The sequence below is a fragment of the Arachis stenosperma genome, chromosome 1 (genome assembly GCF_014773155.1).
Source record: "Arachis stenosperma cultivar V10309 chromosome 1, arast.V10309.gnm1.PFL2, whole genome shotgun sequence".
In the NCBI taxonomy this organism is placed as follows: Eukaryota; Viridiplantae; Streptophyta; class Magnoliopsida; order Fabales; family Fabaceae; genus Arachis; species Arachis stenosperma.
The window spans coordinates 2912665-2981869 of record NC_080377.1 but is presented as its reverse complement, the minus strand read 5'-3'; the positions used below and the strand labels follow the sequence as shown (position 1 = coordinate 2981869).

Genomic DNA, 69205 nt, shown 5'->3' with positions numbered 1-69205 from the left:
CTATTTGTGACGATGGTGGTAATCTTTTGTGGTATGAAATTTTTCTCTATTTGTTCAATCTCTATCCCTTTTATGTTTATATAGCTGAAGGTAGTTCCTCTTTCATATAAGTTATTAAAATAATATCTTACTTGCCACTTTATAGTTCCTGGTTTTCTTTTTCTTATAATTTAAAAAGTTATTCATGATAAATGAAGCTGTGATGGAAAGTGCATGAGATCATTTCATGCTAATAAGGAGGATGGCGTCAACTCTTCTTGTGTCTCTCTTGGTTTTAGCCAAAAGGAAGTTGAAGTATGTTATTTTGTTTTTTTCTTTACTTTTATATCACCTTTTTTTGTTTGCATCTTTTTTTTTCCCAGTTCCTTTTTGTTGTATAATCATATAGAAATCTGCTTTGCTTCTGAAAAAATTCGCAGGACATCCCAAATTTTTATTGCAAGAATTGTGAACATAATCAGCATCAGTGCTTTGCATGTGGCAAACTAGGCTGTTCCGATAAATTCTCTGGTGCTGAGGTATAGCTATGTGAAGTGTTATCTTGATGAGTTGATGATGATTAGTTTATTTATAAGTTGACATATAATCGCGTGTATATGCATGTTACAGGTTATTTTGATTTTTGAGTAAGCACACTACACAAGATAGGGGTAAAGGAGTGCATTATATAGAAAGTTGTGGTAAAGGAGTGCATTATATAGAAAGTTGTGGTATCACCTAATTTATAAGATTGTAGAATACTAGAATATTGACTTTGATGGTTTGGACATGTGTGGAGAAAACATGTAGTGGCTGCAATGAGGATAATGGATCAAATGGAGTTTAGTCAAATAGCTGGAACCATAAGTACAAGAGATGGAGACCTAGAAAGATCATAATAAAAATACTAAAAGAGATCTTAGATATTAATGGCTTAAATATGATTTCTGATACAATGCTATGGTGCTATCTCTTCCATGTAGACAAACCCATTTTGTCAGACAAGGCTTGGTAATTTGAGTGGAAATAGCTTTTGGCATATTGCACTTACTCTCACTTTTGTGAAAAGCTTTGATGTTTGTGGTGCCATTTGATAACTTGGGACATAAAAGTTCTAGATTGTGTTGTGCACTTTATTATCTCAAATCCTTTCTGTCGTAGTTATTTTTTAGAGTTTGGAGTTAATTGCCTCATGCATGGTTCATTGACAATTTGACATAGTTGTTGCCCGGCTGGAATGAATGAGCAAATCACCAAATTCTCCAAATATTTTAGCTTTGGGTTGTAGCAGCTCTGATGATGGGCCAGAATCATGTTGTATTGGCTCAATCTGGGAATCATGGGCTTAATTTGTTACTTGTGCTAGACTTCATTTGAAGAACATGTTCTTTATGTACTATATCTATACAGTTGTTTTCTTGAAACAATATGATTCTTACTTTATTTGAGGTTACACATTTTTATAAAAAAAAATAAATTTTTATTTAAATTTTCTGTATAATCGTTGTAGTCCAGGTGGGCTGGATGACAAATTAGATGCTTAGGATCCCCAAAAGGATTGCTACCAATTCTTTCATTTGGATAGCACGTATTCTATAACCAGCTAAAGCCTTTTTCATGTACAAAACATAACCTTGCAATTTTAACTTTTTATTTAGTATTTCAATTTGTAAACAAGTGATGTGCTTAGTGCTGTTTAAGCTTCAAAGATTTTAATTCACATGTAAAGTAGCATATCCGTTCTTGTTAACTACGGAAATTGTTATTCTTTATTGTTTTTATAAGTTCAAACTTAGCTCTGCTGTAATTTCTGATTTATCTTCTGTAGTTTTGATTGATTTGTTAAGATAATGCTTTTGGCTTGAGAAACAGGATTATTTTCTCACAGAATCTTTCTCTTTTATGGAACTAAAAGGCATGTGAAATTTCTCCTTCAGGTCTTCCAATGTGCCTCTGCAACCTGCGGCTACTTTTATCATCCTCAATGTGTTGTGAAGTTACTTCATCGATTTAATGAGAATGCTTCAAGGGAACTTGAGACAAATATTAGTCGGGGAGAACCTTTTACTTGTCCATCCCATTACTGCTATGTTTGTAAAGAAACAGAGAACAAAAAGGAACATGAGTTGCAGCTTGCTGTTTGTAGGCGTTGTCCCAAGTCATATCATCGCAAATGTTTGCCAAGGTCATTTGACTGCTTTTACCTATGTTTTTCTTTGGTTCATTAAATAATTTTTAAGTGATAGTGTTTAGAGAGTTCATTTTCAACTTGTTTTTATCAGAGCAATTGCTTTTGAAGACATAGAAGATGAGGGTATAATAACGAGGGCCTGGGACAATCTAATACCCAATCGTGTTCTTATATATTGCTTGTAAGTGCTGAGAGTTGAAGTTAAAGTATTTCCTGAATCTAGTTTATCCTCTTAGCCTTCTATTTAATATTTTCACGGTTCCTTGGACCAGAAAACATGATATCGATAATGATCTTGGGACTCCTATACGAGATCACATAACATTCCCCAATGATAAATCTAATGTTCAAGAAGCAAGTACAGAGCAGAAGAGAAAACCTGCAACTGAAGAGAGAGTTATGTTGAACAAGAATAATGTTAACCTGGATAATTCAGTCAACAAAAGAAGCATTGCTGATGTACCTAAACTGTCTACTAAGGTACCTAAACTCGCTGGAAAAAAGTCTTCTGGACCAGTTGGTATCAAGAAGTTTAATAAGGTTTCAGGATCAAATATCCAAAGGAAACCAATAGATATTGAATCATCTAGAAAACGTTTGTGTGAAAGTAAGAGACCATTCTCAAAGGAAACTGAAAGGCCTGATTGTGAGGAAAATGAGCCCTCAATTGGTGTGCAATTATATGCAATCTGGGAGAAGGGTTCTGGACAAACTGGCTTGGGCAATCAGGTTGATAACAAAGCCAGTGCCAAATCTGTTATACCTACTAGAAAACCAAGCAGCCCATTATGTACATTAGATGCTGATTCGAAGAGGAGGTGATCAAATGTTTATAATTATGATCGAATTCTTCTTAAAACTTATACAATGTCTTGATCTTATGCAGTTATTTATGATATGTTATTTTTAATATTTTTTTTCTTATGATTTAGACTGTTGGATTTGTTTAATGAAGCTACGTCATCAGTTACTCTTAAGGATGTTGTAAAAGAACGTAAATTTGCTTACACTCATTCTCACTCATTGAAAAATTTTATGGAGAAGACTACAGTTGGGAAGTTGGAGCGCTCTGTTGAGGTACATAGCTATCTATAATTAGTGCAATGTGGTGTCATGTGGATCTTATTTTAAGATTATGTTATGTCTTGTGTGCATTCAGGCTGTTCGAACAGCTTTAAAGATGCTAGAGGATGGGCGCAGCATTCGTGATGCAGAAGCTGTTTGTGGCCCTGATGTTCTTAACCAGATATATAAGTGGAAGGTAGTTGGCAATTTTTAAATGATTTTTCGTAGACATGTGTTCTGGGTGTTTAAATGCTCAGTTCTATCTTCTAGTATATTTCATAGCATGTTTCATCCATTGTCTCTGTACATATTTAATTATCTGCCATAAGCTTGTGTGTAACATGGTTTTCATATATAAAACACCTATATGCACTTCTCTATTGTACTGGATATTATCGGGTTTAGCTATGTTAACCATATTGACTGAAATTTCTGCAGGACAAGCTGAAAGTATATCTAGCACCTGTTCTGTGTGGTAACCGCTATACGTCATTTGGTCGCCATTTTACACAAGTGGAAAAGCTAGAAGGGGTATTCATAATTTCAGTCTACATTTTTTCTTAATATCTTAGTTAATTGTACTGCTGTATGATGTGCTTTCTTTTTTATATTATCTTATCTTTTGCTTCTGTGGGTATTCTTGTGAACCTCAGTTTAAAATCATTTGTTCTATCTGGTTTAAGTGATAACTAAATTATTTAAATGTGTTTAGAAAACAGTTACTGTTAGGTTTTATTATAACAGCTTGAATGGTTGTGTTAGGTCCGAGCATAAATAAGTTTACCCTAATACACTTGCTGACAATTGAGTTGCATCCTTACTTATTTTGATCATTTGAAATTTGGAAGGGCATATGAAGTGGAGTATTGATGATGCTCATCACATTTGATGCAAATAAATTTTTCTTGTATATATAAAAAACAGAATAAAAAACTTTTTGTTGCAGTAAACTAGCAACTTAATCAATGAAACTGTTATCTAATTGCAATTTAGTCCTAAATGTACGAGTCAGTTTTAATTTATAACAGTTGTACCAGTGAAGCCCTTTTTTGCATCTTTCTCATTCTGATCCATGAGGACCAAATTATTTTGAACTTTGTAAGACTTGGTTTGTAAAGCTTATTGGAGAGGTACTTGCACTTATCAAAACCCTGTGTTTGGTAAATTAAAAAGATTATGTACTTAGCCTTGCAATTTCTAAAAGTTTGGGCAGTTTTAAAAGCACCTAAGAAGGTGTTTTTCAAGGCTAGCTTGTACTTATCAAAAGTAAAATGTTTAATATAACTTCATATATTAATAAATATCCAAATTTACTCTTATATTTATGTCTATTATGACTTTTTAAATTTTAAAAATTATTTTACCAAACATAATTGTTGTTGCTTGTGCTTATAGAAAGCCATTTTTAGTTCAATTTACCAAACATATGTGCTACAATTTTTGGAAAGCTATCTTTCAAAAGCCATGTCTGATAACCTACTTTCGAATAGCAAAAGCTTTACCAAACGACCCTAACTATAACACACTATTTTAAATCTTGGGACTTACGTTCTATTTGACCTTTTTTGTTGCGTTGGAATGAATTTCTTTATTGGTTGTCCCACTGCAATTACATCCATGTCAAGCATTGGTCTAATTTTTTCTATTTTCTAATTTTTTTTTTATTGCAGATTGTTGATAGACTCCACTGGTATGTTCAGAATGGTGATACGGTAAGCACTGATACCAAGTACAATTATTAGCCTTATCATTCTCATTTGCATTTATTTGTTGTATTAATTTTCCAACTTCATATTCACCTCAAGCTGATTAACAACATCTGTCCAAAGGATTTTGCATAACTAAGATTGTTTGGTAACTTTACTCAAACGTTGGAACAAATCCAGCATCCATATGCTTTTGTGTTAAAGCTAGTTGTTTCATGTGCCACAAGTCTGGTGTGTAGTGCACCATTTAAAATTTCGTGCTGCATTATGGACTAGAAGATTATTTCTAAACTAGAACTAGTCCAAGCCATTTGCCAGGTGAGGGTAATATTCTATGGTGGGGATTACAAACTTGTGATCAGCAAAATTTCATCTCTTCCCTCCTTTGCCAGCCAACTCTACCCCCTTCTCTCTTCCTACTCCCCCTGGTCACTTCCCTTTGTTCTCATTAATCATACTGTGTGGCAGTCATTTGGGTGCAAAATTTTTCAATGATTGCTACTCATGTTAGAGACGAGTTTTGGTGGACTCTTCTCCAATTCTTCACTCCAGAATACCATGATTTTTGTTTATTTAATTTTCTATACTCCTCTCAACATCAGTACTGTTAGGATTATTAGTAGTTGGGATTGATTAGGGGGAATAGTATGTAAATAGAGTATAAGCTTGAAAGGTATCTTTGATCATTCGATGAGAGTAGAGGAGCTATAACTCTTCAAATTAGCGAGTCCTGCTGTGGTTCTTGGCCCCATTGATCTTAAGGGAGAGCTCCATGTGCCAATGGAAATCATTGCTGCAAAGACACATTGCGAAGAAAAAATAATTTCTAATGAAGAAGAAATGTTCTAGCCGATGTAATTTAAGATTTGGGACCCTGTCTTACTGTCTAGCGCAAGGATCCCATTAGTATATGAGTTAGTTAACCTTATTAAGAGTTAATCAAGAGTGAGTGAGTTAGTTAGATAGAACTTAGGATTAATTAGGAAGGAAAAACTAGTATAAATAGAGATTAAGGTAGAAAGAAGGTATCTGTGATCATTCAGCGAGTCTTGAAAGTTGAGGAGCTCTAGCCCTTCCTCAAATTATTGTAATCCTTCTAGGGTTCTTGGTTTGTTGACATTGATCCTAAAACAACTATACAAATTACCTCTGGTTCTTGATACCAGTTTTAACAGGTTGGCACAGAATTTCTGCTTTGAAAGGTTCTTCTCATTCAATCACATCTTTTCATCTACCTCAAAGTTTCCTTTCGGTAGTTTCGTGGTCATCCACTTTTGTGGTTTGACTAATCTTTACTGTTCAACAAGTCTAGGAAAGAGCCAAAGAGGTTCTTTTTTTTGGTTTCTTTCTGTTTCTTTTGTTTTCTTTTTTAACATGTCAACTTCATGGAAGATACTTAAAATATTTGTTTTTGTATTCCTTCTATTTTAACCAAGGTTCTGAAAACCGGTCTGGTCATCAAATCGCTCTAGTCACTGGTTTACTGGTTCATTGGTCTAATTGGATCAACCGTGAAAACGAGCCGCAAAAGCTTCTGGTTCCCGGTTGGACCAGTCGGTCCGGTCCAGTTTTCAGAACCATGGTTTTAACAATTACATGGTTATAAATGTGTGTTCTCTCTGTAATTTCGGTACTATGGAAGATCAGATTTTCTTGAAATGATTATATTTTCTAGAGGATCAGCATTATTTACATTATGAACCTACTGCTAATTTTAAATTTTAAATGCCTGACTGGAGGTGTTACTCATGACCAGATTGTGGACTTCTGTTGTGGTGCTAACGACTTTAGCATACTTATGAAAAAAAAGCTTGAAGAAACTGGGAAGAGATGCTCATATAAGAACTATGATTTACTTCCAACAAAGGTGAATATACTCTTACAGGTTTATTAGTTCCTAATCTTGTCACCTTAATTTTTGTAGAAAGTTTTGCTCACTGTCACAATATCCTTGCGTTATATGTTTGCTGATTTTATTTTAAATTGACAGATTTGTTTATATTTCAGTGTTCAAAGCATTTTTTTCTTCTATTACGTTCACATCATTAGTGGCATCTTTGGCAAGTTAGCAGAGGTTTTCAATATGCTCGTATTTGTAACGCTTATGATTAAACAGTTTTGTTAAAATGTATGGTATTTTGGTACCTCGACTTACATTGATGATAGTTGTCTTCTCATCAAGTGTCTGGAAAAGAAACGACCTATTGCTTGTAAACCAATGAGCTAACTTTTCTTTCAAGTGTCACTTTGAAGTGTATGACCTGTTCTTGGTACAGAGTTGGCCCTTGTTTGCTAAAATACCTTGACCACATTAATTCTTTGCATATCATCTGATTTTTCCATTCCTTCTAAATGGTAGATGGTGAAGATTAGAAACTGATGTACTTGTATTACTGAAATCTTAGGATTAACAGAACAGCAAATCAATAAGGAACCCCGTTCTTAATGGATTGAGGAAATAAGAACGAAAAATAGGTGACTAACAGAACCAATCATATGATATATTCTTTGATACTATATATAGATTCCATAGGATATTTTCTTTACTTCTAACAGCTACATTTGATTTTTTTTTTAATGAGTAAAATTTGTAAGCCAAGGCATAATTATTAAAGCACTCTTCATCATAGTTAGTTAAACTATTTGGCTTTGAAATATATGCAAGTATTTTATTATGAAATTACAATTTAGGAATTATATATTGTAATTTAAGATGTGAAAAATCGGATTCCAATAATTGTTTTGGGAAGAGTAGTAGTTTTTGTAAGTGGATGATCTTTAAAGGAATTTCTGAATTATTTTATTTTAAATAACAATAAAATTGAATATAGTGAATAAAGGTGTCCTAAAATTATAGATAAAAGAAAAGACTAACTTGTCTGTAGCTTTGTGTACATCGTTCCTTTTATATATATTTTTTAAATATTCTCCTAATGTTTTTAATATTATTATTTGAAATATTTATAAAAATTGTTGCTGTCGTTCAAAAAATTTTTATGATATAGCTAAAATTATGAGTGTTCTTTAGGTTGCATTTGGATTCTATCTTTGTGGTGAGATACAGAGAGATGATATTTTTTGTTCCCACTTTTAGAAAGGACAGAAAACAGAAAGAATTTTCTCTCTGAGACAGAAAATTGTCTCTGTCCCTGTCCCTGTCTCTGCAACTAAACAAGTTTGTCTCCATTGTAATTTTGTCCTGCAGACAATACCAAATGCAGTCTTACCGTCTGTCAAAAGCAAAATTTTATGATATTGTTTTTGCTAGAACCAAACAAGAAAACAACTCTGGAGTTCCATACCAAACACTTCTTAAACAGAGTTTTGTAGACTAGTTTGTTTTTAGCATTTGCTTTGTAAATGATATGTTTGGCCTTTCAGCTAAGCTGATTATACAGGCTTATGGGTCTAGTCATGATGATCTTCCATCCCTCAAATGAAAAGGATCCTTCCTCCCTTTCCTCTTACTAATTACGACAATGTTGCTTTATTTTGTTGACAGCACGATTTTTGTTTTGAGATGAGAGATTGGATGACTGTCCAGCCAAAGGAGTTGCCTACAGGGTCACAGTTGGTAAGAAGTGGTCAATTGCAATGCCCATGCGTATTTCAATTCCAATTATCTTTTTCTCATTATTTAATTTATTTTGTTTCTTGTCTGCTTCCGGAACAGATCATGGGTCTTAATCCGCCCTTTGGGCTAAAAGCAGCTTTGGCTAACAAGTTTATAGATAAGGCTCTTGAGTTTAGACCAAAGCTCCTCATTCTTATAGTTCCACCGGAAACAGAGAGGTAGTGTCTTTTATCTTTTTTCTATATTATTAAGGATAAGATTAAATAATCTCTCCCTTCACACGAGGCCATCAAAACTAGGCTGAAGTAGTTACTTCGTTTATTTTAAGAAACAGATATTTATTATTTTCTGTTTGGTTGTGTTTCCATGTTTCTTTCCTTGTTACAGGCTAGACAAAAAAAGGTCACGTTATGATCTTGTCTGGGAGGATCGAAATTTTCTATCAGGAAAGGTAAAGAGACAACATACATATGGCAAGCTATATTTTGATTACTTTTGGTATTCTGACTGCTCTATTTTTTCCTCCCTGTTACGGTCTTGTTTCATGGCCAGTCATTTTATCTACCCGGATCAATTAATACTAGTGACAGACAAATAGAACAATGGAATCTGACATCTCCCCCACTCTCCCTTTGGAGTCGACCTGACTGGACTGATAAGCATATGGAAGTAGCCCAAAAGCACGGTCATCTGTTAAGCCTGCATGAAGTATCACGGATGGAAAGTTTTAATAATCAAAATTCACGTGCTGGCCATTCGATGGATGGTAATTTTGCTGACGACGATATGCTGGTTGATGATCTGTTGGTGTCAACTGATGATCTTGAAGTTCAGGGGCTTATTAATGACGATCAGCAAGAAATATCAATGGATGGTAATGTTGAAAGAGAGAATCAAGAGAGACATGAATCTTGGACGGAAATGACTCCAAATGAAAATGTTGGACGTGAGAGTCAAGAGAGACATGATTATTTAATGCGAAAGACTCCACATGGAAATGTTGAACAAGAGAGACATGAGGATCATACTAGAAGGAGTCCGCATGAATATGTTGAACGTGAGAGTCAAGAGCGACATGATTACCGGATGGGAAAGTCTCCTCATGGAATTGTTGAACGAGAGAGTCAGGAGAGACATGAGGATCAGATAGGAAAGAGTCCACATGGAAATGTTGAACGTGAGAGTCAAGAGCGACATGATCACAGGATGGGAAAGACTCCTCATGGAATTGTTGAACGAGAGCGGCATGATTACAGGATGGGAAAGACTCCTCAAGGAATTGTTGAACTGGAGAGTCAAGAGAGACACGAGGATCAGATAGGAAAGAGTCCACATGGAAATGTTGAACGAGAGAGTCAAGAGCGACATGATTACAGGATGGGAAAGACTCCTCATGGAATTGTTGAACGAGAAAGTCAAGAGCAACATGATTACAGGATGGGAAAGACTAAGACCTCATGGAACAGGAAACACACTAAGGAAAACAACAGAGGAGGTCCGCATGCGAGCTCACCTGCCAAAAGTAATGCCAAAAATCAAACTAAGGGATTACCTCACCGTAGTCAATCTAATCCGAAAGATGGGAGATCCTCAGTTGGGGGTCTTCAGCCAAAGTCTAGTGTGTCATCTCCTTATGGTTATGGTCATCTGGAACCCATGCGATTTGGAGCAGCTAGTGATTATATGGCTTCCACTTTCGAGGAGCACCATAGCAGCCTTTTGATAGATGGCACCAATACCCTAGGATATAACCCCTATGTTGGGGAGGATGACAGTTATCTGAGGCAACAACCTCGCCTTTATGGGCTTCAGGATCCAGATTCTCATTATATGACGAGTAATTTTTTATCTGGTCATGATTCTGTGTATGGTCGTATGGGATCCAGTTATGGAGTACTTGGTTCGGGATCCGAGTCAGCTTACATGATGAGCACTCCAGCTATGCAACGGTACGCTTCGCGCTTGGATCCTAGGCTGGATTCTTTTGGATCTGTACCCCCTATGGTTGGTAGAAATGCCGGCTTTGAACACGGTGTTCCCCAACCTGAATATGGAAGTGGGATGCCTAGTGGTATGCCAGGTCTTGCACCTCAACCTCAGGATCCCTATCGCTATCCCAATTCGCGCTCGAATTCAGGAAGTTGGTTCAATGGGTAATCAGGATACTCATTCACTTCTGCATAAAGATGCTATACGTTGTACATAACATAGATGACAAGATGGAATGTTCTGTACATATACAGATTGTTAATTTCGTTCTCAGATCTTAGGTTCTCCAGACAAACAAGGTTATTTTCCTCCAGAAATGCACTTGTGGTTTTTGGCTACTTGTAATGGATCTTCTCAGACAGATATCAGTTGTGTAGCATACTAATGTTTAGTTTAGTTGGCTACTTCGGGAACTGTTTTTTTTTTAACTTACAGTCTCCTTCATTTATTAAGGTTACTAACATAAAAAATGTTAAAGAATATTTATTCAAAAATTCGTCCCCGAAAAATTTTAAAGTGGACGATTTACTTCAAAAAAAAATTTTGGTGTCAGACGAATTGATCTTTTTGGATGCAGCTCCGTTAAGCACTAACGGAAGGATTTGATGTGTCACGTGACCCCGGTGACTCAACTGTTAAGTGTCATGTGTTAAATAAGAACAAATTGGTCCTCCACGTGTTAAGTGCGACGTCGTTTCATGAGATGAGAGTTTCTGATAACGGGGTCCCTAACCACTGACCCACACCACTCTTCACCATCAAATCCGTCGAGCAATGCCTCTCTGGTCTTCTCTTCCATGGGAAGAATGTCAACATGCTCCCGAAGCTTCTCAACTGAGACCCCGCCACGGACCTCTATCCAATCCTCGATTTCCTCCGCAACGATATCGGAATCCCTTACCCCGACATTCACAAATTGATCTCGCGGTGCCCTAGGCTCTTGATCTTGAAAAGCTTGGGACTTTCGGAATCAGAGGTTAATTGCATGGTTGAGGTCCCCTGCTTTGTTAACCTATAATGTAGAGAAGAATATGAAGCCTAAAATTGAATAGTTTTTGAATGAGATGAATGGAAACGTTTTAGAGTTGAAGCAGTTTCCGCAGTATTTTTCATTTAGCTTGGAAGGGAGGATTAAGCCAAGACATAAGGTGTTGGTTGAAAATGGGGTGAAACTACATCTTATGTTGAAGGGTGATGATGGTGGGGTTCCATGAAACACTGATTAATACCCGGTTAAAAAAAGTTGTATTGAAGGTAGTTGTTGTAAATTGGTTCTACAATATCTCAGTCTCATACAAAGCCTTGCCGTCCTTGCATCAACAATGTCAGCGGAGGTGGTCGGCGGACTAGCGGTTGACGTGGTGGTGACTTTCTTCACAAAGGGAAAGAGAGGGTGGTGAGTGTAATTTCGTTTTTTTAGATGAAGAGGGACCTTCTTATTAAGCCCTAGTCCCAAAACGTAGCGTTTTGTGTCATTCAGAAGAGGGACCAATTTGTCCGTATTTAACACGTGGCACTCAACGGCTAAGTCATTTCATGTGACACATCAGATCTTTCCGTTAGTGCTTAATGGAGCTGTGTCTGAAAGGACCAATTTATCTAACTCCAGTATTATAATACTGGAGATTTATGAAGCATGAACACTTTGTTGAGTTGTTGTGTCTGCGTGTCAGACATATTTTAGATACGACACTCGTTTAACATGTGTGTCTGTCGTGTTCAATTGTGTCTTAATAAAAAATAAAAAATTCTTTTTCGGATTTACTTGGATACACTTAAATACTATCACGTGTCCACATGTCCAGCTTTATTCTTAACATATATCGTTGAGATGGATTTTAAAAAAAAAATTATATTATTATTTATTAAAATAAAAAAATATTTTAGATACTTTTATATAGTTAAAAAAAGACATTAAAAACAGTTAAAAAATTATTTTATATTTTAACAGCAATAAAATATCAAAAATTCATTGTAATTTATCTAAAAAATACTTTATATTCTATATATATGTCGTGTCTCTGTATTTTATAAAATTTTTAAATTCGTGTGTTTGCGTGTCCCGTGTCGTATTGTGTCCCATGTCCGTACATTATAGCTGAGGACTAATTATGTAATTAATTTTTGTTGGAGATCAAGACGTGAACTTTGGAATTTTTTGGAGACCAATTTGGATGAATACTCAAATGTTAACTAGCATTTGCTTAATGGACAATTATTTAAAAGTTATATTCTAAGAATAAACAATTATTTTGAATCAAATGGCATACTAGAATTGATAGATTTAATTGAAGCCACCTTCCTTAGTTTAATAGGATCTTCTGCTTCATTTATTTGATTTCAAAATTCAACAACTGGAGCTGGTTTGTATTGTCTACTTCATCCCCTAATGGCACATAGAGAATTATGGAATTCTAAGGGATGAACCAGACCTTAATCTTATGAAGCATGAGCCACATGTTCAAAGGTTATGAAACACAATTAGTTTAAAATGGCAAAGATTTAAGAGGTGGCTGTACTCTTGTAAAAAATTAGAAAAATGTAGATCCAAACTTGTTCATGTACCACCAAGCGAAATTATTATGGTAGTGTTGTCAAAATCTAGTTTAGATTTCTCTTGAAAGCATTAGTGTATGTTTGGGAGAGTGAAGGATTTTAAGGTTTGCGTTAGACCAATTCGTGGTGACATAACTTTTAGAATTTCGGGAAAGAACATAATTTTATTTTATTGGAAATATATCAAAAAAATTCTAGAAGGTCAATGAATTTTGGCCAAGAGTTGTTAACGTTTTATTAATTTCGATGCAAATTAATATAATTTGGATTCGTATTACAGAGTTTGCTCACATATTGACAAAAAATATGCACAAAAATTAAAGCCTAATAAAACTGACGGAAAAAAACCTATTGATACTCAGCAAATCTTCCTTATCAAATATTCTTAAAAAGATTAATAAATTTGAAGATAAAGTATTATTTTGGTCTTCTTAGACCGAATTTTTATTCAGTTTTTAACGTTTTAAACATTTTATTTTAGTCTCAAAAATTTTTAAACGTCTTATTTTAATTTAAATTTTTTTTAAGTGAGTTCAATGTTGTCTCATTATTAAATTTGACACAAACAATTCGCATATTGAAGAGTCAATAACATTTAATTTCAATATGTAAATGAAATTGATCTACCAACAATTATTAATATAAGAATTTTTTCTCTAATTTTAAAACATTGATGATTGATTGTTAGGATTTAGAATTTTATATAAAAAAAATTTGAAGAGAAAAAGTGTTACAAAAAAGTCTTTGTTATCTTTTTCAACACATGAAAGAACATATGACTTAACTAATAATATTATAAATGTCAACATCACTCATTTAATTAATTATTAATGTCAAATTTAACAATAACACATGAACATGTGTAAATCTTTTCAAGACACAAATGGATGTAAGGCTAGCAATATATACCTTATCCGTGTCAAATTTAACGGTAGAACAATGTTGAACATGTTTAAATCTTTTTTTTTTTTGTAAAAACTCAAAGTAACTACTAAGTTAATCAATTTAATATTACAAAAATTTGGAATTAGAAAAAGAATAACAAGACATTGATCTTTGTTTGTGTTATTTTAATTTTATTAAAAATTTGATAATCATACTATTTGTAATTTTATGTTAGATTTTTATAAAATTTTATTATTTTTAATTTTTATTTAAATTTAAATTATTATTTTTTATTTTATTAATATGTATGAAAATAATGATTAAATTTTATATTTGCTTGAAAAATTATATTTCTGTGAATAGGATTGGATAAGGTACGATTAAAAATTTTAGGGTGCGAGTGGAGTTAGGATCGAAAATTTTTTAACTCGGACGTAGAATAGAATTAGATTTTAAAATAGTTTTTAATTTACAGGTAGGATTATAATAAAATCTAAACTTTATACTATTTTATTTATTACCAGTTTTATTATAAAAATTTAAAATTTTGGAAACTAAATTAAAATTTAATTTAAATTTAAACATTAAATACCAAAATATTACTTGATAGCTAAGTTCATGATATTTGTGAACACGGTAACTAATCCCTTGGTAGCTTGTAAGCATTTTAATGGATCAGACAACTCACCAAATTAAAGGGGGATAACCCAGCATATTTACGTTTAAAGAAGTATTTAGTAGAAAAAAATTATAAAAAATATTAAAACTTTTCATTATAAGGAACCTTGACTAATATCTAGGATGTACATAAAATAATTAAATTGTAGTTAATTGATTAAAAAATTATAATTAAATTTTAAAAATTATATTTATATTATTAAAAAATTGATTAACTAAAATTAAAATTAAATTTTATGTAATTTTTGTGTTTAAATTAGTTAACTGATTTTTTTAAAAAACTGGATTTTATTTTTTTTAAATTCAATTTTTTTATATAAAAACTGGTTTTTAAAAAATAAATCGATTATCTTTTAAAAATAATATTTGTTTTTATAATCGATTAAAAATCAATTTTTAAATTTTTTAATTGATTAATAATAAATTTTATTATATAAAAATAATTTAATTAATTAATCAAATTATATTTTTAATTAATCTAAAAATTGGTTTAATTTTTAGATTAACCAAACCTTGTAAGCATGTACATCCTATTAATGTCCCTCCTTAAAATCCAAAATAAATTGAAGTTAATTTTTTTTTTCCATTCTCTCTCTTTAAGTAGGTAAGGCCGTAAATTGCGATGTTGTGTCCTTGAGAAAAATATTTATTTTTGGTTAGCCTTGTGTAAGATCTTCTCTCCTTCATACATGGCAGAACCAAAACCAAGATTCAAGGGAGGGAAGTTAATAACCCACACAAACAACTAAACAAAGACAAAGATAGTGAAAGAGAGAAAAAAAAAAAAAAAAAAAAAGAAACAGAAATGGATGATGAAATTCAAAATTTCTTCAAGGTATGGATGATAGCCACAATATGTCTCTGCTATTGCTACTACATCTCTTCAAGAATACCAAAAGCCTTCTTCAGACTCCTTTCCATTCTTCCTGTTCTCTTCATCTTCCTCACCCTTCCCTTCTCTCTCCACTCCTTCCACCTCGGTGGCCCCACCACCTTCTTCCTCGTTTGGCTCTCATCTTTCAAACTCATTCTTTTCTCCTTCAACCAACCCCCTCTTTCCCTCTCCCCAAACATCTTCCACTTCATTTCCATAGCTTCCCTTCCCATAAAACTCAAACAACAACCAACCAAAACCAATAATCCAAAATTAGAAAACCCTAAAAAACCGATCTTGCTTCCCCTAAAAGTGGTTCTCTTGGCCGCAATAATCCGTGCCTATGATTACAGAGAATCCATGCATTCTTACATGATCTTGATCCTCTACTGCTGCCACATGTACCTAGGTATAGAGCTTGTGCTAGCCATAGCTGCAGCACCGGTTCGAACCGTTTTCGGCTTCGAGATCGAGCCGCAGTTCAACGAGCCGTACCTAAGCACTTCACTTCAAGACTTCTGGGGTCGTCGGTGGAACCTCATGGTTACAAGTATTCTACGCCCTACCGTATACGGTCCGGTTAGAAGTGTTTCTACCGGTATTTTTGGAATCACGTGCGCGGCACGTGCTGCCATGCTGGCCACGTTCCTTGTGTCGGGGTTAATGCATGAGTTGATATATTACTATCTTTCACGTGTTTCTCCCACGTGGGAGGTCACGTGGTTTTTTGTGCTCCATGGAGTGTGTACGGCGGTGGAGGTGGCGGTGAAGAAGGTGATGATCCGCCGTGGGTGGAGGTTACACCCTGTGGTGTCGGGGTTGCTGACGTTGACGTTCTTGGCTGTGAGTGGGAACTGGCTGTTTTTTCCTCAGCTGGTGAGGAATGGTGTGGATAGGAAGGCTATTAGGGAGTATGCTATATTGGTAAATTTTGTGAGGTCTAAGTTACCGGTAAATTTGGTTAAGTCTCTATGATGAGAATTGTTCATTACTCTAGATATTGAATTTTAATGTGTAGAAAATTGATCAATTAATTTGATGGGTAGAAATTGTTTCATCATGTTTACCGCAGATTTGTCGTGTTGAGATTTAAGAAGAGGTTTGTAGTGTAAGCAATCAATAATGTAAGTTTTTCTTTATATGAAGATTAAGTTGATAATTGAGAAGGATTAGATAATAATTTTAGTTAGTCACCAAAAAAAAAGATAATAATTTTAGTTAGATAATAATTTAATTATATTTATTAAATTATTTTTAACTGTTTTTAATTATCAATTTCACATCAAAATAATTATAGGTGAGTATTTACTGTTTACTCTTTTTTTTTTCTTCAAAACTTAAAACTCACAACCAAACTTTACTTTGGATAGTAAAACAAAAAAAAAACCAAAAAATTACACACACATTGCTTTCGATGTACTTTATTTTATTAAACAATATGTTTCTTTTTATCAATTCTCCGTAACAATTTTATTAAGAAAAATATTAGATGATTCAAATAACTTGAGTTATGATCAAGGAACCCATATAATATACAGAATCTTAACTTGATTCAGAGCTTCAAAGATGAGGACAACTTTTAAATGTTCCAATTGTGATTTGGAACTTCCAATTTAATAAATATATAAATTTATTTATTTTGAAAGGTGCAAAGACTACACAGGTACACAGTAAATTTCAACTTCACGTGAAGTTGAATTTTCACCAGTTACAATTATATGATATATGATAGTTAAATTGACAAGAAATTTTCTGATTTTTCAGTATATTTTTCTTAATATATATACATATATTAATAATTATAAATATTTTAATATTTATTATGCACAATACACTTTCATATATTATTATTCTTATTATTAATTTAAAATAGATTTGAATCATTACTTAGAAATAATAATTATAATATGAAGATTCCAATTTTTAAATATAAGTTTACCTGCAACCCTAAAGTCCATGACTACATGGTGATAATCGTTTCAGGTACTACATTATCATGCTCTATTAAATGTCAACCATTAAATTTATTGGAAAAAAAAATTAAAAATACTAGAATACTGATATTGCAATTTTAACGGGAAAATTTTTTAAAATCCCAAAGATGATCCCTGTATAAAGTGTGCTTTGAAGTAAAAGCTCTTGATTTGTAAGGTGTTCCAATGTGGAATAAGAATACTAAAGGGGAATACCATATATGATTCAACTATCAATACAATGATTTATCATATCAATTAATTTTAATAGCATAGTGACCAGATCTTAGTTCATTCCTACAGAATTGTACATACTACATAGAACGCCCAAATGCGGCAAAAACTTCTCACTCGACCCTTTCCATCTGTTTTTCTTCCCTTTTTTTTCCCGAGGCATCATCATTTTCTTTAATAAGCTTATTTTTCACGAAAATACATAATATCACTGTCTATTAACTCCTGAAATGAATGAGGGCTAAATTCAACAATTGTAACACCTGACATGGTATTGTCCAACAAGAAATACACCCACCCTTATGAAATACTGAATGATTTATAAGAGCCGTAATCAAATCCCTCCAGCAGGCACAATTTGATCCATAAACTTACAAGGAGATACATCTGTGTACACAAAATTATTCGCCCTCATTCAGTATTGGTACTATGAGCGGTTTCATCTGCGCCAGATATACAATCGCCCACCTGATAGAGCAATCGAATGACCAAAGTGAGCTTATTGACGACAAAAACTTTCATGAATACAAACATAGAAAATTTGGAACTGCATTCATAAATTAACATTAGTTTATTACTCCAGGAGGGAAAATTTGGATGTTTGAAAATTAAGTAACTGAAAGAACAAAAAAAATGTGTAGCATCAATAAAAAGTAGAGAAGATTTGGAATAAAAAGTAAACATTGGGGACAGTTTGATGTGATGCGCTACACATTATTCTCTCCACTCATGTAAATAAAATTTTATTACAAAATCCCTGTGGGATGATAAAATACACGTAATGATGAATAGAAATTCAATCATTACGTCAATTATTTTGTTCTAGTAAAAAGATTTACAATGCAGAAACAACGGATAAAAAAATAAATTAGTAGTTATAAGAAAGATTGAAAATACACAAAGTAACAGCAATTCTCAATTTAGTCATAGTAATGGAAATAGTGGTAAATCAACTACTTTTAATCTAACCTGTAAATACAAGGTGAATTCTAGTATGTCTATGTTTATGGTGGTTAAGGAAGCTATATAAGTGTTGTTAAAATTAAAATCACACTTTTTTTAACATTTTGGTAACACTTTTTAGCAACACTTTAAAAAAAGCGCTACTAAATAATAAAAAAACATTGGTTTAATTTTAGCAACACTTTTTGAAACACCATAGCCACCATAACCACTTTAACATAGGCATACTAGAATGACTCTAAATACAATGCCCTAGTTCAAGTCTTAAACAGAAGTATATATTACCAGTTATCAGGCACTTCAATTACAGAGATTAGCCATTTTGTTTCAATCTTTCAGTTTAGTCATAGTAGTGAAACAAGCTGGTACTACAACCTTTTATTCCTATCCTGATTATATAATAGAACTACATATTATTGGACACTTCAATTACACAGTTTGACATTTCATCTCAACTACTTTTACTTTATTGAAGGCTGCTATATAAGACACGTATTTGGAGAAAATCACAGTAACATTCTAATGCCACTATCATGGACAATGTGCGTCAAAAAACAGTAATAGAAACAAGCAGATTCATAACCATTTAGTTACAGGAACATCTCATTCCGTGAATGTAAAACCGGCATCATTTAACAATTTCCTCACCCAATTGATACACAAATACTGAAAGCTATGATTTCTAATTCTGACATAATGGATACTACCAAAAAATGCCAACAAACAGAACTTACATCATCCAACAGCATATTGTTGCAGTAATGACCAAAGTTAGGTGAAAGCTGCAAAATAATAACAAGTGATTAGAAACATGTACTAGCTGGAGTCAGTCTAGATTTAGCTAACAAAATTGAATAACTTATTAGAAAATTTGCTTTATATAACCCATTCTTAGACTAAAGCACATTCTTCCAAATCATGTTTATATAAATTTTATATTACTCCCCAGTTTTTTATTACATATTTTACTTATGTCAAAAGCAATATTATAAACTTTTAAAATGTATAAAATAAATACTTTTAACTACATTATTATATTGATATTGAAATTGTGTTTAATTTTGTTTCAAAAAAATCGACACACATGATCACTGTCTTAGCAACATTATATTCGATTAAGTCCTACTCCTACACAGCTTTTCCCATGAATGGATCCATTTGTTTTGTTGGGAGCCCTAATAATTAGCTATTCTGCATTACAGGGTGGCAATCACTGTGTAGAAGATTGATAAAGATTTTTTTCCCCCCAAATGAAGAGAGATTTGGCTGATAAATAGGCTGTTAAATAAAAAATTTCTAACTAGCTTGTAATCCTAGAACAATTAGGTGGAAAAAGCAAGTGGGGTGAATCCATTGATGATACTTCCTTTTTTCCTAGCTATCTATTCATATTTGTTCTAATTCAAATATCTACAAAGATCCTGTTTGACAGTTTTGCACTATGCGATGCAATGGCAATCAAATAAATCTTCAATCCTTTGACAAATTGAATTTTAAAAATTAAACATCCTCAAAAACACCAGACATTTCATACTCCTCCGAGTCCATCAGTTATGCGGAGTATAACTTCCAAGTCCACACACACTACTACTACTATCATGTGCACAAATGAACTCATTCTAAAGTCAAAACCCATGATTAAATAACTCAAATTCAAGCATATTTCAGTTGAGACGGCCATAATAAAATCCTCTTCAACATTATCCATACTCAATTAAGCTGCAGAATAGTTCAGAAACGAAAACTAAAATCCTATTTCGTGCACAGCATCCTAGTTCTACAAATGTAGCGGTTATCAATGTTGCACATTGCATTAGAATTAAATTGATAAAACTGGGGGAATAAAACCCGATCAAAAACAAAGAAATGAAAGATTAGGAGCAGCATATTACATATTAGTAGAAGGCCCTCTGTTGCAGCAAATTCTGGTGAAAAGGCACGCGATTATACCAACAACTAAAAAGATTAGCGACGTTACCAAGAAACCCATGCCGATTCGATTACGGATCCTGATCAGAGAAAATGGATTCCTGACACGAAGAGAAACCGAAAATTTTTGATGAAGTTGAAAATCTTTTCGGATAAAAAGGAAAACCCTAATTTTTGGGGTGTTTCTGTGTTTGGTTTCCGAAAAAAAAAGGAAAATTAAAATTGAAGGAATAAAAAGAGAAATCCAAGCGTTACGAATGAGTGTTACTATGTTACCTCGGAGGCTTGTGAAGCTTGGTGATGACAGTGTAGAGATCTCATGGTGCCCGCTGCTTCGTCACATTTCGCATATACTGAAACGCGTCGACATTCCTCTGATTCAGAGAAACTGGGCCTGGGCCTTCCTAGGCCCAAACAACGGCCTCTCTCTCCCAGTGGCTTCCATTCCCGGTAACTACAAAGATTTTAAAGTACAAATTCAAGTGGCATTCATAGTCTCTTATTACTCTCTTCCACTCGAAAGGCCCAAGCAAAACCTAACAGCAATGTAAAAAAAAAAAAAACTCTTCGAATCCAAATTCAATTGCCATTCACAGTGGTCTTCCAGTGGCTGCCATTAAGCAAAACCTAACAGCATCCCTTGAGGTTCAAGATGGAGAGGATTAAAAAAGAAAAAATGGACAGGATTAGTGCCCTACCGGACTCCCTCATCGGCCACATTCTGTCCTTCCTCCCCACCAAAACTGCCGTTTCCACCAGCCTCCTCTCTCGCAGGTGGCGCTACCTCTGGCAGTATCTCCAAGACTTCAACTTCCAACTCGACCGGGAGGAAGAGGAGGAGGAGGAGGAGGAGGAGGAGGACGAGGAGGAGGAGGAGGAGGAGGAGGAGGACGAGGAGGAGGAGGACGAGGACTGCTCCTTCATGTACTTTTCTGCTTTCGTAAACGGAGTTCTTTCGCAGCGTAGGAATCGAGACATCCGCAAGTTCCGTCTCTCAAGCAGCTACACAGGTGAAGCCTCGTTCCATGCACGTTCTTTCAATTACTGGTCACTTACTGCCATTGGACCTCAACTCCAGGACCTTAATCTTTCTTTGTATGCTCCGTATGCAAAGAAACGCTTCGTGTGGTATCCTTCTCCCAGCGTCCTACGTGGCATCTTCAGTTGTACTTCTCTCATTTCACTCACTTTGGATGGTTTGATAGACATCAATAAGATATCGTCTGTTCATTTGCCAGCCCTCAGGACTATGAGACTCTCCATCCATACAGCGGATCCATTAGACAAGATTTTTTCTGGCTGCCCGGTCCTTGAAGATCTTTATCTCCAGTTTAACCAAATAAATGCGCCCAAGATAATTTTTCCTAATTCCTTGAAGAGGCTGGAAGTTCATAATTGCAAGTCACCTACATCTAGAGAAGTTGAAGTTGAAATAGACGCCCCGGCACTTGAATATCTTACTTTCTTCTTATATATCGGACTAAACCAGTTGACTGTCAACAATTTGCACAATGTGAAAGTAGCAGATCTTGATCTCCGGGAAGACGCTCATGATTATATACATATGCTTCTAAATGCTCTCAACAGAGTAAAAAAGCTCCACTTGTGTAGTTCGATAATAAAGGTTGGTTATTCAAATCTTATTAACATTCTTGTGGATTTGCAATTGTTAATTGTAGCTTTGATCCTATCAATATTATGCTTAATATATGCTTGTCTTCCGCTTCAGTGCATACTTGTTGCCCCAGCTTTTGATTTTCCGGAATTCAGTTGTTTACTTCATTTAGAGCTAGGATTTTTCAATCCGACGCTAATCATAAACCTGCTTTACAAGTGTCCTATGCTTCAAGTTTTCAAGATTTGTAATTATGGGCAGGTTTGTCACTTATTATTTTGTTTGATTTTTTATTCATGATCTGGTATTTCCTTGCATCCTCTTAGCCTTCTTGTACCTTGTTTTCAGATTTGGATTGAGCCAACCGGCTATTCTAGCAGCTGGACACCCCCTACTTGTGTTCCTGATTGTCTTGCATCACAGTTGACAAAAATTGAATTCAAAGGATATGAAGGTTCTAAAGATGAGCTGGGATTCATTGCCTATATCTTAAAAAGTGGGATTGTTTTGCAAACAGTTACTGTTGATCTTGATTGGCTTAAGAATAAAAAGGACAAGAGCAAGAAAAAATACAATATCACTAAAGAATTGTGTGCCATCCCAAGGGGATCCAACATGTGCCGAATTGAAATTGAAGACTCAGACATATTCCCTTCTGGTATGTATACGCACCATCCCTGTCTTTTCTTTATTATTTTTTACTTTAATAAAAACCATCTCTGTCATTTGTGTGAATATATCTGACTAAATTAAAGCTGTTATGAATTATTTCTTACTTGTTTCCATGGTGTTCTTCAAGAATAGGATATATTATGAAAAAAATTGATAGATGTGTTCTCATGTGAGAGTCTTATCAAATACTTGTCTAGAAGCTTTGGATAACATTATTTGATTGATTCTGATTTGCAATATTGAGTGACACTGTGAACATACTAGAATTAAATACCAAGAACACACTTATTCGATTCCTTATTGCTGTCCTTGTATGTACTAAGATTCAATTTCATCGTTATGCTTCCAAACTTGTTCATCCTTAAAGTGAATGTTGGAATTTTAACTTTGTTTTCACTCTTCTGTACTCAAATTACATCCATGCTTAATATGTATTCATTCTAATTCAGGATTTTTATTTAGCTAATAGCTATTCTAGTGATGGGATGGACTTTCTTTTGTGAAATTTTTGTTGTAGAAGCATTGTTGTTTCATAGAGAAAAACTTGCCTTTGCTTTCTTTTTTATTCCCCATCTTAAATCTTCTGTGGTTGAGGAAATTCTTTTGTCCATTCCATAATCTTTTTCAGGTTAATTTATTTAATGACTTGTGATTAAGGTAAATGGGTTATTCTAATCTTATTAAACTTTCTAGTTGACTTAAGGGCTTGTGAGTGAAGGTTCTGTTTGTAAAGAGCCTTCAACTGGTACATAGATGTGATTGCTTGATTTCATCGCCCTTAGGATAATCAAGAATTTTACCTTTGATACGAAAACGTTTTAAGAGTGTAAAATCTAAGGCAGTTGGAGTTTACATGGTGGCACATGCTTGTTTAGAGACAATTTTTTGTTTATCTTTTAGTAGTTTTATTTATATTTTGCTGATTATTGTAATATTTATTTGTAAACAATTTTATAATTTTTTATGTATTCTACATTTTTGCTATTTCTTGCGATGTCATGGGTATAACGTCATAGTGATTTTTTACCGTTCTACTATTATATCACCATCATCCACCATCTTTAGATGTAGTAAACAACTGAATTCCGGAAAATCAAAAGTTGGGGGACAAAGTATGCGTGGAAACAGTGCGAAATTAATAAATTATTAGTTAATAAATTAATTATTATTCAAAGAAATTAAGAAAATTAAATTTTATAATTTAGAAAAGTAAAAATATTAAAAGTACGAATTTTGACACTAATTTTAAAGATTTTAGTTTAAAACCGAACCAACAAATCAAACTAGTTAAACCGGATCTAAACCAGACCCAAAACCCAACTTATAAACCATCGAAAATGAGCTTTCTTCCTTCTCTTATATGAAATACGCTGAGAAGAGAGAGATTCACCTAAAGAGAAAAGAACCATAACGTCTCCGAAATTCAATCGTTCTTAACTTTTAATCCGGAGCTCTAATTGACGAGCTGTCAACGGCCACATGTTTATCTTGGAATTCTCTTCAATTCTATCTGAACAAAGCGGTAAGAAATTTGCATTTCTCACCCAATTCTCTCTCCTCAATTTCGTGATTTTAGAGTTTGGGTATTGAAGAATTGAATAATTTTGATGGTTTAGGTGAATTTTAGTAGCGGATAATTACTCGGTTTTTGTTCAATTAATCTTTGGGTAAAGTAAGAAACTATTAAACCCTTGTGAGTCATTGAATTAGTGAACCCCATGATGATTATAATGATATTGTGTGAAATAGATTGTGTTCTGGTTGACTTGAAGTTCAATTGGGCGGTTTGGAACGAAATCCGGGTGATTAAACTTGAGGAATTGACGTTTGGAAACTTGGGACTTATGAAAAGAGAGGTTTTTGAGGTGTTCCGAGCTTAGGGAGGAATTGGCCAAAGTATGATTTTGGTTTCTCGTAGTTAATGTTTAATGTTACGTGAAAACTTAGGCTAGAAGACCTTAAGATATGAATGAACTGAATGAATTATTGGAATTGTGGATATGGTATGTGATGGGTGATTCAATTTTAAAAACGGTTCGCTATTAGAGTTGGTTTTTTTTTTGAAAAAGATTTAATATTGGAGTTGGTTTGATTTGGAAATAATTTGATATTGGGAATGATTTGAATGACTCAGAGGTGTTTGATTTGGTGGTTGAGACCCTTGAAGGATGGCAAAAGTCTAAGTTTTAGAGGAGATGCTGCCGAAGTTAAGTTTTTATGAAAATTGGAGGTTTCGTTTGAAGTGATTATTTAGAAAGATTTGGGTTTAAGGATTTTATGATTTGATTTTGAGTTATTAAGAAAACGATTACGTTTTAAGATTGATTTATTTAGAAAAGAATGAATTAAGTTTTGAGTATGAAGTTTTGACCGGGCACTTTAATTCCCCGGGTTTCTTCATAGGCATATATATTTATATATTTGAGTTTGGAGTTTGACTCCATGGAATATTATATTATTGAGATTGGAATTTGACTCCATGGATATTATTTTTTAATTTGGGAATGCGTGCACAGAGGGATTGTCCAATGGTTAACCACCAGGACATGTTGGGTTGGCTATATGACTGACAGATGAGACTCATCATCCATAGGACAGGCATACATCATGTGCATTTGTATGTTTATTTTTAGTATGCATTGTTTTAGTTTGCTTAATTGCTTAGCTCTGCTTATCTGTTACTTGTTCTACTTGCTGTAATTGCACTTCTATCTGTGATTTCCTTACTTGACTTGCATGTGTATATTTTCTGAGAGACCCCTCTTGGCGGAGGTGTGAAGGGGGTTGTTTCACCGGTGATTCGGAGAAATGGATGAGACAGAAAGTGAAGTGCTATGTTAAAGTTAGATTTAGAACTTGAATATCTTAGATAATTTAATTTCTGGTTTAGTCGGATCTTTAAGCTGAACTTTGAGTGTCGAAATTATAGAAATGCCTCTGGCTTTTCCGAAACCTTTTATATTAACTATGTGGGCACATTTATCATGCTGAGAACTTCTGGTTCTCATTCCATATATATTCTGTTGTTTTTCAGATGCAGGTCGAGAGGCACATCGTTGAGTGTCTGGAGCCCTCCTTACAAGCAAAGAACTATTTTTTGGGCTGTTATATTTTGTTTTAGGCTATGTATATATGTATATAGAATTTTCGCATGTTAAATTTTGTATTTTGCCCTCTTAGAGGTTACTTTTGGAGAAACATGTGTTTTATTTATGTTTTTGGGAAAAACTTTGGGTTATATATATATATATATATATATATATATATATATACTCTGGCTGGTCTTAATTTCACAGTTCACAGGTCAAGTCTAGAGCTTGATGTTTGTGTTTTGAAATTCTGATATGTATATTATGTTTTTAGTCTTCTTTTGATCTCACCTATCTGTTTTACGATTAACCTTGCGAGTGTGACACGATTTTCTGTTTTCGCTTTTGTTTAGCTTATTCTTTAAGGCTCCTAGATATGAATTCTTTCAACTATATTTATGTACGTAGTTTACATTCAGAGGTCGTAATACCTCGCCACTTCTACTTTACGATTTAAGCGTAAGGTTTTGTGTGGTAGAATGTTACAATGCGCTTGTTTTGGCCCAATCCAACAGGCTGTACGGGCAAACGTCCTTCACGTAATCCGTGATTCTGATAGTTAATCGTTGGTAGAAGTTTTGAAAAAGCTGGGTCTGACAAGAAGGGAGACCCACTCAATCGTATAAAAATAAGAGAGAGGGATCTACCAATGGTGAATCTTAAAAAAAGATGTTAGGGGAGTCAAATATATAATTAAGTATATATATTATATAAGAGGATTTATATTTATATTTCAATTAAATAGATTAACTTTTATTTTTATTTATTATAAATTTATAATTACAGTAATAAATTATTAAAAAAATTAAGAAATCACAATTAACATAATTGCATCCAAATTTATAATAAACATATATATATATATATATATATATATATATATATATATTGTTCAAATCAATTTTTTTTTAAAAAATATTGAAGATCAATAAAAAATATAAAATGATAAATTTAAAATATAATAAAAAAATTTTATTTAATATTATGATACCAATTACTATATTGTGCAACATATTTTGATAGTAGTGATATAAAAAATTAAAACATTAGACTTATTTTAATATATATATATATATATATTGTTTATCTATTTTATAATTTAGTTGAAAAATAATTTTTTTATAAAATATAAAAATTAATAAAATATATAAAATTATTTGTTTGTATTATTTATTATTTTATAGTTGGATTTTATTTAGTTTATTATACTTTAAAATAATACGATTATCTTTTAATTATAAACTTAAAAAATCAAAATGAAAAAGTGAAAATTTGTTGACCTTTAAAAAAAGGTATATATATATATATATATATATATATATATATATATATATATATATATATATTATAAAGAAGAGAATAGTAGTAAATTTTGAATCCAGATTAAAAGTTTGTGGAAGACTTACAACAAAAATAAAAATCAATTAAACAACTTGTATCAAATAAGATAAGTGGTCATTAATTTAAATATCGAAATTTCTTTGTAGATAACTCTATTCACCGATACAGTCTCCATTTTAGGAGCCGTGTTTAGGTTAGGAGTGGATCATCTCCAGTGAATAAAAAATTGGATGGTGTACAGTGTTTAATCTAACCATTCACCACACTCTCTCTCTTATTTATTTCTGGTCCCACTATTAAAATTAAAGGTGAGAGATTGCACTGTATTTTGTAAAGTGTTGAAAAAACTGGAGATGATCCATTTCCGTTTAGGTCCTGATCCTTATTCTAACACTTCACAATCGACCGACTCAGAAACCACGTAACAACATTGAAACAAAAGATAAGCAAATATTAAGCATAATTCATAGGATCAAAGCTACAATTAACAATTGTAAATCTACAAGAATGTTAATAAGATTTGAATAACAACCTCAATTGTTGAACTATGCAGGTCGAACTTTTTTACTTTGTTGGGTGCATTTAGAAGCTATGTATATAATCAACATTATTTTTAGAAAAATAAGGCTCACCTTCTTAACATACTTGAAACTTGTTTATCTAATATTGCAAATATCAGTGTTAATAGTTTTTTTCTTTTAAAAAACTGTCGATTTATCAATATAAGTTATCTTTAGGTTTAATCGGTTTATATTTTTATTTTTTACTTTTATTTCAGTATTTTTTAGTTTTAAATTTTGTTAAAAAATATTATTGTTTTTACTATTTTTCATTTTTCATAAAATTTTGAAAATAAAAATATTAAAAATAAAAACCTAAATAGATTGTAATTTTCTAGTAAAAAAAATTTAATTTATAGTTTTATCCCTGTTTTAAAGGTTATCTGAAATTGGGTTGTTTTTGGGCCTGAACGTGAGGTTCAGAATCCTTTTGAGGCAGTGTTCGACTTTTTCCTAAACCGCCATCCGAGTTCCTTGTGAGGAGTTAAGGGTAATACTTGCAAGTAGGGATGACAAACGGGGAAGTCCACCTCGCCAAAAACCTGTCATCTAACGGGCTGGCCTGCCCCACCCTGCCTAGTGAGGAGGTCCTAAATTCCTCCCCGCCCTCGCCTAACGGTGGATTGGCGGGCCAAGCTCGCTAAATCTTTATTTTATAAACCATTAAATATTAAACAATGTATATAATTTTACAACCATTTCAATAAATTTATAATTTCTAAAAATATAAAAAAATATAATTTCTAAATTCATAAACATTAAAGTCTTTATAATTATAAATATGTAATAAATATAATCATAAACTAAGATTTTTGAAACAAAATAATAAAACCAACATTGTCCAAAGTAAAACAAACATTATTGTCCAAAACATCTAATTGAACATCTTCAAATTTATAATCAATCAAACATAAAACACTCCAAATTTATAATCAATCAAACATAAAACATATAATTAAAACGTCATCAATTATCATCTTCATTCTCGTGTAGATCAATAATATTATAGGAACAAAAAAAACGGATGGCCCGCCCCTCCCCGCCGAAGCCCACGAATTATGCGGTGCCGATTAGGCGGATTTTTTATTTTGACGATTTCAAATTTTCACTCCAATTCGCCTTTTTTGACGGGTTACGCGAGCTAACCCAGCTGGTTTTGGCCTGTTTGCCACTCCTACCTGCAAAAAACTCTGATGCTTAAGTTAGCAAGGGTTTAAGCAGGTTTTTAGTTATTAGATCTTGAATATACCTGAGAGAATTAGGGTATTTATAATTCTAGAGTTTGTAACCACCCTTTGGAGTAGTTCCACCTTTGATGGTGGATAACCGTCCCCTTTGTTGAGAGTTGTTGAGATCTCCCTTCTAGAAGTAGGAGAGAGATTGTAGGAGTTAGTTACTTATTCAGATAAGTAGAGCTTAGGATACCGTTGTCGCGCCTGACCTCTAATAGGATGGGAGCCGTTGAGGCCCATTTATATGAAATGGGCTTTACTTTTGGGTCTGGCTATGTTTTGGTCTAAGGTATAAACAGTACCCCTACTTGAGACCAAGCTTTTAATAGGTTGGACTCAAGCAACTTATAAGTCGAAAGAGTCGTTTCTAGGTCGGATACTCGATATGATTTTCTAAAGCTCAACCATTGCGTCTTTTTGTTATCATTTAGCACGTTTCCTACGATTACTTTAGTAACTGTACATGTCATAAATAAGGGGATAATTTTACCATTCTAGCCTTTAGGGCCTTATAAATATTGAACCCTCTTTTCCTCTTTCTTTCTTTTTTTTTTTTTTTTTTTTGCTTCTTCAAAAATGTTCCCTCTTCGTTTTCTCTCAAAAAAGGCTTTCTGCTTTTTTTTGTCATAGCCTTTTCTATTCAAGATTTCTTTATCTTTAAGTGCTGCTCGTGTTTCTTCAGAAAATTTGGATCATACATTTATTTTCTATTTTAGCGTACTCTTTCAGCCATCTATCCATCAAGATTGGTCTTATTCATAGTTATCAGAGCTGAACTGACAATCGACCCAACAAAAGTATTGGGTCATTGGGTTAATGGTTCAATCAGTGGATTACTGATCGAACCGTTTAACCCGATAATAATTAAATAAATATATACAATTATAATAAAATTAAAATTTTGATATATTATATTTAATTATGTAATGCTACGTCAGCAAAAATAATTATTTTTTATATTAACCGCATGAATGATTATTCAAAAGAACAAAAGTGATTGATAATTATGTAAAATATCTTATATTGTTAGTATATTAAAATTAACTATAAGATAAACAAATACAATATTATTATGGACGAATAAAAATAATATTTTATATTTTTAAATTGTATTGCTTTAATTTAAATATAATTACTTTTAGTATAATATATATAATTATTAGTCTTTAGTATGGTGTATTAAAGAGTATTGAGAATACTAAAAAATAATATTAAAATTTATTTAAATATCTAAAATAAAATTATAAGATAACATAAAATAATTCTTTAAATTTCATGTCTTTTTCTATAATTTTTTTATCTAAAAGTGATTTTCAATAATGTAATCCAAACAATATTTAATTTATTATAATCCATTTTGAATAAAAATATTACCAAACATAAATTACGTTAATAACAATTCATTTTTTATCAAAATCAATTATACAAAATCAATTTTTACATCTGTCTACGAATGTTTATCCAAACACACTGAATCTAATTCCAAATAACGAAACCTTACCAATCAGATTTTAAAGAAGACAATTTCAAATTATTATGTCATTTGCAATAACAATAAATAAGTATGAGGGACAAACTCTATCAAAAGTTGGAATATACATTCTAAGATCAGTTTTCACCCATGGTCAATTGTATGTTGTATCATCAAGACTAAAGAGTAAAGATGGTCTGCAAAAGTATTGTTGCAAGATCAAGGACACTTGGCACCATGAACGTGGTATATAGAGAAGTTTTTTAGAACTTATAATGAAAATATAATTTCTAAATCTCTTAATCAAATTTACTAAAATTTATTACTATCAATTAAAAAATTAATAAATTTTAAATGCTAATTAGTAATACATTCTTATTCTATATTTATATCTTGAGAATATTAATATTATCATAAAAATCTGTATTATTTTATTCTCTTAATAAACTATTTTAAAATTAAGTTAATCATATTATTTCAGATATATGTTTTGTAGACATTATTAAATGAGAGTGTTGAGTTATTTTGTAGTGGTTTTAAATTATTTGCGATTTATTAGAAAATTTTGTAATTTAAATTATCTAATAATTTATTTTTCATTTTGAGCTGATTTTAATGTGTTCTTGTTTCATAGTAAAACAACATATAAACGTTTGTTGGTAAGTTTAAGTATTATTAGGTTATTTAATTTAACATTAAGTATATATGTGACTTATTGAAAAAAAAAAAGTAGATTAATAAAAATGATTAATAACTATATTAGAGTTGATACATTTAACACCAAATTAAAATATGTTACTTTTTTATTAATCAAATTATTATAATTCAAATTAATTTTAACAAAACAACTTAAAATTATAATTTCAATCTTATTACGTACATATTAGGAGTTATTATACTTGTTAGTATACTAAAAACCAATTAAAAAATAGACAAATAAAACCAAAAAAAAACTTAATTAAATTTACTTACAAATTATTTAGCTAGTATTCATATAAATTTTAGAATTGATAACATATTTCAAATTAGAAGTTACTAGTATTTTTACCTGTAATATAAATCTTTTAAAATTACGTCGATTTTGTCTTCATATTATAAATTATGACACAAAAAATTTATAAAATCAAATTGTTTTTATAAAAAAAGTTGTAGGGGATAAAAAATTCCATCGACTAAGAAGACCAGGGTCTCCGTAGATTAAAAAATCAAATAATAAGATTTTTAGTTATTATTTTCATGTGAAAGAATTTAATTTATTACTAATAATTACTACGTGGGTGCGTATTACACCCATTATTCTCTATTTGGGAACTAGTAACCACCATACTTTCATTCAACACAGTTCCTTCTAGACATGAAGTTAAATCTGCTGAAGACTGTACAACTACAGAAACATTATCGCTTGCAAATGAACCATCATTGATATTCGAAACTTCATTTATCATGCGTACAATTTTCTCACTTCTTAATTGCATACACTATAAAAACATGCAATCATTTGACACACTTAAATTTTTAAACTGTCCCATTAGACGTGCCAATTTGTTTTATCGATCTTTAGTAAATTGAAAATGGTTCAATATCTAGTCGTCTGGGAGTAAAACCTACTCCTTTATGAGTACCAATTTTTATAAAGTGATTCAAAGGATCTTTCTATCGAGCAAAAATAAAAGAAAATTTGAAAGATAAACAAATTAAACTTTGAAAATAAAGTACTGAACTTTGAAAGGGAAATAAGAAAAGACAAATGTGCTTGAAAGATAAAGCTGCAAGGAAAATAAAGATACAGAAAATTTAAACGAGAAAGAACGATATGGAAGGAACTCTACAGAAAAATGACTCGAATACAAACTCAAAAAGTCGTTAGAATATGAGTATGATTGAGTGTTTTTTCTAAAGCAAAATTCGAACATTTGATTCTTCGATCTTCCGCCTATTTATTGAAATCCTCAGCTAATCAAATTCAAGTGTAACCCCTTGTGCGTTAATTCTTGAGTAACCTTTCTCACTCTTTTATGCATCGTGAGTACCCACCAACAATCAACTTCTAATTTGTCTCTTTCTTCGATTAAATACACTGGATTGCTCCTACCTCCCGTCTTCGACAAATACTTCTCAATCAAAATTCCATTATTCAAAATAAAAGATTACTATACTTCGACCAAGGTATTTTTCATCAACACTATGTTACCTCGGAGGCTTGTGAAGTTTGGTGATGACAGTGTAGAGATATCAAGTGCTCGCTGCTTGGTCACATTTCACATATACTGAAACGCGTCGATATTCTCTGATTCAGAGAAACTGGGCCTTCCTAGGCCCAAACAACGACCTCTCTCTTCCAGTGGCCTCCATTTTCCCGGTAACTACAAAGATTTTTAAGTTCAAATTTGTGACCGAGGCATTGCACCAATAGCCAATATGTTGGCCTCATAGAAGTCACATATCTGGTTCAAATCCCAGCTACAGCTGGGTAGTGATAGAACTTTTAGTGTTGGGAGTTGTCCAATTCATTGACAAAAAAAAAAAAAATTCAAATTTAAGTGGCATTGTTTGGAAGTCATTCTCATAAAAGATTTTTTAAAGTGATTTTATATTTAAATATTTTATATAAAAAATATTTTTATTTATCACTTATGTTTATATAAAATAAGATAAAAGTTTTTTTAATTTATTTATTATGTGAAAAATATTTTTTTAATTTTTAAAAATATAAATTATAACTTTTTAAAAATATATATTTTTAATTTTTTAGTGTTTTTATTTTTTTATTATTAAAAATTTGACAAATACGTTAAAAAATAAAAATATATATTTATTAAATTTTTTTTTATTGATTTAATGGCGTCTAAACAAATACTGGTGGTGGTGGCTGTTACGATACTCTTATGATGTTTGGAGTTTTAAAATTTTGTGAAATTTAAATTTAAAAAAATCAAAATAACAAATTTGGATTTATTTTATTTTTTTATTTTATTAAAAAAATACTTTCGTCTCTTCCTTTTCCTCTATCCTAGTTAGTGAACATCATCATCTCATTGCCGCCTCAAAATGCCACGTCTCTGCGACCATACAGCCTTGCCACTCGCCACGATGTTGACGCCCTGCCGCAATGCCAGCCTGAGGTAGTGACTCCGATTCCGGGATTAACCCAGATTTTTTAGCATCAACCCCGAACTCATGCAGAGCGATTCGAAGCTAGGAAGGAGCACAGGAGACGGCGCAGCAAAACGGCACCTCTAAGGAGAAAGAGAAGCGATTTCAGGTGAAATCAGGGAGGAGCAGAGACATTGCGAAACCAGGAAGCCACATCGATGGAGGTGGGTTGATCTTCTTGAAGAGTGGCCATGTTGCTTTCTCAGTCCACAATGGCAGCAGCAGCCATGAGCACCACGGATGAGCAGTGGTAATCATGAGATCAAAAGGATGGCAGTGGTTTCTCTAGTCCTTGAAGGTCTCCTCGTCGTAGTACAGTGTTTGCAAGGTCTGTCGATGATAGGTACAAGTTACGGGAAAGGATAGGCTTAGATCCGGGTTGGGTAGAATTTAGATCGGGTTCGGATTGGTTTTCTGTTCTGTTTATTTGTATGGGTTGGATGTGTCTGAATAGTTGATACTCGAATTGACCTTTGAAATTTAATCCCAATTTAGAGAAAAGGACAAATTAGTCCCTAACCTTTTAACCCTAGGACATTTTCGTCCCTGAGCATTGGAAAATACATTTAAATCCCTGACGTTCCTAAAAACCAGACCGATCAGTCCCTTCGTCCGTGAGCCACCGTCAAACCAGACGGAAAATGCTAACTTGGCTCCCCCTATGCTTACCTGGCTCAACGGCGTTCCAGCGTGGCACGTTAGTGGGTTGGAGGATTTGAAAACAGGACACATAAGTCCCTCTAACTCAAAACGACGTCGTTTTGAGTGCTGCCCTAATACTAAAATTCGTCTGGGTCGTTCCTTCATGGTGGTGGCTGGTGTTGAGGAGAAGAGTTGTTTAGAGTTCAGTAATGGCTACGAAGGGGGCATCATCAACCTCAAGAAGAAGCGTTAGTGGAGTAAGAGAAGAAAATTCTGTTTCAAACTCAGTAGCAGGTGGTGTTCATGCTGACCATCCAGACGACGCCGTCGCCCCTAGGTGTTTTTGTGGAGTTTATGCAATAATGTATAAGTCGAGGACCAGAAGCAACCCTAACAGAATCTTCTTGGGTTGTCCATTCTACAAGGTTAGTTTAAAAATTCTTGCTTTGGTTTGATCTGAGATGGATGCGGGCAGTAGATGATGTTGGTGATTTTGACAGGGAAAGGAACCTCATTGCAAATTTTTTGTTTGGGTCGATGAGCATCTTGCCAGAATAGGAAGCAATTGTTGCATCTGTGACAGCAGAGATTTGGTTGAGAAACATGTTGAAGTTGTAGAAGAGGAAGAGGAAAACGAAGATGAACTGGATGCAAGAATGGCTGTTTTGGAGGAGAAAATTATTGCTTTGGAGAAGAAGAAAAATCCATTAGCCTTGTGGTTTTCTGTAATTATATTTGCTGTTGTTGTTGCCTTTTATGTAGCTAGTGCTTGAGAGATGAAGTATAGCAATCATGATAGAGAATGGCATTTTGTAGGTTTATGTTGTGTATTGAAACATGCCATTTTGGCAAGTCATGGGTCCTGTAATCTAAATGGAACTCTAGTTATAATATTAGTGTGTTAAACTTATATTTTGAATATGTAAATAAACTTGGAAACATTAAGGAATTAGAGGCAGTAGTTGCATACATAATTTAGAAAGAAGATGTTATATTGCTAAACAAGATTTCAAGTTTTTCATAGCCACTGTTTACTAAATCTTCCCAAAATGAAAAAGTCTCCTAAACTGAACAGTTTGATGAAGTTTAACATGTCAAAAGTAAGCCTCAAACACAAAATACAAGGCATAAGCCAAACTACAAAATCAACATAACTGAAAGCTACACAGATCTTCACTTCTTAGGCACAATGGTAGGTGATCCACTTGTTCCTGGTACGACTTGAGGTGGTTGTGGGCCAGTGGAGTTTGGCTGACTTTGAGGGGGTTGTGGAGTGGGGCATAGTGGAGCTAGTGGCCTGAATATCTTCTGCTTGGGCCTCATCCTCGCTGGAGCTGCTTGAGTTTTTTGGGCCGTTGTAGATGGAACTTGGAGTGGAGGCCGAAACGGTGTCCTTCTGGTCACTGGTGCGGGCCTGACTTGGGGTACTGATGGTGTTGCTGCCACAGGGTTGGAAGGACCTGGGATGACACCACTTGAAACCTGTGTTGAGAGTTGGGTTGACAAGCATTGTAATTAGTCATACAAATTATACAAGGTAGTCACCCAATAATCAATCATGCACATTGAACAGATTGTAACTTACATCAGGTGTGGATTGCTGAGTAGTTATGTTATGATCCTGAACAGATGGAGTATCCTGACTAGGTGGAGCATCCTGACCAAAATAGACAATAAATCAAGTAGATTACTCCTAAACATATAAAACAGAACTAGTAAATAAATATTCAAGTAAGCACATAAACTCCTATCATAGTTAAGAAATCAAACCATATAACTCCTAAAGCAAATTACTTACACTATCATTTGGAGCTGATTGTGACAGTGGGATGACTGCCATTGAATGAGATGTGGAACCTTTCTTGGGCTTCTTTGTCTTAGGTTTCCAATTGGGATCAGATGGAGCGCCCTTGCATGTCTTGTAGTTATGTCCCGTTGAACCACACTTACTACAAGTGACTTTGAATGACCTCTTCAACTTATCTCCCTGTTGCATCATTGGCTCAGCTGGATCCTTCTGTCTATTATGTACTTTTGGCCTGCCAATTGGTCTCTTTATGATAGGAGGATCCGGCCTAGAATATTCAGTCCTTGTCCAGAACTCCTCACTTGGCACTGGCTGAATACAATGAGCATATGTCTTGTGTATTGACTCCATGCATAACCATGGATGCACATAATCCTCTGGATGATCATGCCTCTTCCTTATGGCTGCTATGGCATGGATACATGGCATGCCTAACACAGAAGATAACAGCATGAACTAGACTTGACTTAACCATTCATTCAGCAAGCATGAAAACCATATATAACACTAAATTCATCATTCAGCCAACAACTTGACAGCATGAAAACCATATATAAGTCCATCATTCAGCCAACAACTTAACAGCATGAAAACCATATATTAAAGTAAATTCAGCCAGCAAGTTAACATATTCAGCCAACAAATTAAAACATTGAATGCCATTTATTAGAACTAACCAGTCAGCTGCCATTTGTTGCAGGAGCAGGTCTGCCTCATGAGATCAACATCCACCTTTGTAGCTTTACGAGTTACTTCGAAACGCTTGCGTGCATCATCACCTGTCCAGTCAGCACGCCATTTATTGCTAGGCCTTATTAGACGCTCCATCCTCTTCTGCTGAACTGGTGCAAGCTTTCCTGTATAATCACTTAGTAGCTCCTTATGCTTAACCATTCTCCGCATTAGATAGCACCTAATTTCCTCACACATTGTGAGGATAGGCTTGCTTCTGTAGTTTACTATCTTCGAGTTGAACACCTCACACATGTTATTTGTGAGGTTGTCCACTTTTGGCCCGTGGGAGAAATACGCCTTCACCCAAGTTGCTGGCTCAAACCTGGAAAGATATTCCCATGCCCCCTGATTAATACCTTTGAGCTTCTCCATTTGTTCTTTGAACTCGGGTATGGTGGTGCACCTAGCACAATCCCAAACCACCTCCCGAATGTACAAATCCTTAAATCGGTTTATGAAGTTTTTCCAAATGTGCATCACACAGTTTCGGTGATGTGCATTTGGCATCACTTCTTTCAAAGCTGGCAGTAATCCCTAACACAATACACAAAGGTTTTCACAATTAAACATAACTAGTAAATTCTGAACAATTGCATTATTAAACTAGGCACCTCAGTGAATAAATGTCTAACTGCAGTAGAATTCATATTGAAATAATTGAACAATTATCAATATTATAAGTAGTTGTTAGTGTTACCTTCTGTTGGTCGGACATGAAATTCCAACCATGAGTCTGCACATCCCCCAGCTCCTCCTGAAGTAGGGTAAGAAACCATTTCCAAGACTCTTTGGTTTCAGACCTTGCAACTCCGTAAGCAACAACATAAAATTGATTATTCGCATCCTGTGCCACTGCAGTTAGGAGTTGTCCACCATAGTATGTTTTCAGGAAGCAACCATCAAGGTGGATTAGAGGCCTACATCCACTCTTAAACCCCTGCTTGCATGCCTCTAACCCTATATACAGCTTATCAAATAGTGGAGGGGCTTGAGGAATTGGAGTTACACACACCTCTGCCCTGGAGCCAGGGTTGCTTCTTAGAATTTCAAACAAGTAATCCCTCACATTATTGTACTGCTCCCTCTCATTTCCCATTATCTTCTCCCTTGCTTCCTTAACTGCTCTATAGACCATTTTTGGATGTGCAGTGAGTGAGAACTCCTCTCTCAGAAAGTCAATTGCTTCATTTGTTCTCATATGAGGCTGTGAACTCATTCTCTTCTCCACCTTCTTACTAATCCAATGTTGATCAACAGCGTTACTTCCTAGGTCCCTTGCACAAGTGTGATCGTTTTTGTAAGTCTTCACCTGGTAGCATTGCAGTGATTTATTGTATGATAAATGAACTAACCATGGGCAGTCATCATCCATGCATCCCACCCTAACTCTCTCCCTATCATTTTTAATCCACCTAAGCTCTCTACCCTCAGAAATGAAAGAGTCTTTTACAACTTCTTTAAATCTCTCTATAGTTGCAAACCTTGTCCCCAACTCAAACCTGTCCTCTCCAAAAGCATAATGATCATCAAATTCAGGAAATGTGTTCTTGCTGGACTCATCATCAGTGGAGTTAGGAGTGTGTAAATCCTCAGAATGGTAATCATATATGGGGTCATCATCATCATCCTCTGGGACTGCACTGACATAGAACCTCACAGTTGGACCTCTGTTGGGCTGTTGATCATTGGGCCAAGAATTGGCCTGCTCCTGCATATTGGGCTTCATACTGGCCTGCTGCCTTCTATTCACCTCAGATGTCCCCATTCCACTGCTTTGTCCCTTCTTTAACCAACTTCTCCTATTCCTATTCACACCTGTCTTCTTTGCAGCTGGCTTCTTGGCACATGGCTTCTTTGCAGATGGCTTTCTTGGAGACACAATTTTTTCCTTTCCCTTACTTACTCTCTTCCTCTTGCGTGCTCTGTCCTCAGCACTATTATCATCATCATCACTTTCACTTTCATATCCGGGTGGTGGCGGTTTATATGGCTCATCCTCGGTGCTCTCATATCCATCATCTGAAGATGAACTCTGAATCTCTTCTAACACAGGACTCTTGCCTTTGTTTCCACCATCCTCCACAATCTCAGGCTCATCAACTGGGTGGTCAAAGTACAGGTAAAACTCATTCGTCTTTGTATTCTTCATTTTGTTCTCTCGCATGGCATTGATCCCTGCATCCCCTGTCAAACTGTGCAGCCCCGACTCAACATCTTCACTCAATGGATCATACCAATAAACTGCCTTGTACGACTGGTACCCCAAGCCTTTAAAAAGTGTGATCAAATCCCCAAAATTCACAAAATCCAGGTCCATTTCGGGGAATTTCTCTACCTTTCCATTCTGATAAACAAGGGAACCATTACTGTTTCTAACAAAACTGCCTCCATGGTGGAAAACTGGCACCACAAACACATCTACCATCTGGAGAAAAAAATAAGAACAGAAATCAACGATCAACTACCTCTACACTCATACATCAATCTGCTACAAAAAATAGAAACAGAAAACAACCAAGAACTTTCCTTTGCCCTAACATTGAATCAAATTCACTGTTACAACGCACAGACAGTTTTTACCATTGCTATCACCATGCATGTACAACAGTTCATTCTTTCTTTACTATTGAACTACACAATCGACTCAATAAGCAATGGAACTGATTCTTACCTTCAGTGACGAAGACGGCAAATCAGACTGGATTCACACCTAATGCACGTCGGAACCTTCTCAGTCTGGATGGTGGTTTTTTTTGGAGGGAGAAACAGAGCAATTCCTGTCTTTGATCTTTGGTCTTCTTTAGGGTTTTATGTAATTCTGTCAAAGGATTGTGGGTGTAATAGAAATTGTACACAAGGAAAGGGACGAGACTGTATATAAGGGGCAGCACTCAAAACGACGTCGTTTTGAGTTAGAGGGACTTATGTGTCCTGTTTTCAAATCCTCCAACCCACTAACGTGCCACGCTGGAACGCCGTTGAGCCAGGTAAGCATAAGGGGAGCCAAGTCAGCATTTTCCGTCTGGTTTGACGGTGGCTCACGGACGAAGGGACTGATCGGTCTGATTTTTAGGAACGTCAGGGATTTAAATGTATTTTCCAATGCTCAGGGACGAAAATGTCCTCGAGTTAAAAGGTCAGGGACTAATTTGTCCTTTTCTCCCCAATTTAATTTAACTTTAGAATCTTTTCAAATTGTATCTTAAAATTTTAATAATGTATACTTCAAATTGGTCATTTCGTTCATTTTTATCACAGGAAAGCTGACTTGGCACGACCTCGTTTTTGCTATTTGTTCTAAAACGACCTCGTTTTGCTATTTGTTCCAAAACAACGTCGTTTTGCTCTCCCTCTTCTTCTTCTTCCTCCTCATGCAACCATGGCTTCTCTCTAATCCATTTTCAGTCATCAAATAATTATCATCACATTCATCTACATAAGCACGAGCAATTAGTTCATTCACAACAACTACATCCTCTGTCTCACTTCAAACTTAATTCTTAATTATTATTATTATTATTATTATTATTGAAAAAAAATGAGGGATAAGATTTCAGTGCAACACTACAATCTTTTTCCTTCTACAGTCTCAAAGCCATTAATGCCAGAACCAATGATCCTTTTCCATTGACCACATTGCTGCCTTCATCTCGGATCCAGTACCGTCATGAGTGTTGCTCTACTTTTCTTCACTTTTTCTGCATTACATTCGCAAATAGAAAATAAAAAATTTTTTTATGTAATTGAAGTGGCTTATTCAGAGGTTGATTATTTCGGTGGTGGTGGAAGAATGTTGAAAGAATTTCTTGTTGGTTTGTTTGAATTTGGTACCATGGAAATTTGACCCCCTCACAACGATGAAGGAACAACCACATCATTTTTCCGACGGAAATGGACGGAAGCGCCAACTTGAGGCACGCGTTAAAATTTCATGGTATAATTTAAGTGAATTGAAAATTCGAGGATTAAATTAAATCAGAGGTCAAACTTCAAAGGTCATTTTGAGTATTAACTCGTGTTTGAAATTTAAATTTAAATAATTAAATATAAATATTTAATTTTCAAAATAATTAAACAACTCTAATTCTAAAATAGTATATTTTTGTTTTTCTATAATTAAACTAAAATGAGTTATATTTTGTTTAAAATTAAACTAAATTAAAATTTTAATTTAAATTAAATAATTTTATTCTTAAAAGTAATATAATTTTTTAAATATAAGTTTTGAATTTTTTAAACAATTAAATAACTCTTATCTTAAAAAAAAATTTTATATTTTTAAAATTAATTATAAAATTATTTTATTTTTTTATAATTAAATTAAAATTTTAATTTAAATTAAATAAATTTAATATTAAAAGATATTTTAGTTTTTAAAATTAATCATAAACAATATTTTTTATCTTTTTAGTTTTTTATTTGAATTTTAATTTTATTATAATTTTGTAATAATTTAATATCAATTCAAAAATAAAATAAATTAAAATTAAAATAATAAAATAAAAAATTGTAACTAAACAAAATTAATATTTTTTATTAGGTATAACAAATTAGAACTACCTAGTTTTAAAATATAAAGTCTATTATAAAAAAAAAAAAAGAAACAACTGACACTACTTCTAGTTTTTTGAATTTTAAAATTAAAAATACAAAAAGATTGGTTTGAATTGGCTAATAATATAGTTGGTTCCTATATATTGACATTTTTTGAAAGGCGAAAGCAGCATAATGGACAGGATTACTGACCTACCGGACTCCCTCATCGGCCACATTCTGTCCTTCCTCCCCACCAAAACCGCCGTTTCCACCAGCCTCTTCTCTCGCAGGTGGCGCTACCTCTGGCAGCATCTCCAAGACTTCAACTTCCAACTCGACGAGGACGAGGACGAGGACCAGGGCGAGGGCGAGGGCGAGCAATACCACTGGTCCTTCATGCACTTTTCTGCTTTCGTAAACGGAGTTCTTGCGCAGCGTAGGATTCGAGACATCCGAAAGTTCCGTCTCTTATCCAGCTACGCCGGTGAAGGCTCGTTCCATGATCGTTCTCTGAATTACTGGTTGCTTGCCGCCATTGGACCTCAACTCCAGGACCTTGATCTTTCTTTGTATGCTCTGGATCCATACAACTTCATGTGGTTTCCTTCTTCCAGCGTGCTACGTGGCATCTTCACTTGCAATTCTCTCATTTCACTCACTTTGGACGGTCTCATAGGCTTAAAGAATATCTCGTCTGTTCATTTGCCATCCCTCAAGACCATGAGACTCTCCATCCGTGGAGAGTTTCCCACGGACAAAATTTTCTCTGGATGCCCGGTCCTCGAAGATCTTTACCTCCATTTTAACGTAAGAAATGCGTCCAAGATAATTTTTCCTAATTCCTTGAAGAGGGTGAAAGTTCATGGAGAATACCAGGGGGAAGAGGATCTCTATTATATACATATGCTTCTAAATGCACTCAACAGAGGAAAAAAGCTCCACCTGCGTAGTTCGGCAATAGAGGTTGGTTATTCAAATCTTGTTAATATTCTTGTGGATTTGCAATTGTTAATTGTAGCTTTGATCCTATGCTTGTCTTCCGCTTCAGTACATACTTGGTGCCCCAGCTTTTGATTTTCCGGAATTCAGTTGTTTACTTCATCTAGAGCTAGAATGTTTCAACCCTACTCTAATTATAAACCTGCTTTGCAAATGTCCTAAGCTTCAAGTTCTCGAGATGTGTAGTGATGGGCAGGTTTGTCACTTATTATTTTGTATTTTTGATTCATGATCTGGTATTTTCTTGCATCCTTTTAGCCCTCTTGTACCTTGTTTCCAGATTTCGACTGTGCCAACCGGTAATTCTAGCAGCTGGACACCCCCTACTTGTGTTCCTGATTGTCTTGCATCACAGTTGACAAAAATTGAATTCAAAGGATATAAAGGTTCTAAAGATGAGCTGGGATTCATTGCCTATATCTTAAAAAGTGGGCTTGTTTTGCAAACAGTTACTGTTCATCTTGATTGGCTTAAGAATGAAAAGGGCAAGAGCAAGAAAAAATACAATATCACTACAGAATTGTGTGCCATCCCAAGAGGTTCCAACATGTGCCGAATTGAAATTAAAGACTCAGACATATTCCCTTCTGGTATGTATACGCACCATCCCTGTCTTTTATTATTTTTTACTTTAATAAAAATCATCTCTATCATTTGTGTGAATGTGTCTGACTAAATTAAAGCTGTTATGAATTATTTCTTACTTGTTTCCATGGTGTTCTTCAAGAATAGGATATATTATGAAAAAAATTGATAGATGTGTTCTCATGTGAGAGTCTTATCAAATACTTGTCTAGAAGCTTTGGATAACATTATTTGATTGATTCTGATTTGCAATATTGAGTGACACTGTGAACATACTAGAATTAAATACCAAGAACACACTTATTCGATTCCTTATTGGTTATTGCTATCCTTGTATGTAGTAAGATTCAATTTCATCGTTATGCTTCCAAACTTGTTCATCCTTAAAGTGAATGTTGGAATTTAACTTTGTTTGTTTTCACTCTTTTGTACTCAAATTACATCCATGCTTAATATGTATTCATTCTAATTCAGGATTTTTATTTAGCTAATAGCTATTCAAGTTAGTGATGGATGGACTTTCTTTTGTGAAATTTTTGTTGTAGAAGCATTGTTGTTTCATAGAGAAAAACTTGCCTTTGCTTTCTTTTTTATTCCCCATCTTAAATCTTGTGTGGTTGAAGAAATTCTTTTGTCCATTCTATAATCTTTTTAAGGTTAATTTATTTAATGACTTGTGATTAAGGTAAATAGGTTATTCTTAATCTTATTAAACTTTCTGGTTGGCTTAAGGGCTTGTGAGTGAAGGTTCTATTTGTAAAGAGCCTTCAACTGGTACATAGATGTGATTGCTTGATTTCATCGCCCTTAGGATAATCAAGAATTTTACCTTTGATACGAAAACATTTTAAGAGTGTAAAATCTAAGGCAGTTGGAGTTTACATGGTGGCACATGCTTGTTTAGAACTATCAAGAATTCTCATAATGCTTATATGTTCTGTTGTATTCCAGGTTTTGAGTAAGTTGACGATTTCACACATTACACATTTGGTTGACTTGATCTACCATGGAGGGGATGATAGTCTAATTTCCTAGGAAAGTGGGAATGGTACTTGGTTAGTTTAGAGACAATTTTTTGTTTATCTTTTAGTAGTTTCATTTATATTTTGCTGATTATTGTAATATTTATTTGTAAACAATTTTATAATTTTTTAATGTGTACGACATTTTTGCTATTTCTTGGGATGTCATGGGTAAAACGTCATGGTGATTTTTTACCGTTCTACTATTATATCAACATCACCATCTTTAGATGTAGTAAACAACTGAATAGTTGGAGGACAAAGTATCCGTGTAAACACCACGAAATTAATAAATAATTAGTCAATAAATTAATTATTATTTAAAAAATTAAAAAATTAAATTTTATAATTTAGAAGAGTAAAAATATTAAAAATATAAATTTTTACACTAATTTTAAAAATTTTGACTTAAAACCGAGCTAATAAATCAAACCAATTAAATCGAATTTAAATCAGACCCAAAGTCCAACCTATAAACCACCAAAAATGAGCTTTTTCCCTTCTCTTCTTCTTCTACCAAAATAAGTTGAGAAGAGAGAGATTCACCTAAAGAGAAAAGAACCCTAACGTTTTCGAAATTCAATCGTCCATTACTTTCAATTCAGAATTTCGATTAACAAGCCGTTAGTGGCTACGTATTCGTCTCAAAATTTTCTTCAATTCTACCAGAACAAAGCGATAAGAAATTTGTATTTCTCATCCAGCTCTCTCTCTCTCTCTCCTCAATTTCGTAATTTTAGAGTTTGAATATTGAGGAATTGAATAATTTTGATGGTTTAGGTAAACTCTAGCAGCGGATAATCACTAGGTTTTTGTCCAATTGATATGTGGGTAAGGTAAGAAACTATTAAACCCCTTGTGAGCCATTGAATTAGTGAACCCTATGATGATTATAGTGATATTGTGTGAAATAAATTGTGTTATAGTTGATTTGGAGTTCAATTTGGCAGTTTGGAACGAAATTCAGGTGATTAAGCTTGAGAAATTGACATTTGGAAGTTTGGGACTTGTAAAATGAGAGGTTTTTGAGGTGTTCTGAGTTTAGGGAAGAATCAGTCAAGGTATAATTTTGGTTTCTTGTAGTTAATATTTAATGTCACGTGAAAACTTAGGCTAGAAAACCTTAAGATAGGAATGAAATGAATGAATTATTGATGAATTGTATATATGGTATGTGATGGGTGATTCAATTTTGAAAACGGTTTGCTATTGGAATTGGTTGTTTTTATGAAAAAGATTTAATATTAGAATTGGTTTGATTTGGAAATAATTTGATACTAGGAATGATTTGAATGACTGAAAGGTGTTTGATTTGGTAGTTGGGACCCTTGAAGGGTAGCAAAAGTCCAAGTTTTAAAGGAGATGCTGTCGAAGCTTTTATGAAAATTGGAGGTTTCGTTTGAAGTGTAGTTATTTAGAAAGATTTGGGTTTAAAGATTTTATGATTTGATTTTATGTTATTAAGAAAACGATTATGGTTTAAGTTTGATTTATTTAGAAAAAATGAATTAAGTTGTGAGTATGAATTTTTGACCAGGCATTTTAACTCTCCGGATTTTTTCATAGCATATATATATTATTGAACTTGGAGTTTGACTCCATAGAATATTATATTTGAGTTTGGAGTTTGACTTCATAAAATGTTATATTATTGAGCTTGGAGTTTGACTCCATGGAATGTTGTTATTTTGTTAAATTTATTTTTTGTAGAATAGAAATATAGAAAAAATAGAAAATGAGAGAAAAAAGAGAGAAATATAAAAATGAAGAATAAGAGAGATAGTTTGTTAATTTTGGAAGAAAAATTTTATTTTATTTATAATAAAAACATATCGGATGACACATTTTGATTTATCAAATTACTAATATAAAATATAAAATATAAATTATATATAAAGTAAGAGGGCTAGAGAGAAATAGAAAAAGAAAAAGAGATAGATGAAAGAATTTAGGAAGGAAGTTTATTAATCTTGGAGGAAAATATTTCTTCTCAATTTTAATAAAAGAATGTCATGTGACATATTTGGTTATTAAATTAGTAGTAATATGTAATATATAATATATAATATAGCTATATTTTAATTTTAATTTAATACAATTAAAAAATGTCATATTATATATTTTGATTGTCAAATTTATAATTAGTCATTAATAATTAATAATTAATAATAAAAGAGATAATGTGGTCAAAGTAATGAGGTGAGATAGAGAAAGAGAGAGGAACAATAAAAAAATGATATATGGTATCATTTGGTCATAAAATTAATAAAGAGGAGGTAAAATTAATAAGAAAGAGGAGGAGATAATTTTTTAGTTTAAAAAAAATTGATTTTAATTATAATAAAAAAATGATATATGACATATTTTAGTTGTAAAATTAGTGATATATAATAAATTTATTATCTATTTGAAAGTGAAAATCAATTAATTTTTTGTTATTATTTAGTTCCACCTAAGCAAGCACGCACCCGGGGGTAATGGAGTAAAACTGTAAAAGACAAACACATACACAATACAACAATCAGCGTAACGCAAGTGGGGTGGACACCAAAAACGACGCTGTGCAGAACGACCTTTTCGGCTTTCTTAACATCGCGACGTAGACGACGACTCTGTCCGACGAAACGGTTACGCTTTAGTGCTCCTTCCTGGTGCCGCTCTTGTACGCTACTTTCCTTTGTACATCGCCGTCTTCCCGAAAAACGACGTCGTATCCATCACCCTCCATCGGAAGAAAACCCGATCCCTTCCTCTTAATTCCGAAACCCTACTTATAATTCGTCCCAAATTTAGTAGGTATAAGCGAGTTCCCTTTACGATCCTTTCATAGTTTTGTCAAATTCGATTTTCTCTTCAATTTTTCTGAATTGTAATTTGAGCGCTGCTGGATGACCTTTAATTCGCCGGAATTTTTCGTGTTTTCGTGTCTGATTTTGATGTGTGTTTTGAAATTTCTTTAGGAATCATGTATTTTATTGAAATTTTGATGTTTAAGTTTGTTATGTTTATTTGTATCCAATGACGGGTGAATTTTGTGATTTTCTTATCCCTGTTCTGTGATCATGAGATGAGCTTAAAGGATTGTCTGTGCTGTTTGTTATTACTTGATTTTTTTTAAAAGAACATAAAATAAAATGCTTGGAAATTCCGAGGTTCACAGCAACCGTGGTTTGGATTTGAAATTGAGGGAACTGTTGCTGAGGGAATTAGTCACCATTTCTGTGGAGAATTGAAAGTTTGATCGGGGTAAGAATTATGTGGGTGATGGTACTGGGTTGCCGGAGTGCTGCTAAATGTGACGGTTGACTAATTGTTTGTAGAGATATAATGGTGGAAAATGAGGGAACATGTGATGGGATTAGCTAATGGGTGCACTTGTCACAAGATGAAAGGTTTTAATTTTTACTGGTTTCAATGTTTGTTTTATCAATTGTTCAAATGTTTTGGCAAGTAGGACGCCCAGCCATATGGGAAGAAAACCTTGGTTGCTATTCTGTTTGTTTGTGACATGTTTTTGGCCACTCTTTTTCCTTTGTTTTTTCTTCATTCCGTCCAAAGTGTGGCTCTTTGGACTTTTGAGGGCTAAGATTCAGGATGAATTATTAAGGATTTTGCTATTTTCCAGCAATTGTTTCTTCCAATGTATCTTTATCCGCCAACATTGTTTATTGTTTTGTTCCCTCTATGTGCGTGCCTGCACTGGTGTTTATCAGGTATGCAAAAGTATAAGATACCCGTTTGTAGTGTAATGTTTCTTTCTCTCTATCTTAGTAAGTTTCTTTAGCTGGGGAAAAACCATGTATATCTTCTCAGTCAATGTTGTTGGCACATGAATTATGATCTCCAAAATATTAGTTGGCCGTATATATTTCTAGTGAGTGGAAAGCCCTTTTACATTTGGTGTGATGTATGCAAAGGGAACATTTCATATATATGTTTGAGTGCTGAGTGCTTGCCCTGAGGCAGCTGAGTAGGTAGGAAGCTAAGAGTGTTAAATTAAAAAAAGTGGGGGTAACTATAACTTGACATATTTTGATATGTATGAAGGTATTGGTTTTACGAGGTTCTCTTAACAGTTAAACTTTAATATTTGTTAGCGGTGAGGGCTGAAAAGGTTAATTATCTTATTAGAATAAATGAATTTTTGCTGATGATTTATTCAATAAAAATCGTCTGGCAGTGACTTTTTATTCCATTTCACTTATTTTCAGACCAATGGCATCGTCATCAGACTCATGGATGAAGGAATATAATGAAGCAGTGAAACTCGCCGATGATATCAATGGCATGATTTCTGAGCGGAGTTCATTATCCACATCTGGACCAGAAGCTCAGCGTCATGCATCTGCTATAAGAAGGAAGATTACTATCTTAGGGACCAGACTTGATAGCTTGCAATCTCTTTTATCTAAAGTCCCTGGAAAGTGAGTGTCCGGCTGTTGTTTATGCTAATTAAGGAAGATCTTGCTATTACAGCAAAGAAACTAGGACCTGAAATACTGTACTGCAATTGTCCAGTACATTTTTAAGGGTTGTCCTGATCTTAAATATTTATTTCTTAAGATTTGTTTAGTTGCATTGTAAAAGTTATGTGATAATAGCATAAGGAACTATGTATTATCAATCATTCATTGTCTTCTTTTCATCTGTCAAGTGTCAAGTTATATGATGAAGTTGCTTTATTGATATCTGATGCTTTCACTTTTCAATGATGCATAGATCTGAGAAGGAGATGAATCGCCGCAGGGAAACACTTACAAATTTAAGGTCAAAAGTTAACCAAATGGCTTCAACACTGAACATGTCAAACTTTGCAAATAGGGATAGTTTATTTGGTCCTGAAATAAAACCAGATGCAATGAGCAGAACTGTTGGCCTGGATAACAGTGGACTCGTTGGACTTCAAAGGCAAATTATGAAAGGTTACTTAACTTGAATTGTTTGAAATTGAAATATAATATCTGTAATCTGTAATTTGGAATTTAGATCTTGATTTGGGGGAGTGGTGTTCAAGCAGAGCAAGATGAAGGCCTTGAAAAATTGGAGGAGACTGTTGTAAGTACAAAGCACATTGCATTAGCAGTGAATGAAGAGCTGAGTTTACACACTAGACTAATTGTATGCTACTTTCCTATGTTAAATTTCTTTTTTCTTGTTTCTACAGACCATTTTCTCCTCTCCTTTCTAAGATTGAATATTCTCTTTCTGTGCTAGGATGACTTGGACGAACATGTAGATGTTACAGATTCTCGTCTAAGGGTAACACTCCTTTAACTTTATTGGAACCATATCTCCCGTTTGGGCATATAAAAATTGAATGTTCTCAAAGTTTACAATATGCTCAGTCAGTTAAGGTCTTGCAATAGTAATATCCGCTTTGTGCTCAGGTCAATATTTTCATGTTTATAAATTCCTTAATTTTGGTGGCATAAATCTGTGAGTTAAGTTTGTTGATAGGACCCTTGTTGGATACTTCCATTGGACGTATGAAGTTTTTATTTTTATTGTTCTTTTTTTTTTAATATAGTTAGTCTTTATTTCACTAGTGTTTTGGAACAGAGATGCATTTGTTTGGTATGTAATATACTTTACATTATATGCTTTGTCAAATGTGGACCAGTAGGAATTTGTGGTTATGGTAAAAACTTTTTTTTTTCTAGCACTAATCAATTTGTGCAATGTGAAGAAACAAGGATTTGTGGTTATGGTAAAACTTTTTTTTTTCTAGCACTAATCAATTTGTGTATTATTTCACAATGTGAGGGAAAAAAAAAAAAATATATGCTCTTGGCCGGTGTTTCAAAATTTCAAATGCATAAGCAAAACTAGATGAGAATAACTTGTTCTATTATGTGGTTCCCTTGTACTCTTAACATGTTTCCTGCATGCATGCCTACCATTTTTCATTTTCCAATGGCATCTTCTCTTTTACTTTTTAAAGCTCCAAATCCCTCTAAATTCTAATATCTTTTCTTAAAACAGGGAAACATCAATATTTCACCTCTATTTTGTAACTCATCATTTCTGTTTATCTTGTGTTAACAGCGTGTCCAGAAGAACTTGGCAGTTTTAAACAAACGTACCAAGGGTGGTTGCTCCTGCTTGTGCATGCTTTTAGCAGTGGTTGGGATAGTGGTTTTGGTGGTTGTGATATGGTTGTTGGTCAAATATTTGTAGACACAAAAATACCCTACTTATAAAGCTTTTCCTTTCTTCTTGTGTGTACTGAAACAACATAATCAAGTTTCTTTGATTCTTGGTGTCTTGAAATGGCATTGTATCTCAATTTTCGTTTTCTAAGTGGTTGATGTCTGGGTTTTCTCACTTGTAAAAATATGAGTTTCCTATGTGACAGATTGCTCGTGTGCAAAGAGAATATTAGTGCCACGTATTGCCTATCAATCAAAATCTAATGCTTCATCAGTTCCAGCTTCTTTGTACTTCTGAATCCGAATTTCATACTCGTTTTTTGGTTATATAAATACTTAATTTTTTAATGAATATATTAATGTATTGATAGTATAAAATATTTTATATATTTGATTAATTATATTTGATTTTTTTTAAATGATCATCTATGCTATTAATATAAAAGGTCACTATCTTTGTTGATATGACATTATGTATTTATATTAAAATTAATTTTATATATACTTAGTAAATTCATATCCATAAATATATAACTATGATGTGTATGCTTATAAATCTTAATCAAATTATTATAAATTTAAGCACTATTTATAAAATAAACAAATTATAATGCTCGCGCAATATGCAAGTAATTAATATTAAATGTTATTAAAAGCACTAATTTTTAATAGATTTAGCTAAAATTTGAAATATAATTTATTTCAATCTTTTATCTTGTGAGGAAAAATATTATATGATAAAATATTATATTTTATAATATTATTTAAAAAAATAAAAAGATTTATACTCTAAAATAAGTTTTTAGAGCATATGGTAAGATTATGGGTTATGTATTGTTTTGGAATTTATGATTGTGAGTGAAAAATTGAAAATTGAAATCATGCTTAAAATTTTTATTTTTAAAATCATCACTAAAGATGATCAATTTAAAAAGATTATTTATTCTATAAAAGATTACCAATTAAAAATTTTTTATAGAAAAATAGAAAGATTAAATTTTCAATATATTTATTATAAAATTTTTAAATTTTTTATTAATAACTCTAAAATAAATTGATTATTTATTGATATATATATTTTTTATTATTTATCTCGTTTACAGTATTAAAAAGATAATAGTACACATATCGAATTGTCACTCCTAAATAGTACAATTTAGATCAATTTAAATATTAAAATTGATATAATTTATTATTATTTAGATAATATTAATTTGATTTTTATTTAATCCAATTTTATTTAAAGGATTGAGATTAATATTATATTGATTTGAATCTATTTTTTAATTTAATCCGATTCAAGTTATTGCGATTTAGATTGAATTAGTTTATATTTTGTCTAAACGTTAAAGTTTTAGAAGTTTTGTAATTTAAAATATTTAAATTATTATAAATAATAAAAAGAAAAAAATTAATTTTTTTAAAAAAATATATCAGTAAATAATCAATTTAATATATTTATTTTAAAAAATCTATCTTTATGAACACATCTTTATTTATATTTAAAAAAAAAAAAAGCAAAATTACCTCTCCAAAGTCCAAACCTTGCAAAACTTGAAGAACGTGCTACTTGCGGGGATATTGGAAACAAAACCTTACAGGACCGAACCCAATTTGAGTTACTACTTCGTATGCTTATCGATATCAAATTCCACACCTTCTTCTACTCTCAAATTGTGCTTTTTTGTTCATAACTACAACCGTTCTCTACTCGCATTGAAATCTGAGAGAGAGAGAGAGAGATGAGCACGGTCCCAAAAGAAACGATCGAAGTGATAGCACAGAGCATTGGCATCACGAATCTGTCCCCTGATGTTGCCTTCGCTCTCGCCCCCGATCTCGAGTATCGAATTCGCGAAATCATGCAGGTCCCTCTCATAAACCTCCCCCCTTTCTCTTTGTTTTCTTTCATTATTATTGCAAAAATGTGCTTCCTGTTTTGTTCAAAATTGCGCAATTTCATTACTCCGTTTCAAATTGAACCTTTTTCTTCACTTTTCTTTTTTCCTCCTCTATCGTATGCACTTGTTGATTTTGGATTGTACAGGAGTCCATAAAATGCATGCGTCACTCAAAGAGAACTATTCTTACAGCAGATGATGTTGATAGTGCACTTGCATTGAGGAATTTAGAGGTAACCTTGCTTTACTCTTTTTGTGATTAATTTTCATTTCAAATTTTGTAATATTTATATCTTTTTATGCTTGTTTTGATTTGGTGAGATTACTCTTCAATACAATCATACATTTTTTCACACAGTAAACTTTTCGTTTGGTACTCAAGTTGGAGCATGTTAAGCTTTGATAGTGCGCCTATTAAGAGATGCTTTTTTGAAATGACCATGTCTCTTAGTATAGGCATGTGTTGGTATGGCAGGTTCATATTTTGATATTGCTTTAAAACGGTTAGGGTGGCAAAACACTTCTGCTTGACTTGCTTTTTGTTAAGGTTAAAATTGACATAATTGGTGCCAAATCGCTTCTTCACCCAGCTTGTTCAAAAAACTTTTCATTTGATTTTGTTTTCATTTTGCTTATTATGCCTGTTGTTCTTTATATTTATGTATCAGCCAATATATGGTTTCACCTCTAATGACCCTCTGCGGTTCAAAAGAGCTGCTGGACACAAGGATTTGTTCTACATTGATGACAAAGATGTGGAATTTAAAGATGTAAGATATTACTAGGTATATAAATGCTGCTATTGTAAAAGTAGTATTTGAATTGCTTCCTAATATGATGTTCTTACATTTTCCCCTTATTTGAATAGCTGATTGAAGCACCGTTACCAAAAGCTCCGCTTGATACATCAATTACCAGTCATTGGCTGGCTATTGAAGGTGTACAACCTGCAATTCCTGAGAATGCTCCAGTTGAAGGTATTTTTCTAGTAATTAAACTGAAGTCACATCTTTTGTATAATAGGTTACTATTTGCCTCATAATGATCTGCTACTTAGTGAGCCTACCTGCTGGATTAATGATCTGCTACTCTGAATTTTGTTCTCATCAACAGCACTTTTTATTTTGTTAGGTTTAAATGGTTTGTCATAGATGTGATTTATGATAGGAAATATGATGTATGATCCATATAGATTGCTTCACCTAGAGGGAATGGATTTGCTGTATGTTGTATTGAAAGGCTTGATTTTCGCAGCATTGACATTTTTGCTTGTACTATGTTACTTGCAGCTCCCACAGAAATAAGAAAATCGTCCGAGTATAAGGAAGATGGGATTCCAGTTGACATTAAATTACCTGTTAAACACGTAATAACAAAGGAGCTTCAGGTATACACTATTTTATGGTATGTTTGATTGCTTTTCCCCCTTATTGGTAAACTTCAACAATTTTGTTTTTTTCTTCTGCAGCTTTACTTTGACAAAATAACTGAGCTAGTTCTAAATAAGCCTGCTTCTATTCCCTTTAGAAGGGCACTAATTAGCTTGGCAACAGACATGGGACTCCATCCTTTGGTTCCTTATTTCTCACGCTTTGTAGCTGATGAGGTACTTACAAGTTTATATCAGTGACATTCATTTTTGGTTAACCTTTGAATGATATAGTCATATCTTACAAAAGAGACTTAAACACTCTTTAATATTTTTTCCCAATATCATAACAGGTGGCACAAAACTTGCATAATTTAACACTTTTATTTGCTTTGATGCGTCTTGTCCGGAGCATTCTACAAAATCCTCACATACATATAGAGCTTTATGTAAGTATGCTGTTATTGAAAATGTCTTCACATCTGTATTTTATCAACTTCTGAAGATTGCTTCCATGCTAATATGACAAACTCTTATGGTATCGTGAACTGGTTCAGCTTTCCTTATTTTAATGAATTAATAGAGTAATAACAAACACCATTTTGGATGCTTAACTGAAGCAAAGACTTAAGGGAAGTTATACTTTCCTGAACCTTGAGCTATAACTGCAGTTATATGTCATCTTAGTTATTGTTTCTTCCTAATTCTGTTCTTTTTCATTTAATTCTGCTAGTTACATCAATTGATGCCACCTATCATTACCTGTGTTGTTGCAAAAAGGATTGGAAACAGACTATCTGATAATCACTGGGAGCTTAGGAACTTCAGTGCTAATCTTGTTGCTTCAATATGCAAAAGGTTACCTTCTTTCTATTAAACGATGTCGATCTAGATCACCACTATATTAGAGCTCCTTTAAATGCTATTTCTTGTTTAGATCTGAATAGTTCTGGTTTTGAATGCTATTTCTTGTTGTTGTTGAGCTGTTAGTTATATAATTAGATTCAAATGGAACACTATATCTAGATGACTCCAAGTTAACTGCCTCTATTGAATAGTCAATGACCAGAAGAACTGTAGGTGATAGGTCCTTGACATGCTTTGCAACTTGTTAATTTAAGATTGTGCCTTGGAAGAAACATGAATTCTTTTCTTACACCCTTTCATCATTGCACTGGTTAGGGTGGCCCTGTGCACAAGGTTACTACCTAAGTACCTATGCACAACATAACCATTGCATGTGGAGAGGTTGTCTAGTGGTTGGCCATGGGTTATGTAAATAGTGAAGTTGTGATGATTGTAACCAAGAAAATTTTGATCCTGTATATTACGTATCATTTTCTATTTTGTAATATCACTTCCCTAATCTGTGAAATTTTACAGATTTGGGAATGTTTATCATAATCTTCAGCCACGAGTGACGAAGACTTTTCTTCATGCATTTTTGGACCCAACTAAAGCTCTACCTCAACACTATGGTGCAATTAAAGGAATAGCAGCTCTTGGATCAAGACTGGTATCTTCTTAGCTCTGCTTTTTATACGAACATGATACCTTTTTACCATCCATGTTGTTGTGCACAACAACAGCAAAATATTACTTCTCTATCTATGGGGTCAAATGGATGAACTTCATTTTATTTTTTTTTATTTAGAACTAGTTATACTTGTGCCAACCGATGCATAATTCTTCTTCACTTTGAATAGGTTCGCTTGTTTATAATTCCAAACCTTGAGCCATATTTGCTTCTCCTCGAGCCGGAAATGCAACCAGACAAACAGAGAAATGAAACAAAGAGGCAGGAAGCATGGCAAGTATATGGGGCCTTGTTGGTGAGTTGCAATGTTTTAATATATATAGATACCTCGTTTTTGGTATGCATTAATATATTTGTTTCCCAGAAACATCTCTTTAGCTAATTACCTTGGCCATAAACCTTTCAGTGTGCTGTTGGACAATGTATGCATGAAAGCGCCAAAATTTTCAGCAATTTGCTCTCTCCTCCAACACGTGCTTCTTCTAGACCCAATGGAAAAGCGATGATTTCTATGTCAAGTATGACTTCACTTTGCTTCAATGAGATTTATACTGGTGTTTCAAAATAATGCATCAATGAGATTTATACTGGTGTTTCAAAATAATGCATGTCCTTTCTTAAATGGATGAATTTGATAAATTACTTTGTGTGCATACCTTTCAATACATCTTGTATGCTTTGGTTTCCTCTCATTTTAACTTTTCAATTTTTAATTCTTGAAAGAAATGCAAACTAAAGAGGGGTAATTGCAGGGCTGATAGTGGAAAATATTTTCTTCTTGAAAGAAGATAACGAACAAATGTATTGTAGGTAAAAAGAAAATGCGACAGGTCTTACTAGAAATCAGCTAGTTAATACCCCATGGTTCGAAATAGATTATGTGAAATAAGTATGAAGTATGAACTAATAAAAATAGTATGAACAAATATGTTTTCATTATGTAGGTTAGTAATATACATTTTTGATAGAAGTACCAAACACACGAAGCTTGTGTGAAAATACACAAATCTCATCCATGAAATTTAATCCTCTGTTTTATCCACATTCCAAACACACCAACAAACAAGAAAACCTTGTCTCAGAAGGTGGGTTTGGCTACATACATACCCAATACAATTAGTGTTAATTTTCACGGGTTTAGAGCAACAATAAGAAGTCAAAATTATCTATAATGTAAGACTATTTTTGGAAAATCGTAGTACACAACCTTAGATTGAGATCCTTAATATTGTAAGATGTGTTATTCTACTGTTGGACTTTCACTGATAGCTCATGCATTCAATTAAGTGATATCTGAGTCTTGTTGCATGTCTTGAATCTTCATGTGTTGAATTCCCTTATGTCCAAACTTTTCATTGCCAAAATAGGAGATACAAGTTAATTGCAGTTTGCATTAGAAGCATGAGTTTCCAACTTTGTGCTCTTGTATGACTAGAAAGGTCTCCATGAAAAAAAGTTGACTTTTTGGCACCCATGTTTTCTTCAACTACATATTTTCAGTGTAACCATTACTGTGATAGTTATGCTCTATATTTTGACCTTTCGATTAATGAAGGCAAACGTAAAGCCAGCACAGAAAACCTAATGCAGCAGCAGCAACCTCCATTGAAGAAACTTGCCACGGATGGCCCCGGGGGTGTGGTACCAATGAACTCCATGTCTGTTGACATGCAAATGCAAGGGTCAGCAGGTGCATTTTCGACCATGATGGGAGTTCCAAATGTTGGCGTGTCATCGATGGCTCGGCAGATATCTAATGACAACACAATGGGGAGAGAGGTTGGCGGTCAACAATCGAAGGTATCTTCCATTCTCGCTCAAGCCTGGAAGGATGACATCGATGCAGGACAATTACTGTCATCAGTGTATGAATTATTTGGTGAAAGTTTGTTATCCTTTATTCCAAAAGCTGAAGCAGGTGTATTTTTGTAACACAAATTGGAGTACTGGTTTTTGTTTTGTATCATTGTATGTGAAAAAAGTTTATTTAACTTGGTGAGGTGTCGTATGTTATTTAGTGCTGAAGAAATTATCATAGGCTAGAATAGAAACCTGTATTTAATTTTGCTAATACTGAAATTCATGGAAAAATTATGTAAGCTTCTCAGAGTTTTTCTTAATGACTTATTTATCATAGATTCTATTATATTCTAACCACATTGCTTTGTATGTTCTGAAATGGTAATATGTTTTCTTTCTGGTTTCTGAGGTGCAATCAATAATGTTATAAGTCAATGAGTTATAACTCAAATCACATAGTTTCTCCATATTTACCTAAAAAGTTTTGGGTTCGAATTTTCTTATTTTTGGTAAAAAAAAAAATCAATAATGTTATAACTTATAAGTGCAAAACATGTACAGTTAATCGTCGATTATGGGTAATGGGCAATTTTTTTCGCAAAAGATGCGATCTCTTATTAATTTCACTAGATAAAACCAACGTTTAAGAGTATCTCCTATTCAGATATTTTGTCAATGTTTATCATAATTAAATTATGTATTTATGTGATAACATTATTTTGCCATACCTAATTTAATTAAATGTTGTAAAAATAAAAAATAAATAATAAAACTTAATTATTTTCATTTTGTTCTCAATTTTCTTTTGAAAAAAAATGTAGAAACTCAGGTGCAGTCACTAAAGTAAAATAAGGAAAAAATAAAATTATAAAATCTTTTTTTAAACAGAGTTTTGGAATTAAGGTAATTTCAGTTGGCTTCTACTTCTTTGCCTGATAACAAAGATGAAAATCATAATTTTCAACTTCTCCTAAAACCCTAAACCCCCCAACTCTTTTTCCATTTCCATATCCATATCCATATCCGAAGAACCCGAAAAGTCGAAAACCCCATAAACCTCAAATTAGGGGGAAAAAAAGGAAGAAAGAAAAAGAATAGCCATGATTCCAATTTCAAACCCCACTGATATGCTTTCATCTTCTTCCTATTCCATCGTCAATCCCATATATCACAATGCATTGCCTTACTCTTCTTCCTTCACTCAGAGAACTTGCGTTTCTCTGAACCCCAAACGCCTGCGACGTCGTTTCGCGACCGCCACCTGCTCCTACGCATCTATTGACAACGCCAGGATCAAGGTTGTTGGTGTTGGTGGTGGTGGCAACAATGCCGTTAATCGCATGATCGGTTGCGGATTACACGTGAGTTTTTTAAATTTTTTTTTCTTACCAATAGTTTTACTTTTATTGCAATTGTTTGTTGATATTGTTATTGTTATCAAATCCTTAAATTCAGAATGGTGTATATGTGAATGGTTCTTCTTTTTCCTCTTAGGTTTCTGACATGTGGAATTTTAGTGGCTTGCTTTGGGTGCAATTCCGAAGCTTTCTCTTGTGCAATTAGTAAATTGTTTACAAAGTTCTGTTTTATATCCATTTCCATAAGCAAATTTTGTTATTTCTGTTAATGTGGCATTGTAGTTATTTATTTTTAAATTGTTTAAATGAAATATTCATGGATGTTTTATTTGGTTACAAATTTTGGATACATATCCAAATGATGTTAAAGATGGTATGATTATTCAATGAGCTATAATTGGTGTTTTGCTGCTATTAATTGAGTGCCAATGTTAAATTCTGTTAATTTTTTTCTATCAGGGTGTAGACTTTTATGCTATAAATACGGATGCACAGGCTCTATTGCAATCTGCAGCTGAGAACCCTATTAAAATCGGTGAAGTTCTTACACGCGGATTAGGTCAGGCACTTTCCTTCCACACCTATTAGATTCTTCTGTGCTCAATTGTAACTGGCATATTATGTATTCTTCGGAGAATTTGAAGTCTGATTTGAATTGCTTGATAGAGATGCAGGTACTGGTGGGAATCCACTTTTGGGTGAACAAGCTGCTGAGGAATCGAAAGAAGCCATTGCTAATGCTCTTAAAGGCTCAGATTTAGTTTTTGTAACTGCTGGCATGGGTGGGGGAACAGGTTCTGGTGCTGCCCCGGTTGTGGCCCGGATATCAAAAGAGGCTGGTTACTTGACTGTAGGTGTTGTTACCTATCCCTTCAGCTTTGAAGGACGAAAAAGATCCTTGCAGGCAGGTGCCATTTCTTTCCTTAGTTCAAAATATGGCTACTGGGCTTATATTGCGGAGAAGCTATTATGCGTCCAAATAATTGTACATTGTTAAAATTTTATTTGGTCATAAATAGTTGTCCATTTAGAAAATGCAGGCAACTTAAATTTTCTACAAGTTTATTATATGAAGGAGAGTAAGTTTCAAGATTGGATAATTAAGGATACCATTCTACAGTCAATTTTATCTAAAATCATGATATTTCTAATAATTTCCTTAATCCATGTCATTATAAGTGGACAATTGGGATTGCTGGGAGTTATATTTAGTACCAATATCTTAAATATGTCCGTAAACCTTTGAAGTTCCCCTCTCTTTCTCCTTTTTCCCCCATTTTTATTTTGATTTGCAATAGTAGACAACAATTCATGAGTTATAGTCATATTTGTTGTGGATGAATTGTGGTCAACTAGCCATATATTTGATGAGTTTCTTGTTTTCTAGTTTTTATATATTCCCAGATATTGTGCTTCTCTGAGGACACTTAGATGTGTTAAAATTCTGATGTCATCCTTTCAGGCACTAGAAGCCATTGAAAAGCTGCAGAAAAATGTGGATACACTTATAGTGATTCCAAATGACCGTCTTCTTGACATTGCTGATGAGCATACACCTCTTCAGGATGCTTTCCGTCTTGCAGATGATGTTCTACGTCAAGGAGTGCAGGGAATATCGGACATCATCACAGTGAGTTGTTCATAAACAGTTATTTGTATTTCCTATCTTGTAAATGGAATGTTAAAGTATGAAGTTGGTCATCCGACTAGATTGGTAGATTGCAAAGAGTCTCTCTCCACCTTCTTTCTCCCAATCCATTTGAGCGATTTCTCTCCCTAGCCCTTAGCACTTTTAATATAATGTGTACTGGTATTTCTTTTTATAGATACCTGGGCTTGTAAATGTGGATTTTGCTGATGTAAAAGCTGTGATGAAAGACTCTGGAACTGCAATGCTTGGGGTAGGTGTTTCCTCCAGCAAAAACCGTGCAGAAGAAGCTGCGGAACAGGCCACTTTGGCACCCTTAATCGGATCATCTATTCAATCAGCCACCGGGGTAGTGTATAACATTACTGGTGGAAAAGACATAACCCTGCAGGAAGTGAATAGAGTATCTCAGGTAATTCAGATTTATTTCAGCAAGTTGTTGAATGAGCATTTTTATCATTCTTTTTGTTCTTTTATCCTGTGAAATTGTTGCGCACATGTCTTAACATTTTTTAATATTTATAGGTGGTGACAAGTTTAGCTGATCCGTCTGCCAATATCATATTTGGCGCTGTTGTCGATGATCGCTACAACGGGGAGATTCATGTGACCATCATTGCCACTGGCTTCTCACAGTCCTTTCAAAAGACATTACTAACGGATCCAAGGGCGGCAAAGCTGCTTGACAGAGTACCTGAGGGACAAGAAAGCAAGGCAGCGTCCCCTGCCCTTAAGTCCTCAAACTCACCGTCAAACGTTGCATCTAGAGCATCCCTACGAAAGCTCTTCTTCTAGTTGCTTAGTTATATTAACCCTTCTTTTTATTCAGTATGGTTCGCTGTGTAATGATTTTGAAGCTTAATTGAGTCATGTCTCAGCCCTTGAATATGGAGTGATTATAACCAACACATTTTCTTTTTCCTTTTTTCTTTTTGATTTTTTTTTGTTTTTTGTTTTTTTATTCTTTTGTTCCTGCGGACATAGTTTGCTTGTATAGCGCCATTGTTCACTCAACATTTTTTTTGTCAGAAGAATGCATGTATTTACAAGTTGATAAGGGAGCTTCATATATTCTCCACCAAAACGAAAAAACGAACATGTATATAAACTATAAAGTACCTTTTCCAGGGAGCTAAGACTAGGACCGACCAATCAGAAATAAGAAAGGTTTCATAATCACCTAAAAAAGATATAATAACAACGATATACTAACACGAGCATTTCATAATCCCTCTCCTGTCTCCTCTTTCTCCCGCCTCTACCTTGCTTTTTTCTCTCAATGTCATCGCTTTTCTTTCAAATATTAAATTTTCGTTTACTTGTTTGTTCATTTATTTTATCGATAAAACTAGCTTAAACCAAATCTTCAACTAAATCACTGTGCGTTTCTTCTTCGAACATGCGTATACAATGTCGCTAATTTTTCTATTTGTGTGCTATATTAATAAATTTTTGTATTATGTACAAAAGTTTTTATGATATATTTATCGGTTTGTGATATGTGTAATTTTTTGTGTTGTGTGTAAAAATTTATGTTTGCGCGTCTATTTATTTTTCTTTTTTTTTGTCGAACTTGTACTAACTTGACTAAATTTGGTTATCAAAAATACTTATTCACGTAACATCACCGGTATTTTATTAATCTTCTTCTACTCCATTAATAACACGAACCATCAGGTATTATCTTATCTTAGTTTTCATTTCTAAATCCTCTTTGAAGTAGAAAAAAAAAATACTTTTAATTCAAGTCTCACCAAATATTAGCACATCAAGTTGACTATTTAATTTAATACTTACTTGTATCTTTAACTTTTGCCATGTTTATATTTATGGTTATCAATAAATCCAAAATTTGAGTTAGAATAAGATAGAATTTGAAATTTTTTATAATTGGATCCCATTATATTAATTAGAATCAATTTTAACTCATTAGAATTATTATTGTTATATTTGTAATATTAAATTCTCAAAAAAATTATTTTCCTTGTCTACTCAAACTTGTAGAATTGAAATCACTCTCTTAAATCTTAGTCAGCAAATGTAGTTAAGTTTTAGTTATTTTTATACAAAATTTCATCAGACATAATTTTTTTTACTTTTCCTTTTCTTCTCTTCTTTATGTAAAAATGATATCAAATTCACTTTTTATTAATTCACTTATCCCTATTCTTCCATATAATAATGCTCGAGATAAAATAGTGGACAAACCAAAATAATCATTCGAATAATCTCCATATAGACAAAAATATCTTTAAATTTTGTTATGGATAAAAATAATTTTAAATTATTTAAAAATATAATAAAAATATTTAATTATGATATAGACTTGTCTTAATAACGAAATGTTATAGAGTATTTTTATTATGTTTTTATATAATTTAAGAATAATTTTGCCAATAACAAAATTCAAGGGAAGGATACTAACGGAAATGAGTGGAATATGAATCTTAAGATAAACGATGCGTTTTCAATGTGAGGAATATACTTTTGAACCACACAAGTTGCGTATTTCAATTTGGTCAATGATGAAAAACGTTGCCTCCTACTTCTTCATCATTTTCCCTCTTTATGTTCATTCCTTTCACAAACTCACCGCCAATAACAGATATAACCAATTTTTCACCACACGGGGGTCTCAAATTTTTCATCTTTAACTGCATAAACATCACAAAATCCATTCTTTTACGCACTTTGTAGTAAGCAGCTGCTTCTGTTTCGAAGTTCAATGTGTTAAAAGACACTCTCAGGAGAAAAATTCATGGCACCCTTTATTCTTTTGGTGCTTGTATCCCTTCTATTAGTTCCAACAAGTTCTTATGTTCAACAAACTAAAGAGGGTTTCATCTCTGGAGTTATATCTGACAAGGGTCTTGATTTTGCAAAGGATATACTAATAGAACAAGGTATTGCCTCCATTGTTCAGCTTCAGCTGCCAGAGATTGAGAAATCTGTTGAAGTCCCTTTCATTGGAAATGCTAAAGTGATTCTTTCTGAGATCACGATCAAGGATATTCAAGTAAATTCATCTTCTGTTGTGAGTGGAGAGAGTGGAATCTTTCTAGTTGTTTCTGGTGCCACTGCGGATTTGGCTATGAAGTGGAGGTATTCATGTAGCAGTTGGTTAATCCCAATTGGGATTTCGGATAGTGGGAATGCAACTGTGAAGGTATAATGCTAGAAATGTTACATATGTTTATAGTTTATTGTTTGTACTTTGTACCATGCTTTTATGTTCTTTTCTATTGTTGCAATTGGGTAGTTTAGGCTCTGTTTAGTAACTGTCTTGAGATAAAAATATCAAAACATTGAAGGATGTAAACCTGTTTAAAGGAGAGTTGTTTTGAGACAAATATCAAAGACAGAATGAGACAGAAACTGTGTTTTGAGACAGGGTAGTTTTTGTATTCATGTCTCTAGTTTTAGTCCCAAACACATATTTGTGTCTCTTTGATTCTGTATTTGTATCTTGTCTTAGTTACCAACTAGTACCTCAAAAACTAGGGACAAGGACACAGACACATCTTTTTAGTTGTCGCTATCGTCATTGCCTATATTCTTTTTTGGATCAAGCTCGTCTAAAGTGAGGAAGTTGGTAAAGTGAGAAAATAAAATGTCTAATTACTCTTCAGTTAAGATAGTGGGCTCATGATAGAAGTTACAAATTCAATCGTAATTAACCTTTCACTTTATTACTTTACCAATCTCATCAGTTTAAAGGATCTTTTTCCTTCTTTTTCATTAGAAGACACTTGCCAAACACAACTTCTGTGAATTGTGGTTCACTCGGTTTTGTTATACTTGGTTTCAAAAGGTTTGTCCTTGAAACAAATAACAACTGTGTACCTTAAGTTGATTATTTTGATTAAAACTTGGTTAGAATTGGTTGTGTTGGGGTATCTATAAAGAAGGTTAGAATGGAATTGTTTTTTTAGTCTTAGAATGGGATTTTACACCATAGCTGTCTAGTTCATGGGACTTGTTACAAATTATTTTGATGTATGTGCACTGCATAAATAAAATTCCTGAATTCATTTCCAGCAGCTAAGTTGAATTCTATAGCTTAAGGATGATCTATCACTATAATTGCTTCCTAGTCTAGGTGAACAATAACATTAGTGTATTTTTGTTATTTTGTGTCAATATTTGACAGTGAAAAACCTGTGAGAATTTTAGCTCAGTCACACTAAGTTGTGTTGTGCTATATTTGGAAGGTTAAAGGTATGCAAGTGGGGCTTACAGTAGATTTAAGGAATGAAGAAGGAACTCTTAAGTTGATTCTCTTAGATTATGGATGTTATGTTGGAGATTTGTCTATAAAGTTGGAAGGTGGAGCATCTTGGCTGTACCAAGTGTAAGCAATCTTCTTAAGCAATTCTCTTGATAAATGGATACTATTCAAATGTTCTTTCTTAGAGCATTAATTTTGCTTCTTGGAACATAGAATTACTTGTTCAATTTGGTGTTTGCATTGGTTTTTGGAGACATAAAGATATCTAAAGTGAATGATCCCTATCTTTCTGTTAACATAATTTTCTTTTCATGATACTTATGAACCTAGCTTTTGTTAGGGAGAAATTCTTGCATGATCGTAGCACATTTTATCCGTGTTTCAAGATTATTCACAACAATACATTTTAATGTATAATGTAAATTTTATATATATAAAGAAAATCAAGAATGAATGGTTATGAATGTTCCTGGAACACACATTAAATGTGCTCCAACCTCTAGGCGCATGCAAGAATTTCTTCACATTATGCGCGCATATACATTTAGGAAGATTTATGTCATTAACCTCTTTATGTGTTTGTTTCAGCTTAGTGGATGCTTTTGAAGGGAACATAGCATCTGCAGTTGAAGATGGCATTTCAGATAAAGTAAGTGAAGGCATAGGGAAGCTTGACACTTTATTGCAGTCTCTTCCAAAGCAAATCTCTGTGGACAACTTTGCAGAGCTAAATGTTTCTTTCGTTGGCAATCCTGTCCTGAGTAGTACTTCAATTGCAATTGCAATTAACGGCTTATTCACAGAGAGAAATGTCGTTTTAGTACCTCAACGTTACCGAAAAAGATTACAGGTTTCTTCTGCATGTGGTGGTTTACCAAAGATGATAAAGGTTTCAATCCATGAAAATGTGTTCAGATCTGCTTCTCTAGTTTACTTCAGGGTAAGTTGTTTAAATCTTGACTTTTTTATTTATAGGCTTTAGTCCAATCACACTTCTTTTCTTTTTTATTTATTTTTCAATTTGGTTTCTTTGTATGTATGATTTATGTTATCTTATTATTAATATAACCTAAGATTGGTCAATATAAATAAACCAGTTTCTGTTAAAGCCATGACAAATCAGACATTGGAGACTGCAGAAGATAGAGATTGTGTGTCTGATTTTATATGAATCCCAAAAATATATATAAATTTAGTTGGTGAAATAAAGGGTTCTCTTTCCATGTTTGCATTAGAAACCTTTGGTTAGGTGCTCTGATAATTTTTAATTATCACTGGATTTGGAACAGCAGGATTATTATCTGAGCTGAAAAGAACTTAGATTGCTCACAAGATCCTTCAATTAACTTTGACATTTGGCACTTGCAAGCATTTTTGTTGGCCGAGAAAATTCAATGTTGATGGTTGTTTTGAATTTCTTGATGCATTCATAAATCTATAAATCTGGATGCAAACAGTATTCCAATTCACTAATTCATAAACGTGCGAAAAAAAATCAAAACGACCACTAATATGGTGGAGTTAGCTATATAATTTCTTTTAGATTGTATTATAGAGCAGAGAAATTCTTAGATGCTCTTAGAGCAAGAGAAAGATTATACTCTATACCATTCATGATTTAACACTGTTTTTGTGAATCACTGATGTCTTCTATTTTTTTACATTTTAAATGTAATTGCTTGTATAAAATAACAACCATGCTACATGTACATAAAAAACTAGTCATCTGTATAAAATATATATTGAAATACAAAATAGTTAAATATACACTGAAAACTAAATGTATTTGTACACAAATATATGGTGGTTGATTTTTGGTGTCTAAATAGCATTTTTCACAAACTAAATGATACAAAATAAAAGCTTTTTCTCTTTCTCTATAATATGAAATGTGTTTTGATTCTTTATATTGTTTTGTAGGCTGATAATTGCCCTTCTTTTTTTTGGTTTCAGGAAGGTAGTATGCAAATGATTATTGATGAACTACCTAATCAGGCCATTTTGAACACTGCTGAATGGAGATTCATAGTTCCTCAACTATACAAAAAGTATCCGAACGACGACATGCAGCTTAATATATCTGCATCTTCTCCACCAGTGATACTAGTGGATTACCAAGATATTCGTGCATCTGTTTTAGTAGACATAACGATTGATGTTCTTGAAGCTGGTGAAGTCATACCTGTTGCCTGCATCTCAGTGGTAAGTTTGATGGAAAAAGTGCACTAGTATTCTTGAAGCATTCTTTTCAACTTTCTGATTAAGCTATCTGAAATTCAGGCTTTTCACAATTTCATCTTAATATTGTCATTGCAATAGCCACATTTTGTTCTTATCGACGTATGATCCAAAATCCCTGTAATTTTGCTTAATTTTCAAGTGGTTTTGAAGTTTGCAATGAATTCCTTATATCAAAATTTTCACTCTTATTCTTATAGTTTGAACATTTCTAATTTAGTTATTATAGTGCACAAACATATTTGAACTAGGTTTCTCTAGTTAAAAAATTTGTGATAAAAACCCTATACTAAACGATAAATCGCCTTTTCTTGTGTTGAATTTTGTGCATAAAGCAGCTATACATGTATTTGCTCACAAAATTTTCAAAACGAAGGGATCTATGGAATAGGACTTAATTAGAAATGTTGAAACTGTAGGAACTTGAATTAACCTTTTTTGTACAAAATATAGGGAATTTAATTTTTAAACTTCTTTTAATCTGTGAAGTTAATTTGGTGCTCCAAAATCTCTAAGTGACTGTTTATAGTGATTCATAAACTTCAAAGGTATAAGGACCTAATTGAAATTTCAGTGAAACATGAGGATTTCTAGATTATTATCTAAACCTATTTTGAAGTTAGATATATCTTGCTCTTTGCATGCTTGGATCCTATTGATCAGATATGACTGGTGGCCATGATCATTATTCTAACACATGCAATTATTCTTGGTTATGACGCAGGATATTAGTGCTTCGTGTTCTGTGGACATTATACGAAACAAAATCAATGGTAGGCTCAAATTGGAAGAGTTTTCTGCATACCTGAAATGGAGCAAAATAGGAAAATTGCACATAAGTCTGATTCAGGTAAATGAAAATAGATGTAATCATTGGGTAAGATTTCAGCTATTTATTATTTAGAAGTTGAACCAAATACTTTGATTTTTAGTTAGTTTTTCTGTTTTAGTTATTTACATTGTTCTACAACAGAGTAATGTTATTTGAACATTTAAAAACGGGTGTTTATTGGACAATAAATAGGATCTAACAATGAAAAATAAGAGTTTAAACATTGAAGTAGGAGCTACTCCAAAATCCAACGTTAGTAAAACGTGGTTGTCTGTGTACATTCTTGATTTATGGTAACATAAACTGTGTAGATAATGAAACCAAATGCATTTGATTACTGAAAATTTATTATAGAGTAATATCTCAAATTAGTCCTTAAGAAATTTTTAGTCAGATACTTTAGTCTTCAACAAATTTTAATTACCAAATCAATCTCCAAACTTTTATTTTGTTAGACAAACCAGTCCCCGTATCAGATTGTTCGTCTATATAAAAGAATTGATATGAAAACTTTTATTTTGTTTATGGCTTTATGCTCTTATCATTTCATTTTATTGTTCTTTTGATTTGTTATTTTATAGAGTAAACTGCTGATTTAACCCCCAAAAGTTTATGACATTGACAGTTTAGCTCTCAAGAAAAAGAATTCCACTTTTGGCTTCCAAATATGAATATTTTACAAAATTCACCTTCTACTGCTTAGATTTTGGGATATTTGTCAATTATTGTTCATCTTTGAGAGACCACAAATTTCTTTCTTTTATGGACTAAATTGTCAACGTCATAATCTTTCGGGAACTAATGTGAACATAGTTTAGTGCATATTAACATAATCTCATATGTTTTAGAAAGATGACTCTAATTTCTATTCTCAACAATATGATTTTTAAATCACAATCTTTGCATGTATCTACGCATTCGTGAATCTTTTTCTTTTAACACTTCATCTTTTGTCAATGTTTGCAGTCATTAATATCAACGGCTCTGAAAACCGTTGTCATACCGTACCTTAACTTGGAACTGAAGAAAGGATTAGCACTGCCAACCATTGATGGTTTTGCCTTTCAGAATGCAAATATCTTGTACCTTCCTCCATGGATTGCAGTGTGTACTGATGTTTCTTACTTAGAAGACTACTATCTCACTCAGCATTCAGCTCATGTATCATAAAATTACAGCATAAGAAGAAATTTGTATGAGGCTATGAAGGTTGTAGCATGTAACCACAGCTCGGAACCAATTCTATCAGGACGTGAATTCAAATCGCGCCCACACGGTTGGTGGACTGATCAGAGCCATACCCACATAAAATTCATAGATCAAAACACAAATGGTTTCTCTGTTTTGTTCTTGTGGAAAGGGTATGAACTATTTTTCTAAATGAATGTAAATAATAGAACATATGCATAAGTCTGATGCATTTGTAAGCCCTGTATATAAGCATTAGAGCATTGGTATACACTTCTTATGTTGTCTTTTGTACACCATACATTCATTAATTAAAATTATTATTTTTCCGAAGATAGGAGTGAGACTCGAACCCGCTACTTTTAAGTGAGAATGAAGAGACTGCCATTTGAGTTATAACTCGTTGATCATTAATTAAGACTATTTGTTCAGAAAAAAGTCGTCACTTTAATATATAATTATTTGTGTCTGAGTTGAGTCAAATAGTATACGATATTTAAAGAGGTAGTTTATGACATAACATTAAAGTTGAATGTTATCTTACTCTCTCTAAAGTAACATGTAAGTTACCCTCTCTGATGCGCCTCCCAAGCATCATCGTCTCATTGTTTTCTCTTCACAGATCATTCTTCTAGAGAAGGTACTCTAACTCTCTCTAATTGCGTTTACTCCTCCCCAGTCTCTATTGCACTCTTTTTTCGTCGTCGTTATGCTTTCCAAGCATCACCGTCTCATTGTGTGTCTTATTTTCTCTTCCCAAATCATTCTTCCAGAAAAGGTACTACGACTCTCTCTAATTGCGTTTACTCCTCCCCATTTCTTTGTCATGTTGTTGTACCTCCTAAGTATCACTGTCTTATTGGGTGTTCCATTTTCTTCTTCTGTCAGGTTGTCACCGTCTT

General features: G+C 33.3%; 9 protein-coding genes across 13 annotated transcripts in view; 8 read left to right on the top strand and 1 right to left on the bottom strand.

Moving 5' to 3' along the window:
• LOC130939450 (protein ENHANCED DOWNY MILDEW 2-like) overlaps nt 1-10842 on the top strand; it is a 13105-nt gene extending 2263 nt beyond the window's left edge. For both annotated transcript variants that reach the window (XM_057867557.1, XM_057867563.1), the window contains exons 4-18: nt 1-31; nt 198-294; nt 420-518; nt 1917-2164; nt 2262-2351; nt 2443-2988; nt 3103-3247; nt 3330-3431; nt 3674-3766; nt 4906-4947; nt 6698-6808; nt 8444-8515; nt 8615-8733; nt 8903-8966; nt 9068-10842. The exon at nt 1-31 is cut by the window's left edge and continues 118 nt beyond it. In XM_057867557.1, the coding sequence (XP_057723540.1) occupies nt 1-31; nt 198-294; nt 420-518; nt 1917-2164; nt 2262-2351; nt 2443-2988; nt 3103-3247; nt 3330-3431; nt 3674-3766; nt 4906-4947; nt 6698-6808; nt 8444-8515; nt 8615-8733; nt 8903-8966; nt 9068-10672 (3464 nt within the window). In that variant the 3' untranslated portion in view covers nt 10673-10842. The remainder of the gene's footprint in view (nt 32-197; nt 295-419; nt 519-1916; nt 2165-2261; nt 2352-2442; nt 2989-3102; nt 3248-3329; nt 3432-3673; nt 3767-4905; nt 4948-6697; nt 6809-8443; nt 8516-8614; nt 8734-8902; nt 8967-9067) is intronic.
• Nucleotides 10843-15428: 4586 nt separating this feature from the next.
• On the top strand, nt 15429-16605 carry LOC130946006 (probable long-chain-alcohol O-fatty-acyltransferase 5). Its single transcript, XM_057874692.1, has one exon. It carries the CDS (start codon nt 15429-15431, stop codon nt 16470-16472), a length of 1044 nt encoding a protein of 347 aa, XP_057730675.1. The 3' UTR covers nt 16473-16605.
• A 1065-nt stretch (nt 16606-17670) lies between these two features.
• LOC130961309 (V-type proton ATPase subunit e1-like) lies at nt 17671-20948 on the bottom strand. Its single transcript, XM_057887111.1, has 4 exons — nt 20873-20948; nt 20560-20697; nt 19402-19449; nt 17671-18172 (listed from the first exon to the last, which is right to left on the bottom strand). Exons 2-4 carry the CDS (start codon nt 20655-20657, stop codon nt 18106-18108), a joined length of 213 nt encoding a protein of 70 aa, XP_057743094.1. The 5' UTR covers nt 20658-20697; nt 20873-20948; the 3' UTR covers nt 17671-18105.
• A 550-nt stretch (nt 20949-21498) lies between these two features.
• LOC130940786 (probable FBD-associated F-box protein At1g32375) lies at nt 21499-26158 on the top strand. Of its 4 annotated transcripts, none has more exons than XM_057869270.1 (4): nt 21499-21606; nt 21835-22220; nt 22326-22472; nt 22560-24030. In XM_057869270.1, the coding sequence occupies exons 1-4, from the start codon at nt 21519-21521 to the stop codon at nt 22953-22955; spliced, it is 1017 nt and encodes a 338-aa protein (XP_057725253.1). In that variant the 5' UTR covers nt 21499-21518; the 3' UTR covers nt 22956-24030. The 4 variants fall into 4 exon arrangements, with proteins under 4 accessions (XP_057725253.1, XP_057725041.1, XP_057725117.1 ...); XM_057869058.1 differs by adding an exon at nt 25918-26158 and having other exon boundaries at nt 21500-22220; nt 22560-22869; XM_057869134.1 differs by having other exon boundaries at nt 21500-22220; nt 22560-22869; nt 23512-24025.
• Nucleotides 26159-41641: 15483 nt separating this feature from the next.
• LOC130965594 (FBD-associated F-box protein At5g60610-like) lies at nt 41642-44195 on the top strand. Its single transcript, XM_057890366.1, has 4 exons — nt 41642-42412; nt 42498-42644; nt 42729-43038; nt 43985-44195. Exons 1-4 carry the CDS (start codon nt 41642-41644, stop codon nt 43993-43995), a joined length of 1239 nt encoding a protein of 412 aa, XP_057746349.1. The 3' UTR covers nt 43996-44195.
• A 2352-nt stretch (nt 44196-46547) lies between these two features.
• On the top strand, nt 46548-50484 carry LOC130939891 (syntaxin-52-like). The gene is made up of 6 exons (XM_057867959.1): nt 46548-46851; nt 48267-48479; nt 48775-48977; nt 49073-49173; nt 49270-49314; nt 50101-50484. Exons 2-6 carry the CDS (start codon nt 48271-48273, stop codon nt 50230-50232), a joined length of 690 nt encoding a protein of 229 aa, XP_057723942.1. The 5' UTR covers nt 46548-46851; nt 48267-48270; the 3' UTR covers nt 50233-50484.
• A 1262-nt stretch (nt 50485-51746) lies between these two features.
• Nucleotides 51747-57157, top strand: LOC130980821 (transcription initiation factor TFIID subunit 6-like). Its single transcript, XM_057904481.1, has 12 exons — nt 51747-52072; nt 52252-52338; nt 52774-52875; nt 52974-53082; nt 53395-53492; nt 53574-53711; nt 53828-53923; nt 54208-54332; nt 54858-54990; nt 55181-55306; nt 55418-55529; nt 56567-57157. Exons 1-12 carry the CDS (start codon nt 51947-51949, stop codon nt 56941-56943), a joined length of 1629 nt encoding a protein of 542 aa, XP_057760464.1. The 5' UTR covers nt 51747-51946; the 3' UTR covers nt 56944-57157.
• A 593-nt stretch (nt 57158-57750) lies between these two features.
• LOC130939213 (cell division protein FtsZ homolog 1, chloroplastic-like) lies at nt 57751-60864 on the top strand. The gene is made up of 6 exons (XM_057867337.1): nt 57751-58172; nt 58629-58728; nt 58844-59073; nt 59632-59799; nt 59996-60229; nt 60343-60864. The coding sequence occupies exons 1-6, from the start codon at nt 57912-57914 to the stop codon at nt 60610-60612; spliced, it is 1263 nt and encodes a 420-aa protein (XP_057723320.1). The 5' UTR covers nt 57751-57911; the 3' UTR covers nt 60613-60864.
• Nucleotides 60865-62329: 1465 nt separating this feature from the next.
• Nucleotides 62330-68638, top strand: LOC130946244 (putative BPI/LBP family protein At1g04970). The gene is made up of 6 exons (XM_057874916.1): nt 62330-62983; nt 64029-64168; nt 64634-64985; nt 65999-66247; nt 67008-67133; nt 68082-68638. Exons 1-6 carry the CDS (start codon nt 62576-62578, stop codon nt 68283-68285), a joined length of 1479 nt encoding a protein of 492 aa, XP_057730899.1. The 5' UTR covers nt 62330-62575; the 3' UTR covers nt 68286-68638.
• The last annotated feature ends 567 nt before the right edge of the window (nt 68639-69205 follow it).

What these genes read in the sequence shown, in the direction of transcription:
- LOC130965594 (XM_057890366.1), top strand. Translation starts at nt 41,642, where the DNA reads ATGGACAGGATTACTGACCTACCGGACTCCCTCATCGGCCACATTCTG. An exon ending in TGCGTAGTTCGGCAATAGAG is followed by an intron (nt 42,413 to 42,497) that starts GTTGGTTATTCA and finishes CTTCCGCTTCAG; the next exon opens with TACATACTTGGTGCCCCAGC. An exon ending in AGATGTGTAGTGATGGGCAG is followed by an intron (nt 42,645 to 42,728) that starts GTTTGTCACTTA and finishes CCTTGTTTCCAG; the next exon opens with ATTTCGACTGTGCCAACCGG.
- LOC130940786 (XM_057869058.1), top strand. Translation starts at nt 21,519, where the DNA reads ATGTACTTTTCTGCTTTCGTAAACGGAGTTCTTTCGCAGCGTAGGAAT. An exon ending in TGTGTAGTTCGATAATAAAG is followed by an intron (nt 22,221 to 22,325) that starts GTTGGTTATTCA and finishes CTTCCGCTTCAG; the next exon opens with TGCATACTTGTTGCCCCAGC. An exon ending in CTCAGACATATTCCCTTCTG is followed by an intron (nt 22,870 to 25,917) that starts GTATGTATACGC and finishes GTTGTTTTTCAG; the next exon opens with ATGCAGGTCGAGAGGCACAT.
- LOC130961309 (XM_057887111.1), bottom strand. Translation starts at nt 20,657, where the DNA reads ATGGGTTTCTTGGTAACGTCGCTAATCTTTTTAGTTGTTGGTATAATC. An exon ending in AGAGGGCCTTCTACTAATAT is followed by an intron (nt 19,450 to 20,559) that starts GTAATATGCTGC and finishes ATTATTTTGCAG; the next exon opens with CTTTCACCTAACTTTGGTCA. An exon ending in ACAATATGCTGTTGGATGAT is followed by an intron (nt 18,173 to 19,401) that starts GTAAGTTCTGTT and finishes TTGCTCTATCAG; the next exon opens with GTGGGCGATTGTATATCTGG.
- LOC130939213 (XM_057867337.1), top strand. Translation starts at nt 57,912, where the DNA reads ATGATTCCAATTTCAAACCCCACTGATATGCTTTCATCTTCTTCCTAT. An exon ending in AGTTCTTACACGCGGATTAG is followed by an intron (nt 58,729 to 58,843) that starts GTCAGGCACTTT and finishes ATAGAGATGCAG; the next exon opens with GTACTGGTGGGAATCCACTT. An exon ending in GAATATCGGACATCATCACA is followed by an intron (nt 59,800 to 59,995) that starts GTGAGTTGTTCA and finishes TTCTTTTTATAG; the next exon opens with ATACCTGGGCTTGTAAATGT.
- LOC130939891 (XM_057867959.1), top strand. Translation starts at nt 48,271, where the DNA reads ATGGCATCGTCATCAGACTCATGGATGAAGGAATATAATGAAGCAGTG. An exon ending in GTTTACACACTAGACTAATT is followed by an intron (nt 49,174 to 49,269) that starts GTATGCTACTTT and finishes TTTCTGTGCTAG; the next exon opens with GATGACTTGGACGAACATGT. An exon ending in TTACAGATTCTCGTCTAAGG is followed by an intron (nt 49,315 to 50,100) that starts GTAACACTCCTT and finishes TTGTGTTAACAG; the next exon opens with CGTGTCCAGAAGAACTTGGC.
- LOC130946006 (XM_057874692.1), top strand. Translation starts at nt 15,429, where the DNA reads ATGGATGATGAAATTCAAAATTTCTTCAAGGTATGGATGATAGCCACA.
- LOC130980821 (XM_057904481.1), top strand. Translation starts at nt 51,947, where the DNA reads ATGAGCACGGTCCCAAAAGAAACGATCGAAGTGATAGCACAGAGCATT. An exon ending in AAGATGTGGAATTTAAAGAT is followed by an intron (nt 52,876 to 52,973) that starts GTAAGATATTAC and finishes TTATTTGAATAG; the next exon opens with CTGATTGAAGCACCGTTACC. An exon ending in AGCGATGATTTCTATGTCAA is followed by an intron (nt 55,530 to 56,566) that starts GTATGACTTCAC and finishes CGATTAATGAAG; the next exon opens with GCAAACGTAAAGCCAGCACA.
- LOC130946244 (XM_057874916.1), top strand. Translation starts at nt 62,576, where the DNA reads ATGGCACCCTTTATTCTTTTGGTGCTTGTATCCCTTCTATTAGTTCCA. An exon ending in GTGGGAATGCAACTGTGAAG is followed by an intron (nt 62,984 to 64,028) that starts GTATAATGCTAG and finishes TATATTTGGAAG; the next exon opens with GTTAAAGGTATGCAAGTGGG. An exon ending in GCATCTTGGCTGTACCAAGT is followed by an intron (nt 64,169 to 64,633) that starts GTAAGCAATCTT and finishes TGTTTGTTTCAG; the next exon opens with CTTAGTGGATGCTTTTGAAG.